Source organism: Chlorocebus sabaeus, chromosome 25 (genome assembly GCF_047675955.1).
Source record: "Chlorocebus sabaeus isolate Y175 chromosome 25, mChlSab1.0.hap1, whole genome shotgun sequence".
In the NCBI taxonomy this organism is placed as follows: Eukaryota; Metazoa; Chordata; class Mammalia; order Primates; family Cercopithecidae; genus Chlorocebus; species Chlorocebus sabaeus.
In genome coordinates this window covers 26681679-26737681 of record NC_132928.1, presented here as the reverse complement: position 1 = coordinate 26737681, position 56003 = coordinate 26681679, and the positions used below count along the sequence as shown (strand labels likewise).

At 48.2% G+C, this 56003-nt stretch overlaps 2 protein-coding genes and 2 pseudogenes across 2 annotated transcripts; 1 reads left to right on the top strand and 3 right to left on the bottom strand.

Moving 5' to 3' along the window:
* The first annotated feature begins 1511 nt into the window (after window positions 1–1511).
* On the top strand, window positions 1512–5197 carry LOC103230302 (alpha-1,3-mannosyl-glycoprotein 4-beta-N-acetylglucosaminyltransferase-like protein MGAT4E). Its single transcript, XM_073011421.1, has 3 exons — window positions 1512–1616; window positions 2041–2137; window positions 3711–5197. Exons 1-3 carry the CDS (start codon window positions 1512–1514, stop codon window positions 4832–4834), a joined length of 1326 nt encoding a protein of 441 aa, XP_072867522.1. The 3' UTR covers window positions 4835–5197.
* Window positions 5198–21692: 16495 nt separating this feature from the next.
* Window positions 21693–37394, bottom strand: LOC103230301 (uncharacterized; annotated as a pseudogene).
* LOC119619608 (tubulin alpha-4 chain-like) lies at window positions 33464–35117 on the bottom strand (annotated as a pseudogene).
* LOC140708561 (tubulin alpha chain-like) lies at window positions 37067–42081 on the bottom strand. The gene is made up of 4 exons (XM_073011632.1): window positions 41115–42081; window positions 38256–38491; window positions 37462–37553; window positions 37067–37172 (listed from the first exon to the last, which is right to left on the bottom strand). The coding sequence occupies exons 1-3, from the start codon at window positions 41118–41120 to the stop codon at window positions 37535–37537; spliced, it is 261 nt and encodes an 86-aa protein (XP_072867733.1). The 5' UTR covers window positions 41121–42081; the 3' UTR covers window positions 37067–37172; window positions 37462–37534.
* Between the last annotated feature and the right edge of the window lie 13922 nt (window positions 42082–56003).

Below are 56003 nucleotides of genomic sequence, written 5' to 3'. Positions count from 1 at the left end.
CGTGAGCCACTGTGCCTAGCCTACTTTTATAACTCATCAAAAAGTGAAGTGGCTAAGGGAGAGAAGCATGTTAACCTCTACCAAAATACTAAATTGGAAGGCATCCCTGGAATGGGGGAGATTAGAGAATAGTATGGCCTCAGGAGCACAGAAATCACTGACTACAGCTTTTCTTTTGTGTACTGATCACACAGGGAAAGAATCAAGAAGGGGTGAGAAGGCATATTAAAGCCTTTCCTCTGATAATCTTGAAGCAATCAGAGAAACACATCTCGCCAGAGAAAAAACACTGACAGAGGAAGAGAGCAGCATACAAGCGCTTCGGAGGCTGAGCCAGCCTGAATTCCAATAATCCAACACGCAGGAAAGGATTTTTTTTTTTTACTCTAAGTTAACAGAATCACATTCTAATCAAGGTCTGTGAATAAGATTAAAGATCGGAATAAACTAAGGATACTCTTTAGGGAAAACAAAAACTGACAAAGACAAATTTGGCATAACACTTGGCAACACTTCAGGTTTAATTGTTTTAATAGTTCGATTTTTGTTTTAAAAAATGTGCGAGGCAGGGTGTGGTGGCTCACGCCGGTAATCCCAGCACTGTCAGAGGCTGATACAGGAAGATCACGTGGCCCCAGGAGTTCAAGATGACCCTGGGCAACACAGGGAGAGTCTATCTCTACAAAAAAAGATAATTCTTTTTTAATTAACTGGGTGTGGTGGTATGCATCGTCCCTGCTGCTTGGGAGGCTGAGGTGGGAAGATCGTTTGAGCCTGAGAGGTCAAGGCTGCAGTGAGCCATGATCACACCACTGCATTCCAATCTGAGCAACAGAGCAAGGCCTTGTCTCAAAAAATAAAATAAAAAAGCATGGGTTAGGAGGGTACAGTGGCCATCTGTTTACTCAGATAAATTGACTGTATCACTAAAGCCTCAGCCAACCTTCATCATTTTGAGTAGGGGAGACTTTGGGGAAGTTGAATCTCCAAGCATATGAAGTGAACGCAATAAATATTATCACGAGACAAGTGACCTTCCTTCTTCAGGCAGGGAATAAGGCTCTATTGTATCAGGTTCCTAGATCAGATAAAAGGGTGTGCTTGTATGGCAGGCACACACCTATAATGCCAGCACCTTGGGAGGCTGAGGCGGGCGGATCACTTGAGGTCAGGAGTTCGAGACCAGCCTGGCCAACATGGTAAAACCCCGTCTACTACTACAAAAATTAGCCAGGCACAGTGGCACGTGCCTGTAATCCCAACTACTTGGGAGGCTGAGGCAGGAGAATCGCTTCAACCCAGGAGGCAGAGGTCATAGTGAGCTTAGATCTTGGAAATAAGTTAACGATGAGGAAAGGTAGAATATGGAGGCAGACACAGGGTGGTTAATACAAGTGGGGAAGCCTTCAAGAGGGCAGAAGGGAAGTTCTAGGCATGGACTGGAGGGAGAGAGTCCTCCAGCTGTACACGTTGACTTCTTGCTATAGGAACCGTATCCTGACACAGACGCTATGCGGTGTTCCATTAGGAAATGCTTCATACAGTCAGTGGGCATCGTATTCCTGTGGCTCTTCATCACTTTGAAAATCCCCAAGGAAACTGAAGATGACCAAAATGTGATGACTATCAAAGGCCAAGTAGCAAGGCTTGAGCCTTATCAGTTTGGGAACTGGGAATATCGGGTGGAAATGATGTGGACAGGCAGATTCTTGAAAACCCCTGGGCTTTCTTCCTTCCTGTACCTTTTCACCTGAGAGCAGGAAGCTCCAAAGGGAATGGGGGTATGGACCTGGGCCTATTAGTCCATGAAGAAGCTGTATTTATTTTCCTTATTCGTTAAGGTAAAGAAGAGAGTAAATACTGCTTGAGCCCTGGATATTTTAGCCAATGGACAGGTATCCTGAGAATGTGCTGGGCTCACTTTAGGGAGAATGGTTCACTCCACCTCTTTCCCTAGAAAAGCTGATGGGGAGCCACTGGGGTGTAAACTTTGTTCTTTTTATGAAAGGATATATATGTTTACCCTTATCAATGCCCCAGGAGGCCAGTTATAACAGCAGGAAGGACCCAAGACCACTCGAAGACTGGCAGAACCTCACCTTCAAATATATGGAAAAAATCCAGAAGAGAAGAAAGAGTGAGTACCAACAAGAGGGAGGAATTCAGTATCCCAGGGGAAGTAGGGACGGCCAGCCAGAGATCAGGCAGATAGGAAGGAAAGTAGAAGAGGGAAGGAGAAAGACAGACTGTGCCCAGGAATATTAGAATTTGGCAGACAATGACCAGGTGTGGTGGCTCTGCCTGTAATCCCAGCACTTTGGGAGGCCTAGGTGGGTGGATCACGAAGTCAGGGGTTCGAGATCAGCCTGGCCAAGATGGTGAAATCCCATCTCTACTAAAAATACAAAAATTAATTGGGCACAGTGGGGGATACTTGTAATCCCAGCTACTCAGGAAGCTGAGGCAGGAGAATCACTTGAACCTGGGAGGTAGTGGTAGCAAGGAGCGGACATTGCTCTGGGCGACAAAGCGAGACTCCATCTCAAAAAATAAAAAAAAAAGAATCTGGCAGTTAATTCTCTCCTCCTTCCTCCAAGGTAATTATTTATATATCAGCAGTATGAGGAGGAAGGAGGAAAAAGATAAAGTTGGCTACTACTTTTCTTTTTGCCCTACTTGGCCAGTTACTAAAGTTAATTGCTATAAGAAGGTGGAATTGGCCAGGCGCGGTGGCTCACGCCTGTAATCCCAGCACTTTGGGAGGCCAAGGCGGGCGGATCACAAGGTCAGGAGATCAAGACCATCCTAGCTAACACGGTGAAACCCTGTCTCTACTAAAAATACAAAAAATTAGCCAGGCGTGGTGGCGGGCGCCTGTAGTCCCAGCTACTCGGGAGGCTGAGGCAGGAGAATGGTGGGAACTCGGGAGGCGGAGCTTGCAGTGAGCCAAGATGGCACCACTGCACTCCAGCCTGGGCGACACAGCGAGACTCCGTCTCGGAAAAAAAAAAAAAGGAGGTGGAATCACTAGGTTAGAGAACATTTGGATTAGAGGGGGTCTTACAGTTGCATAGTCCAACTGCCCCAGTTTATGGATCAGGAACTAAACTCAGGGCTGAAGGGACTTGCTCAAGATCACACAATCAGTAGCAGAACTGGGACAAAAACTCCAGGCTCCTGACTTCCAGGGGAAGTCCTTTTCCTAATATATCTTCTTCAAAGGACAGCTTTGGGAAGATGACAATAATTGACAACAATATAATAACATAATTGACAACAATTATAACTAAAATAATAGCTAATATTTATTGAGCCCCTAAACCATATGCCACAAAGTTCCAGGCTCAAAAAAGACTGAGCAGAACCCACAGAGACTCAGCATCACCTAGCTTAGTACTTCTCAAACTTTACTGTGCATACAAGTTACCTGGTGATGCTGTGAAAATGCCGCTTCTGATTAAATCTGAGGTAGGGATCAAGATTCTGTATTTGAAATGAGCTTACAGATGAGCCTGATGTTGCTGGACTAAGGACTACACTTTCAGCAGCAAGGATGTAAACATCCCCTCTGCCAAAGGGAAAAACAGGTGGGAAATAAGAAGGAGGAAGGAAGAGTGAAGGTCCCCCATAGGATCCCAACCCCTAACCCTTCTGACAACGGTCACTATTACTGTGCACTAACAGTCATCCCTATTTTTACCTCTTCTCAGCATGGCTGACAGTGGGGATATCGTCAGTGCAGCAAGGGGACAGAAGCAGCCTCTTGTACACATTGGTCTCCCTGTTCCATGTTTCCTCTAAGGCTGAGCAGAAACACCTCACGGTGCTGGTCCACCTGGCAGATTCTGACCTCACCTGGCTCAGAGAAACTGTTGCCCATATTTCAAGCCTCTTCAGCCCACAGATCTTGAAAGGGCAGTTGCTAATGATCCATGCTCCATCCGATGCCTACCCCACTGTTGACAGCGTCAGAGATGAAGCCTTTCGTGGCGAATTCTACTCCAAGCAGAACGTAGATCACGCCTTCCTCATGAGCTTTGCCACAAAGCTCTCTGATTACTTCCTGTTAATAGAGGACAATGCCTTTTTTGCCCCCAACTTTGTCACCCACATTCATTCAAGGGTGACCACCATGAAGTCCAACTCATGGGTGCTACTGGAGTTCTCCAATATGGGCTTCCTTGGCAAACTCTTTCACAGCAGGGACCTCCCACTCCTGGCCCATTTCCTCCTCCTCTTCTACAAGGAGAAACCCCTTGACAGCCTGATTTCTCATTTCCGTGTGCTCCTGGTCCAGGAAAGCCCAATCCTCTGCAAACCTTTCCTATTTTACCGCAGGGCCTCCTACACCACCTTTGATCACAAGCAGAAGGCCACAGCACTTCAGAAAAAGAATGCCGATGGTCCCAACAATCCACCTGGAGCTGTCTTCACTGATATGCAGGTTTCCGATGTGCATTTCCCTTGGGAGGCCTACACTCTGGATGAGTCATTCTTTTGGACACATAACCTTAGTATAGGAAACCACCTGACAGTGATTCTGAACCATCCAGCAAACCTGAGCAGGGTGCAAGTGATAACGGGCTCCATTGTGGATGGGAGGTATGCCCTGGAGAAGGGGCAGGTGGAGCTGGGCTACGAACCTGAGGGGGTGCCTCAGCACTGCACCAGCTTCGCCTTGCTAGGACATCTTTCAGAGGGGCAGATGGATCAGGAGATACATCTGAAAGGTATGGGGTACCACGTGAGCTGTGTGAGGCTGGTAGTGACAGATGGTCAGGCTGGGGGGCTCATGATCAGGCATATCTACCTCTGGGAGAAAAATCACAAATAGCAGCAAGTGGATCAATGCTGTAGATAAATCAGTAGGGGGATGAAAAATTAAAATCTTAAAGCCATTTCATTCTAGTCTATATGAGTAACACAGGGGAGACACAAGGGAATGAAGGGCAGACAGAGAAGACTATCAGTCTTTTGGTGCTGCCAAGATGTCAGGAGACTTGTTGCTTCCTTTCTACCCAAACAACTCTCATAGGGTATCTTTTGCTGAGGCACATATAGCTTATCTGCATTTGGGGAGAGTTTTGGTCACTCCCAAATTCTTTAGATACCTGGGATGCTGAGATCAGCCCAAATCAAGGTGTCCGTGTGTACATGTGTGTGTGTGTATGCACTTCTATGTTCAAACACAGGCAGAGGTGGGGATGAGGTATATGGTCATGGGAGGGCAGGCAGGAAAATCATGGCTGAATCCCTAGAATTGACATTATAAAAAGCCATAAAAGGGACTCTCATTAGAAGTCAAAATCTCTGAAGTGCAGGAAAGTAGCAGATAGACAAATAGCAATAAAACGAATCCCTTAACTCTATCCTTGAAGCTGTTTCGCAGTGCCAATCTAGTTCCCTCCTTTCCTCACCAATAAACTTGGGCACAAATAGGTTGCAACTAGGCTGGGTATGGTGGCTCATGCCAGTAATTCCAGCCTCCCTTAGAGGCTGAGGTGGGAGGATCTCTTGAGGCCAACAGTTCAAGACCAACCTAGGCAACACGGCAAGACCCCGTCTCTACAAAAAATTAAAAAGTTAGCCAGGTTGTGGTGGCATGTGCCTGTGGTCCTAGCTACTCAGGAGGCTGAGGCAGGAGGATCACTTGAGCCCAGGAGGTTGAGGCTGCAGTGAGCCATGATCATACCATTATACTCCAGCCTGGGCAACACAGTAAGACTCTGTCTCAAAAAAAAAAGTTTGTAATGAAAGCTTCACTCTCTCATCAGCAATTCACTCCTTAACTCTGGTTTCTGTGTCCACACTGGCCTCTGCATCCACAATGCTACTGAAATTCTTCCCTGTTTGTCATGACGAGAATAGTCAAAACCCAGTGACTTTTTCAGATCTTATTCTCCCTAACTTTCTGCAGCAATACACAGTTCTAATTATGTCTCCCTTCTCAAAATTGTCCTCTCCCTTGACTTCTGGGATTCATCAGATATTTATTGAGTACCTACTACATGCCAGGCACAAAAAAAAGCTCCTATCTGTGAAGAGGGTTTTTGTGGGAGTAAGATATACACAAGTGTGTTAAGCATCACATTGAGGTTAAGTACAGGGTCCTTGGGAGACAGAATTGCTGTTCCCAAAACATTCTTGGGGACTTAGGAAAGGTTTTTTGGAAGATGTGACATCTAAGCCTAGACCTGCCAGATCATTACAGAAAATATCCAAGTGATATGGGAAGAGAGGCAGGGAGACTTTCCAGTAGAAGAAACAGCATGCGGTGAAATGGGCCAGAGGTGATACAGAGTAAATCATTTAGTGAATCTGGAGATGGAGGATAAGGCTGGGTGAGGGTAATGCAGATGATGAAGACACAGGACAAAGAAAGGGCCAGCTTAAGAAGGTCAAAGGAGGTCAGGCACAGTAGCTCATGCCTGTAATCCCAGCACTTGGGAGGCTGAAGTAGGTGGATTACTTGAGTCCAGGAGTTCGAGACCAGCCTGGACAACATAGTGAAAACCCATCTCCACCAAAAAAAAAAAAAAAAAAAAATTAGCCAGGCGTGATATCATGTGCCTGTAATCCCAGCTACTCAGGAGGCTGAGGCAGGAGAATCGCTTAAGTGTGGGAGGTAGAGGTTGCTGTGAACCAAGATTGTGCCACTGCACTCTAGCCTGGGTGATAGAGTGAGACCCTGTCTAAAAAATAAATAAATAAATAAAAGGGCCATAGATAATCAAGTGGGGGAAAGAATTGTCTTTCCAACAAATGATGTTGGAACAACTGAATATCCACATGCAAAAGAATGAAGTTGGGCCGGGCCTGGTGGCTCACACCTGTAATCCCAGTAATTTGTGATGCCAAGGTAGAAGGATTGCCTGAGCCCAGGAGTTCGAGAGCAGCCTGGGCAACATGACAAGACCTAGTCTCGAAAAACAAGAAAAAGAAAAATTAAATTAAAAAAAAAAAAGAATGAATTTGGATCCCTACCTCACATCATATAAAAAATTAACATAGACAGGCACAGTGGTTCATGCCTGTAATCCCAGCACTTTGGGAGGCTGAGGCAGGCGGATCACAAGGTCAAGAGATCGAGACCATCCTGGCCAACATGGTGAAGCCCCATCTCTATTAAAAATATAAAAAAATTAGCCGAGCATATTGGCGGGCACCTGTAGTCCCAGCTACTCGGGAGGCTGAGGCAGGAGGATAGCTTGAACCTGGGAGGTGGAGGTTTCAGTGAGCCGAGATCACGCCATTGCACTCCAGCCTGGGTGACAGAGTGAGACGCCATCTCAAAAAAAAAAAAAAAAAAAAAATTAACGTAAGAAAGCATTGTAGATCCAAATGTAAGAGTTAAATAAAATTCTTAGATGAAAACAAAAATATCAATCGTGATCTTGGATTAGGCAAGTTTCTTAGATATGACACCAAAACACAAGCACTCAAAGAATAGATAAATTACACTTCAACACATTAAATTTTTTTTGTGCTTCAAAGCATACTATTAAAGTGAAAAGACAACCCACAGAATAGAAAAAAAAATATTTGCAAATCATATATCTGATAAGAGACTGGTATCCAGAATACAGAAATAATTCTTTCTTTCTTTAGTTTTTTTTTTTTTTGAGACGGAGTCTTGCTCTGTCGCCCAGGCTGGAGTGCAGTGGCTAGATCTCGGCTCACTGCAAGCTCCGCCTCCCGGGTTCACGCCATTCTCCTGCCTCAGCCTCCCGAGTAGCTGGGACTACAGGCACCCGCCACCTCGCCCGGCTAGTTTTTTGTATTTTTTAGTAGAGACGGGGTTTCACCGTGTTAGCCAGGATGGTCTCGATCTCCTGACCTCGTGATCCACCCGTCTCCGCCTCCCAAAGTGCTGGGATTACAGGCTTGAGCCACCGCGCCCGGCCCTTTCTTTAGTTTTTTTGAGATGGAGTCTCGCTCTGTCGCCAGGCTGGAGTGCAGTGGCACCATCTCTGCTCACTGCAACTTCCGCCTCCCAGTTTCAAGCGATTCTCCTGCCTCAGCCTCCCGAGTAGCTGGGATTATAGGAGTGTGCCAATATGCTCAGCTAATTTTTGTATTTTTAGTAGAAACCTGGTTTCACCATGTTGGCCAGGATGGTCTCGATCTCTTGACCTCATGATCCACCAACCTCGGCCTCCCAAAGTGCTGGGATTACAGGTATGAGCCACCTTGCTCCGCCACAAAAAGAATTCATACAACTCAATGATAAAAAGACAACCCACTTTAAAAATGGGCTAAGGGATTTCTCCAAAGACAACATACCAGTGGCCAATAAGCACATGAAAAGATTTCATCATCAGTCATTAGGGAAATGCAAATCAAAACCACAATGAAATACCACTTCACACCAGCCAGGATGGCTTTTTTTTTTTTTTTTTAAGGAGACAGAGTCTTGCTCTGTCGCCTAGGCTGGAGTGCAATGGCATGATCTTGACTCACTGCAACCTCCGCCTCCCAGGTTCAAGCAATTCTTCTGCCTCAGCCTCCTGAGTAGCTGGGATTATAGGCACCCACCACCACGCCCAGCTAATTTTTTGGATTTTTAGTAGAGATGGGGTTTCACTATGTTGGCCAAGCTGATCTCAAACTCCTGACCTTGTGATCCACCCGCCTTGGCCTCCCAAAGTACTGGGATTACACGCATGAGCCACCATGCCCAGGCGGCTATAATTTTTTTTTTAAAGGAAAATAAATGTTGTCTAGGATATGGAGAAATTAGAACCCTCACACATGCTGCTGGGGTTGTAAAATGCTGCAACCACTTTGGAAAAGTGTTTAGCAGTTCTTCAAAATGTTAGAGTTGCCATATTATCAAGCATTTCCACTCCCAGGTACATACTCAAGAGAATGAAAACATATATTCACACAAAGGCTTATGCATGAATGTTCATAGCAGCATTATTATAAATAAAGCATGGTAACAATCCACATATCCACCAACTGATGAATGGGTAAGGAAACTGTAGTACCTTCATACAGTGAAATATTATTCAGCAATAAAAAAGAATGAAGTACAGATACATACATGTATGAACCTTAAAAACACTCTGCTACATGAAATAAACCAGTCACAAAAGGCTACATATTGTGTGATTCATTTATAGGAAGTATCCAGAATACACAAATCCATAGAAACAGGAAGTAGATTGGTGGCCAGGGGCTGGGGAAGGGGGAATGGGAAATGACTGCTAACAGGTATGGGGTTTCTTTTTGGAATGATGATAATGTTCTTGTTGCACTACTCTGTTAATATGCTAAAAACCATTAAATTGTGCACTTTGAAAAGAATGAATTTTGTGGTATGTGAATTACATCTCAAAAAAAGTTATTTAAAAAACAAACCAGCCAGGAACAGTGCCTCACGCTTGTAGTCTCAGCAACTCAGGAGGCTGAGGTGGGAGGATCACTGGAGCCCAGGAGTTCAAGGCTGCAGCGAGCTACAATCACGCCACTACACTCCAGCCTGGGCAAGAGCGAAACACTGTCTCAAAAACAAAAACAAAAGGCTGTAGAAGCAAATGAAAGGGTTTAGGCTATCTTGATGGTAATAGGGAATCATCAAACAGTTTTCAGAAGGACAACAAAATGATCTGAGTTGTGCTTTGGAAAGATCACTATGGGCATCATGTGAGGACTAGATGGAAAGAGGTCACGGTGGGGAAAACAATTAAAGAAGAAAATATGGGCCAGGCGCGGTGGCTCACACCTGTATTTCCAACACTTTGGGAGGCCAAGGCGGGCAGATAGCTTGAGCTCACGAGTTCGAGACCAGCTTGACCAACATAGTGAAACCTTGTCTCTACAAAAAAATACAAAAATTGGCTGGGTGAGGTGGTGCATGCCTGTAGTCCCAGCTACTTGGGAGGCTGAGGTGGGAGGATGACTTGACTCCGGGAGGCAGAGGTTGCAGTGAGCTGAGATCCCACCACTACACTCCAGTCTGGGCAATAGAACCAGACCATATCTTAAAAAAAAAAAAGAAGAAGAAAATATGTGTAAGGTGCTGATTTCAGTGCCTGGCATATAATAGATATTTGATAAATGGCACTTCCCTTTTCTTTCTTCATGGACTGAGATCATATCAGGGTACCCTCTGCCTTAGACAGTGACTGAGGCCTCATTCTCCTGTCTACAGGGGCTGCAAGACGACATAGCTGGGTAAAGTAGGCCTGGTGTAAGAATCCAGTAGCGGTGGGGCATGGTGGCTCACGCCTCTAATCCCAGCACTTTGGGAGGCCGAGGCAGCGGATCACCTGAGGTCAGGAGTTTCAGACCAGTTTGACCAACATGGAGAAAACACCTCTCTACTAAAAATACGTAATTAGGCATGGTAGTGCATGCCTGTAATCCCAGCTACTTGGGAGGCTGAGGCAGGAAAATTGCTTGAACCTGGGAGGTGGAGATTGCAGTGACCTGAGATCGCACCATTGCACTCCAGCCTGGGCAACGACAGTGAAATTCCGTCTCAAAAAAAAAAAAAAAAAAAAAAAGGGGGGAATCCAGTAGCAAAAGTGTCATTATAACTGACAACTGAGGCTGAGCCTCCATGTCTGGGGGATGGTGGAGAGTGGTAGGCTCATGGCGAACTCGGGTCTGCATGCCCTCTCTGAAGCTCAGCTTTACTGGACAGATGCCCTGGGGGAAAGTAGGTACAGCATGGCAGATCTGGTCATTTGTCAAGAGAAGCTGGAGGCCGGGCACAGTGGCTCAAGCCTGTAATCCCAGCACTTTGGGAGGCCGAGGCGGGCGGATCACGAGGTCAGAAGATCAAGACCATCCTGGCTAACACGGTGAAACCCCGTCTCTACTAAAACTACAAAAAAACTAGCCGGGCGAGGTGGTGGGCGCCTGTAGTCCCAGCTACTCAGGAGGCTGAGGCAGGAGAATGGCATGAACCCGGGAGGCGGAGCTTGCAGTGAGCTGAGATCCGGCCACTGCACTCCAGCCTGGGCGACAGAGCGAGACTCCGTCTCAAAAAAAAAAAAAAAAGAGAGAAGCTGGAAATTTCAATTTTTATATTAGACCTCTCCATTTTCTGAATGTTGGCAACTAATTCGGAATGTTATCAAAAGATGGTTTTAACACAATGGCCAGGTGCAGTGGCTCACACCTTTAAATCCCAGTGCTTTGGGAGGCTGAGTTGGGAGGATTGCTTATACCCAGGAGTTCAAGACTAGTCTGGACAACAGAGTGAGACCCCCACCTCTACAAAAGTAAAACAAAAACAAAACAGAATCAGCATCAACAACAAAACAACAAAAAACACTATGAACCACTGTTTTGCTCTGCTCCGGGGAGGCTTTCTCAAGTTAACAGTTTGCCTCAGGTTGCCACGTACTTGATTGGGTTACAACTTGCTGGAAATCATTTTTAACTTCAGAAGCACTGGTCCCCTAAACGGATTCCTGGGACATACCCTTATCTCTATAAGTAACACTAAGCCCCTCTGAGGGTGGATTACTCTGCAGATGGCCAAATCGATCTGTTGTTGATTCTATTAACTCCACTTTCAGAGGTTGGCATTTTCCTCGTACTGACCCACCCACCCTATTTGAGGCTTAATATTGTTTAGGAGGAGCGAGCAGATGATTTACAATGAGTGTTATCATTCAAAAGAAAGTCCTATTATTTGCTACAGACTAGGGTGTGGTATGAAAGATTGGAGGGGCCTGAAGTTTAGGGTGGAGTTCGGGCGAGGTCCTGGCCAAGCCCTCACATGCGGGGGATGTGAGTTCAAGTCATACACAACCAAGTGGGCATGCCATGTCTCCGAGACAGGCCTCCTTTTCGTGTGCTGGGTTGTGGGTTTCACCTTGAAGAAGGTGAATGGTGAGCATAGACAATGAGGGAAGTTATTATGGGGTTGGCAAGGGAAATGCAGTTAGGAAAGAAAGGAACGTGGGTCACCGCATAGTCCCAGGGGCTGTGGTGATGAGTTCGGAGAATGCCACCCTTCCTGGGCCCTCTTCTCCTTAAAGGTAATGCCAGTCAAGGGAGGGGGTTTACTGACTGAGTGAGCCTTACTGGCCTCCCATCCCCCAAACCTTCTTCTCTGGGACATTCTTTTTTCCCTAAAGTGGAGGCCTTGCCTTCTGTTCCAAGTGGGGGTTAGGGCAGGGGAAGACAAGAAAGTCAGCGTGATAAAACTTGCTGGCCAGATGCGGTGGCTCACGCCTGTAATCCCAGCACTTTGGAAGGCCGAGGCGGGTGTATCACCTGAGGTCAGGAGTTTGAGACCAGCCCGGCCAACATGGCGAAACCCTGTCTCTACTAAAAATACAAAACAAATTAGCTGGGCATGGTGGTGGGCAACTGTAATCCCAGCTACTCAGGAGGCTGAGGCAGGAGAATCACTTGAACCCAGGAGGCAGAGGTTGCAGTGAGCTGAGATCACACCATTACACTCCAGCCTGGGTGACAGGAGCAAAACTCTGTCTCAAAAAAAGCAAAAACAAAGACAAAAAACAAAAAAAATCACAACGTACCTTAATTTTCCTTGGGGGAAGTGAACTCTACAAGGAGATCAGCCTTGGTTACCAGAAAGCAAGATACTTCTCTGAGCATAAATGCTGCTTTGCCCTCCTCCAACTCCTTGCTTGGACTTTTTGGGATAGGTGAGATGTGGAGGTAAGGGGCCTTGGGCTTGGGTCTGATTTCTGGTTCACTCTAGGCCCTGGGCCTTTCATAAATACTTTCCTCCAAATCTTCTTTCCATGCCCTGCCGACCTCATTCTGGCCTCTCACAAGCTGGACACCCTCTTACAAAAAGCTCAGGGAATTAAGATTCTGTTTTTGGGAAAGAGGAAGGGTGACATCCTCAAGTTAAGGAAATGTTGCTTAAGAGGATTTTTGGAGGGTTGAATAAAAGTGAAAGGGCTTTCTAACAAGGAGGTTAAAACCATGGCTTTTGGAGTCTGAAAGGGTTCAAAGTTTACCTGTCATTTACTAGCTGAGAGACTCTGGGAAGTTACTTTAACTTCTGGACCCCATTTTCTCATCCGGTAAAAAGGGGTTATGAATACAGGCTCTGAGGATTAAGAGGTGAGAAGTACAATGAATACTTAGAACATTGCTTGGTACTTAGCACTGAAAAATGTTAGCCGTCACTAGTTTTACCAAAGAAAAAAGGAGAAAAGATGATGTGGTTCCTGGCAGGTGTTTGGTGGCTCCCTGACACCCACATACTCTGCACTGCCCGGAACCTCCTCCCTCCTTGTCTGTATTAGTAATCCCTGCCTCCTCTGCAGGAGCCAGCTCAGCGGCCCCTCCTCTGAGCTCCCAGGGCACCTTGAGTTGGATTTGTCTGGACATTGGGTTCCTGTGTTACCTCCAAATCCACTGCTTGAGCTCAGTGGATGTTTGTTGAATTAGTGAATAATCCCTTGCTTTTGTACGTCACTTCAGTTCATAAAGCTCATAGGAATACATTATCTGATTTAATCTTCAGAAGCACACTGCAGGGAGGATCCTGTTTTATGGATTAAAAATACACGTATACAAGAGACGGGTTACCTGGAGTCTGCACGGTTCATGCAGATTGCGACAACCTAGACCCTGTCTGAGGTGCAGCTCCTGGGTCACCTCACGTAGTCAAAGGTGGGCATCTCGGGGAGGTTCCCACCAGCGCAGGGAGGTGGTTCCTGAGCAACCTCACTGAAGTCTGCACCAAATTGCCAGCAGGGCCCAGACCTTTCCCTGACTGTCCCAGCTCTCTCAGTGCAATGAATCTGGGAAACCCAAACATCCTGCCCCTCTCACCCCATCAGACCTGCCCTTCCAGGGATGTGGCTTTCCCTTACCCAGGGAAAAGGCTGAGGTGGCCTCAGGCTGCTGTGGGGGATGTGGGTGTCCTCCTTTCTTGGTGACCAGCAATTTGACCTTAGCCAGTGTGAAGAGTGGGGGGCTCTGATGGGGGTGTGGGAGGAGGAAACGAAGTGGGAGCACAGCCCACCCCCATCCTCTCTGCAGCCTCTGGGGCTCCCCTCAGGTCTGTCTGGCAGCTGTCTTTCCCACTGACCTCTTTTCCTCCCTCTGTGTTGGCCACATCCTTCCTTTATGAAAAGCAGCTGCTTCAGGTTCTCCTGAATTGCCTTTTAGGGGAAAGGCATTTGTGTCTCTTGGTAGCCGGTTTCTGCTGAGAAAGGTGGGACACGCTCTGGCTTCTTAGGTGAGACTGGAGAGGCCAAGGCAATCTTTCACTCCTGGAGAGCTGGGGAGAAGCCACACCACTGGGGCAATTGACACCCCATCCCCTCCCCTCCCCTCCCCCCCTTTCCCCTCTCTCCACCTCCAGGACCCAGCAGCAACCCTTTTTGCTCCAGGTTTCTCATTCATCCCAACATTCACTAAGCTCCTAGTGAGTGCTGAGCACCTGAGAGGAGGGTCTCAGTGTCAGCGTCATCTCCTCCATGAAGCTTTGGAGCTCTCCCTGGGAATAAGTAAGCTCTTCTCTGGTTACTGTGGCTCAAAGGAAGGTTCACAGACGGTGGTGCCACTCAAACCTGGGTTTTAATTCCAGTGCTATTTACTAGCTGAGATTTTTTTTTTTTTTTTTGAGATGGAGTCTTGCTCTGTTGCCCAGGCTGGAATGCAGTAGCATGATCTCGGCTCACTGCAAGTTCCGCCTCCTGGGTTCATGCCATTCTCCTGCCTCAGCCTCCCCACTAGCTGGAACTACAGGAGCCCGCCACCACACCCAGCTAATTTTTTGTATTTTTAGTAGAGACAGGGTTTCACCGTGTTAGCCAGGATGGTCTCGATCGCCTGACCTTGTAATCTGCCTGCCTCGGCCTCCCAAAGTACTGGGATTACAGGTGTGAGCCACCCCGCTCGGCCTAGATGAGAGATGTTATGTTATTTAACCTCTCTGAGCCAGTCTCCCCACCTGTGAAACATGGATTCCAGCTAGCACACAGGGTTGGCACTGGCGCTAAAGGGAGTTCTCCATGTAATGCAAATGAGAGACACTCGGAGGACATCAGCTCAACTCTCCCTCTCCAGGAGATGGAGGTGCCTAGCCTTCAGCATTTGTCAAGTCTGGCACCCTCTTTCACTCCATCACATCCTTCCATGGGGAACCACAGGCTCCAGCTCACTCCAAGGGCCTCTGTTGCTCCTGCTGACATATCCCTAGAGGCTCCAGGGCAACTGCACACTCAGCCCTGGTCTTTGGGCTGCCCCCTCACCGGGTCTGGGCTCCTTCTTTGTTAGGAAGCTTCAGACAGGCTCAGGCAGGCAGGACATTTCCACTGTTGCCAGCCCTGCCCCAGGTGGGTGGGGAGGGGCAGATTTCTCCCACCCAGTGGCCTCAGGGCATAGTTCTCCCTTTTCTGGTTAGGCTACTTTAGGAGCCCTGTGCATGCAAAGAGCAATATTGTTACCATGAGGGCTAAGAGATGGGGCAGAGAGACCATCCGGGCTCCCTGGGTCCCCTGCAGGCATCATCACCTCCCTTGGGTGTGGTGGTGTCTCTGGTAGAAGAAAGAGCAAGAGGTGGGGCAGAGGTGTGGTCTGGATATGTAATTTCAGACATCTGACCTCCAGCTGGAATAGGGATTCCAATTGTCTTTATCTGTAAAACGGAGGTAATATCTTCATAGGGTTACTGTGGCAATCAAATGAGACTAATGTGTGGGAGGGTTCAGAACTGTAAGGCAAGAAATCCATCACAGGACATTACCCAATTTAAAGTCCTTCCATGCCTTCCCTATAGCTTTTGGGGTAAAAACATGTTTACCACAGCCTCCAACCAGCTCACTAACCTCATCTCCCACCATCTGACCCACATGGTTCTTGCAGCTGAGCTCATGCCTGCTCTGGGTCTCCTGCATGCGCTACTTCCTGGCTCGGACTTCCTCCATCTAACCAACTACTCATCATCAGCTTTTTAACCTTTCTCAGAGAAGCCTGACCAGGGCTGCTTCTTACTTGCCCTCTTTTGGACCTTCTTCTTTGCACACTTATAAAGAGTTGTGTGACTGTCTGAGGTCTGCATCCGCCCACCTGTGTTCCCTGAATGTGGGCTTCCTGAGGATAGGAACTGAGCACCATGCCGACAGTATCTCCAGGCTTTGCAGAGCATTCAGCACACAGTAGGCATTTTATTCATTGAAAGAAAAAAGCAGCTGGGCGCAGTGGCTCACGCCTGTAATCCCAGCACTTTGGGGGGCCGAGGCAGGTGGATCATGAGGTCAGGAGTTCGAGACCAGCCTGACCAACATGGTGAAACTCCACTTCTACTAAAAATACAAAAATTAGCCAGGCATGGTGGTGCACGCCTGTAATCCCAGCTACTCAGGAGGCTGGGGCAGGAGAACAGCTTGCACCCGGAAGGTGGAGGTTGCAGTGAGCAGAGATCACACCACTGCACTCCAGCCTGGGGGACAGAGTAAAAAGAAAAAGGCAACTGACTCAGAGGCAGCTCTGCCCCCAGGCCCCCAGGCTCTTCATCCACTCTCCTTAGCCTGAAGTCTGTGGCATTCGCAGTCCTCCCCAACTCCACCCGACTCAGCAACTGCTCCCAGTCCAGCAGAGGAATCAGGAGCACTGTTCTGACTTTCTTCCTTGCTCCTCCCTATCAAAACTCAAAATTCTGGTCACTTGCATCTTCCTGCTTGACTCCCTTTCACGAGGCCAGAGAACACATGGCCTGTTTACCATGTCACCTCAGTTTCTAGTTTGGGGCTGTTGTGTAGATGGATCACTTGCCTATTAGTAAACCTCATGAGGATGGCTCCCATCCCTCCCTGTTAGGCAAAGAGCAGAGCCTCTCGAATCCAAAGGCTTGAGCACAGGTCCAAGTCCAGCACTATCCCAGTTGTTAAGACTTTGGACAAATCAATTACTGCACCAGTTTCCTCATCAGTAAAATAGAATACCACTTCACAGAATGGCGGAAATCAGGAGGTACACAAATTACGGTGTGACACTGTGCTAAGCACTCTACCTGCTTTCATCTGTGCAGCTCAATGTGATAGACTCTACTTCATTTTCCATGTGGGGTAACTGAGGCATGGAGGGGTTACACTCTACCTGCTTTCATCTGTGCAGCTTGCTCATACCACCATTAAAGCAGTCTGAACTCAGGCAAGCTCCCCCAAGAGACCCAAGCTCTTTCCTAACTGCCAGGCTTGCTCTGTTCCCTTAAAGTCAGGGGCAGAAGAGGTGCTCAGTAGTTTCAGGTTATTTCCATCCAAATTTGGCCAGGCATGGTGGCTCACACCTGTAATCCCAGCACTTTGGGAGGCTGAAGCGGGCGGATCACAAGGTCAGGAGATTGAGACCATCCTGGCTAACACGGTGAAACCCCGCCTCTACTAAGGATACAAAAACTTAGCCAGGCGTGGTGGCTGGCGCCTATAGTCCCAGTTACTCGGGAGGCTGAGGCAGGAGAATGACATGAACCCGGGAGGCGACAGAGCGAGACTCCTCAAAAAAAAAAGTAAATTAATTAAGTAAAATAAAACAAGTGAACTCATACTTTGTTCTTGCAAGGGGGAACAAGAAATTACAGTGTAATGATGAGACAAGAAAAAATTACCATGTTCAAAAGAGGTGAAGGAACTTGAGTCCCTAACACTATTTCAAATTTCTTAACCTTGGCAAGTTAGCAAACAAAGTTTTCTTTTTTTTTCTTTTGAGACACAGTTTCACTCTTGTCGCTCAGGCTGGAGTGCAATGACACAATCTTGGCTCATTGCAATCTCCACCTCCCGGGTTCAAGCTACTCTCCTGTCTCAGCCTCCCAAGTAGCTGGAATTACAGGTATGTGCCACCACACCCCGCTGATTTTGTATTTTTAGTAGAGACGGGGTTTTGCCATATTGGCCAGGCTGGTCTCGAACTCCTGGCCTCAGATAATCTGCCTGCCTTGGCCTCCCAGAGTGTTGGGATTACAGGCGTGAGCCACTGCACCTGGCCATTTCTTCTTCTTCTTTTTTTTTTTTGAGACGGAGTCTCGCTCTGTTGCCTAGGCTGGAGTCCAGTGGCCAGATCTCAGCTCACTGCAAGCTCCGCCTCCCGGGTTCACGCCATTCTCCTGCCTCAGCCTCCCAAGTAGCTGGGACTACAGGCGCCCGCCACCTCGCCCGGCTAGTTTTTTTTTTGTATTTTTTAGTAGAGACGGGGTTTCACCGTGTTAGCCAGGATGGTCTCGATCTCCTGACCTTGTGATCCGCCCGTCTCAGCCTCCCAAAGTGCTGGGATTACAGGCTTGAGCCACCGCGCCCGGCTCTTCATTTTTTAAAGCTAAATTTTGTTTGGGCTATGAATGTCAGAATGAGGAACCTTTTTTTTTTTTTGAGATGGAGCTTCACTCTTGTTGCCCAGGCTGGAGTTCAATGGCACGATCTCGGCTCACTGCAACCTTGGCCTCCCGGGTTCAAGCAATTCTCCTGCCTCAGCCTCCCGAGCAGCTGGGATTACAGGCATGCACCACCACGTCCGGCTAATTTGGTATTTTCAGTAGAGACGGGGTTTCTCCATGTTGGTCAGGCTGGCCTCGAACTCCTGACCTCAGGTAATCCACCCGCCTAGACTTCCCAAAGTGCTGGGATTATAGGCATGAGCCACTGTGCCCGGCCGAGGAACCTTTTTTTAAAGCTATATTTTGCTTGGGCCATGAATGTCAGATTGAGGAACCTTTTTTAAAGCACGCACCAACACAGTTTTACTGCATTCTTGTTTCCTTAAATGTCCGAGGCTCCTGGGGCAGTGGTTCTCAACTTCGCTGCACATTTGCCTCACTTAGGAAGATTTTTATTTACTTATTTAATTTTTTTTTTTTTTTTTTGAGACAGAGTCTCGCTCTGTCACCCAGGCTGCAAGGCAATGGTCTGATCACTGATCACTGCAGCCTTAACTTCCCAGGCTTAAGCGATCCTCCTGCCGCAGCCTCTCGAGTACCTGGGACTACAGGAAAGCATCACCATGCCCAGCTAATTTTTTCTATTTTGTGTAGAGATGGTATCTCACTATGTTGCCCAGGCTGGTCTTGAACTCCTGGGCCCAAGTGATCCTCCTGCCTTGGCCTCTCAGTGTTGGGATTACAGGTGTGAGCAGCCGCACCAGCCTAGGCTAATAGAAATGTTCTGAGCATGTTTAAAGAAGGCTAGGCTAAACTCTAATGTTCACTGGGTATATTAAATCAACTTATGATCAGTTTATTAGGATGCAAACCCATCATAAGTCGGCGAGCAGCTGGATTTATTAAGAGCTTCCCACATTATTCTAATATGCAGGCAGAACTGAGAAGCGCTGACCTAGAACCGGTATTCTCAGTGTGGTCTCAGCCAGCGTTAGCATTGCCTGGGAACTTGTTAGAAATGAAAATAATCAGGCCTCACCCCAGATCTCCTGAATCAGAAACTCAAGGGGTAGGACCGGTAATCCGAGTTTACAGCTCCTGCAGGGGATTCTAGTACAGGCTAAAGAACTCTGATGGAGGCACTCAATTTTAAAGCAGAAAATAATCAAAAAGGATGTCTTACCTAAGTCTGTCCTTTTGTTCTCTGGGAAAAGGAGGGAAAGTTAAACAGCTTCCCATCATGTTCTTGGCAGAGTCAGACCTAGAAGTTGGGTTTTGCTCCCCACATGCAGTCCCCTCCTCCCTTGTTCTGTCCACTCTTGCACAGCCTTGTGTCAGTCCACAAAGGATACAATTCCTACTACCCTCTACATGCCTGTCACCTTTCCCATCAAGAGGCAGACTTGATTTCTCCGTTAGTTCACTAGGGTGGCTGTAGCAAAGTGCCACAGACTGGGCAGCTTAAAACAACCAAAATGTACTGTCTCATGGTTCTGGAGGCCAGAAGTCTGAGATCAAGGCATGGGCAGGGCTATATTTCCTCTAAAGGCACTAGGGAAGGATCTGTTCTGGGCTTCTTTCCTAGCACCTGCTAGCTGTGGCAGCATAATGCCAATCTTCACACAGTCTCCTGCCTGCCTGTGTGTGTATGTTGTAATTTCTCCATTATAAAGGACTCCAGTCATATTGGATGAGGGGCCCACCCTATTCCAGTAGGACCTCATCTTCATTAATAAGATCTGCAATTACTTTATTTCCAATTAAGGTCACATGCTGAGGTACTGGGGGTTAGGAGTTCAAAGTTCAGTGTTGGGAAGACACAACATTGTGTCTCCCAGTGAAGGTGCACCTTAAGGCCTAAGTCTTTTTCTTGAGACAGGGTCTCATTCTGTCACCTGGGCTGGACTGCAGTGGCATGATCTCAGCTCACTGAGACCTCTGCCTCCCAGGCTCAAGCAATCCTCCCGCCTCAGCCTCCTGAGTAGCAGGGATTACAGGTATGCACCACCACACCTGGCTAATTTTTTGTAGAGACAATGTTTTGCTTTGTTGGCCAGGCTCATCTCAAACTCCTGAGCTCAAGCAATCTGCGTGCCTCAGCCTCCAAAAGTGCTGAGATTACAGGCGTGAGCCGCTGCTTCTGGCCAAGGCCGAGGTCCTTTTTTTTTTTTTTTTTTTTTGAGACGGAGTCTCGCTCTGTCGCCCAGGTTGGAGTGCAGTGGCCGGATCTCAGCTCACTGCAAGCTCCGCCTCCCGGGTTTACGCCATTCTCCTGCCTCAGCCTCCCGAGTAGCTGGGACTACATTAGCTGGGACTACAGGCGCCCGCTACCTCGCCCGGCTAGTTTTTTGTATTTTTTAGTAGAGACGGGGTTTCATCGTGTTAGCCAGGATGGTCTTGATCTCCTGACCTCGTGATCCGCCCGTCTCAGCCTCCCAAAGTGCTGGGATTACAGGCTTGAGCCACCGCGCCCGGCCAAGGCCGAGGTCTTAAGAGGCCTCACAGTTTGTTTTCTCTCTCTGGAAGCCAACTGCCATTTAAGAAGTCCAGCTACACTGCGGGAGAAAAAAGCCCTGTAGGATAAGGGCTAAGGAAAAAGCAAGGGAGGCCCCCGGCCATGCCGGCAGAGACGTAAGATGTGCAAGTGTGGCCATATCGAATTCTTGAGTGGCCCCAGTCAACTCCACAGAGAGGGTGCACTGCCACCAAGCCCTTCCACAAACTACAGAAACGTGAGTGAATCAATGGCAGTTGTTTAAAGCCACTCAGTTTTGGGGTAGCCTGTTACATAGCAAGACATAACTGAGACATGCCTCACAGCACAGGGCCTTTGTAATTCATGCTCGATTCCTTCTGTTGGAAGCCCTTCTGTCAGAGGCCAGTGCCTGCCTATCACTCAGATAAAATATTTGGGTCTCACTGCTAGCGGAGTGGCTGGGAATGAGGACAAAGTTGTGCTTGTATTTAATGAATGGCACCCTCTGACCTACCTAAAAGCTTCTGAGAGCGCGGGTGAGAAGCTGGGCCCCTGGCGTGAGCAGGGGAGGGGCAGAGAGGTACTGAGGGGCGCTTTGTGCGGGTGGGCGTACAGCCAGAGCTTGGGCGCACAGAGCCAATTGTGTGGGCTCCAGGACACTGGAACCTCAGGGGGTAAGAGGAGGAATACAAGTAGCGAGAGGCCTTGGCTAGGGGAAAATTGGAATAATTAACCATTGAGAACAAGCGTCTTCAAAAGAGCTTAATTTTGGGGAAATGAAGAGCTACAGAGAAGCACAAATAAGTGATTACTTAGAATAGGAACAGAGGATTATTATATGGAGAACAGTGAGGGAAGAGAAAGTGCTTAAATACATAAAGCCCCCTTTCCTCCCCCATGGTGGGTTATGGTCCCAATCATATTGATAATAGTGAACACTGATGACCACTTACTGTGTCCCAGGTACTGTTCTAAGCACTGTCTATTTAATCCTCAAGATGACCCTGAGGGAAGTACTGCCGTTCTAGTCTCATTTTAGAGATCAGGAAACAGGCCAGTAACATGACCAAGGCCACACAGGTATGAGGTGGCAAAGCTGGGATTCAAATTCAGGTATTCTGGCTTCAGAGTCTGTGTTCTTCATCACCTGTGCTGCTCTGTCCCTTTTTTTTTTCTTTCTTTCTTTTTTTTTTTTTTTTGGAGACAAAGTCTTGCTCTGTCGCCCAGGTTGGCGTGCAGTGGCACGATCTTGGCTCACTGCAACCTCCATCTCCTGGGTTTAAATGATTCTCCCACCTCAGTCTCCCAGGTAGCTGGGATTACAGGTGCCTGCCACCATGCCAGCTAATTTTTGTATTTTTAGTAGAGATGAGGTTTTACCATGTTGGACCAGGCTGGTCTCGAACTCCTCAGGTATCTGCCCACCTTGGCCTCGGAAAGTGCTGGGATAACAGGTGTGAGTCACTATCTGTCCTTTCTAAGGCCAGAGCAGTGTCTCATCACACCTCTACAGAGCCTTAATCGCAGTAATTAGACATGGCTTGTGCTAGGACTAGTAAAATCCACTCCAAGGGGCCTAGCCCTCAGGGTTGGGGACTATTTTGTAGTGCGATGCTCCGGAACAAGATGACCACACAGGTGAGGCGCTGCCGCAGAAAATCCTCCATGGGCCTGTCCACTACCTTTCTGACAGCCTGGAAGCAGCTCCTCCCAGAAGAGGCACTCACAACCCTTTAAGAACCTGCCCAGACTTGATGAGGGACAAAAAAAAATCAGACTCCAGATCAGCAAGACAGGATAGGGTGTGGGAGGGATGCCTACACCTGGGACAAGACACCCTTATCTTTTTTTCCATTTCTTCCCAGTTGCTGGGTTCCACATAGAGACATGTGGTGGTCGTGGTGGTGGTGGAGGGTGTTCTTTTTTTCTTTTTTTTTTTTTTTTGAGACAGAGTTTCATTCTTGTTGCCCAGGCTGGAGTGCAATGATGCGATCTTGGCTCCCCACCACCTCTGTCTCCCGGGTTCAAGTGATTCTCCTGCCTCAGGCTCGGGAATAATTGGGATTTCAGGCATGCGCCACCATGCCTAATTTTGTATTTTCAGTAGAGACAGGGTTCATCCATGTTGGTCAGGCTGGTCTCGAACTCCCAACCTCAGGTGATCTGCTCACCTTGGCCTCCCAAAGTGCTGGGATTACAGGCATGAGCCACCATGCGGTTCAAACGATTCTCCTGCCTCAGGTTCCCGAGTAGCTGGGATTTCAGGCATGTACTACCACGCCTAATTTTGTAGTTTCAGTAGAGACAGGGTTCCTCCATGCTGGTCAGGCTGGTCTTATACTCCCGACCTCAGGTGATTCTGCCCACCTCGGCCTCCCAAAGTGCTGGGATTACAGGCATGAGCCACCATGCCTGGCCAAGGGTGTTCTTAGCTGGAGGTTTAGGCCAAGTCCCTGAATTTATAGACAAGTAAAGCATCCAGAAGAATTACTTGACAAGGTCTCTACGCCTCCCCCAAGTGAGAGACGGGGTCATCTGTTTTCCCAGGGCTGATACACCGCACTGTCTTTCTTCCCGAACACTGAGGACTGGGGTGAGGAGGGATGGGGAAAGGAAGCACGTGCTGTCAGCTTCCACATTCTTCCTGTCCGTAAGGGAATTCCATACAGCCTCCTTAACTGAGTCCTGCCACATCCTTTTGAGCAGGTGTTCAAGTCCCCGGTGAAGCCAGCATCAACAGCCCCCTAGCCTGCTCCTCAGGCTGCCCAGAGTGCCCCAGGAAGTACGTAGAGACAGTCCCAGCTTGACACCCTGAACTTTCACTAGGATTGGTTTCTAACTTCGTTCCCTCTCTCCCTGGCCAATGAGCCAGCTTCACTGTGAAGGTGTCAGGGACATGAGAATCATCTACATTTATTACCATCCCTTGGACTCTAATTCCCAGACATCTAAGGCTTTAAGTAGCCACCATCTTTCTCCCACCATAAGTTAGGGCTCTAACTCCTATCTTTCTGCCTCCCACTGGGTTCAACCTAGCTCAATACCCGAGTATGCACGGGATGGGGTAACCAGGACTGCACGGCATGTGGTTAACTCGCACCCTGCCCTCAAAGCCTTATGCACTGGGGGACCCCCTTCCTGTCACTCTTTGGCAGGAACCTTTCACTTTGGTCAGAAGATTCCTGCTCCATGGACACACAGCCTACCCGTGTTGAGTTTTCATCTCTTTTCCACCACTCTGCCTTTCTCCATAAGCCCCAGCATTAGGGAGCTTGTTACAGTTCTGAGATAAGTATGCTGTTCCCCCTGCCTTGTTCCTTCCTGGTCTGTCTGGCCACCTCAGCCTCCAAAATCCACTGCCATTTACTGCAGGTCTGCCCTGCTTCTGGACTTCTGTCACATTTCTACACATATTTGTCATGTTATGTTGTGATTTGTTTAGAGCGTCCCCTTCCTAACTTTGCCCTCTTCCAAACTTAGACTCAGAGGGCAAGTAGGTTTCATGCTCCATGTGCTGGGGACTCTCGGCCCTGTCAGGGCTCGGAAGCAGGTGGGAAAATGCATGCTGTTGATGGAACTGGGGGCTAGCCTTCACCTGCTTTATCTTACTACTTATTGGTACATTGTCTTTTCAGGGAAATAAAAAGGCCTTCAGTGTGTTTGGAAGATCTTGTTTTAGAAGACCTTGTTTGGGCTGGGCGCAGTGGCTCATGCTTGTAATCCCAGCACTTTGGGAGGCCGAGGCAGGTGGATCACTTGAGGTCAGGGGTTCGAGACCAGCCTGGCCAACATGGCAAAACCCTATCTCTACTAAAAATACAAAAATTAGCCGGGCGTGATGGCGGGTGCCTAAAATCCCAGCTACTCAGGAGGCTGAGGTAGGAGAATAGCTTAAATCTGCGAGGCTGAGGCAGCAGTGAGCTGAGATTGCACCATTACACTCCAGCCTGGGCAACAGAGCGAGCCTCAGTCTCAAAAAAATAAAAAAAAGTAAAATGAGGTCATAAGGGTAGATTCTAATCCAATAGGACTGATGTCCTCATAAGAGGAGGCAATAAGGACACAGGCCAGAGATGGCCATCTGCAAGCCAAGGAGAGAGGCCTCAGAAGAAACCCACCTGCCAACACATCTTGACCTCGGACTTCTAGCCTCCCAGATGTGAGGCTCATTTCTGTTGTTCAAGACACCTCGTCTGTGGTGCTTTGTTATGGCAAGCCCAGCAGACTACTACATCTAAAACTGAATTCTTCTCCAAGCCCAAATGGGAAACATGGGAGGGAGAACATCTCATGCTGTCCAAGGCAGCAAGTCACCCATGACCCTTCTCCCTGTGTGCCATGTCAACTGGTCACTAAGCGCTGTGACCCAACCCTTTTACTCTTCCCTCCCCCATCTTACTGCTCTGGTCCAAGCATTGGTTTTTCATCTTGATTACTACAACAGCCACTATCCCTCTACTGTTCTGTGCCCAGAAATCTATCTTCTTGCAACTGTCAAGCAATCCTTTAAGGCAATATATTTTTTTTCTTCTTTTTTTCTGAAACAGAGTTTTGCTCTTGTTGCCCAGGCTGGAGTGCAATGGCGCGATCTCAGCTCATCACAACCTCCGCCTCCTGGGTTGAAGTGATTTTCCTGCCTCAGCCTCCTGAGTAGCTGGGATTACAGGCATATCCCAACATTGCCCGCTAATTTTTTTTTTTTTTTTTGAGACGGAGTCTCGCTCTCTCACCCAGGCTGGAGTGCAGCGGTGCAGTCTCGGCTCAGTGCAAGTTCTGCCTCCTGGGTTCATACCATTCTCCTGCCTCAGCCTCCCGAGTAGCTGGGACTATAGGCGCCTACCACCACGCCTGGCTAATTTTTTGTATTTTTAGTAGAGACGGGGTAACACCATGTTATCCAGGATGGTCTTGATCTCCCGACCTCAGGATCCACCCACCTCAGCCTCCCAAAGTGCTGCAATTACAAGCGTGAGCCACCACGCCCGGCCACGGCCAGCTAATTTTTTTATATTTGTAGTAGAGATGAGGTTTCTCCATGTTGGTCAGGCTGGTCTTGAACTCCCAACCTCAGGTGATCAGCCCACCTCAGCCTCCCAAAGTGCTGGGATTACAGGTGTGAGCCACCGCACCCGGCCTAAGATTTCTTAATTTCAACAGTATTGACATTTCTGGCAGGATAATTCTTTGTGGTGTGGGATGTCTGTTCTGTGCTTTGTAGGACTGAGTCACATCCCTGGTCTCTATAGGCAACACACCAGATCTTTCCTACCCACAGTTGCAACAGTCAAAAACATCTCTAAACATTGCCAAATGTCCGCTGGAGGGCAAGTGTCCCAGGTTGAGAACCACTGCTTTAAGGATGGGTTATCTCTGAATGCAGGCACCTGAATGCCACTAAACATTTTATACAGGAGAAAGTTAAAATTTCTTTGCCCCCCACAATAGCCCCCTAACATCTAGAATCCATGGCTCATAGGAGGTGCTCAAAAAATATTTGAAAAAGAAATCCAAACCAAGGTCATTCAGTCCTGTACCTTTTTCTCTAGTTCCTTCCTCCGTTCCAAATTCCACCTACAAGCTAGTCGAGATCACCCAAATATAACGTGCTCGTGTTTTCCATATTTTTTCCTGTAACAGTCTCTGCCTTGAACCCCGCCCTGTACCCCAACTCATTGTCAGTATCTGGTGCAAGTGCCAGTCCTCCTGGAAAGCTCCCCTCGTCTTGCCTGAGGCTTCCTGTGGCCTCCAGGCACTGAGCATATGTCTCACCCACTCTACTGAGCTTTAAGCAGAGGGAAGACAGAAAAAGAGCAGCTTCCTCACTGCAGGTGGGTGTACTAGTGCAGGACACTGAACGCCTAGAAGCAGCAACATGAGTCACATCACAGGATCTCAGATCTGAAGGTGGGGATACAGGGTAGAGCTGAGAATAGCACAAGTGTTCATGAGGGAAGTTAGGCCCCAAGATCCTGTCTTTCACTTTATACAAGCAGACAACTAATGCATCCAACAGAAAACAAGTTTACACCCTGGAGCAGTCAAATCTAAAACTTTGGTACAGCTCAGGTACAGCTCAGGCTATAGGTGAGGAATCAGACTGAAAGCTGGGCAGAACTTACTGAGAGTCTGCACTACAGAGAAAAAGAAACAGTCAAAGTCTCCTGTCCCATCTATGCGTTCTTGGAGGTCAGAAATTGTTGGATTTCTAATAGGGACTGGGCACTTTGGAGGTGCTCTGTCTTCTCTTAGGCCACTTCCCCTTAGTTTTCAGTTCTGCATCACCAGAGTAACCACCCTCCTCTACCAGGACTCCATGGAGCCAGCTGAGCATGGGGACCTGGGTCTTGGGGTAGTTATAAATGGAAGCCAATGTGACCTGCAGGAAGTCATCTAGGTTTAGATCTTGTTATGGCCAGGACTAGGACTAGAGTCCATCTGCTGCAACCTCCAGTAACAACATCCGTGAGAAAGCCAGCCCAGGAAGGGCAATGCTTACCTATGCTCATGCTTTAAGTAGAATAGTTGACCATTGCACAATATGGGTTTGAGAGGCATGGGTCCACTTAGATATGGCTTTTTCAATACAAGTTGCATTGAGTGTGCCTGCCTTCCCTTTTACCTCTTCAACCCTCTTTTGCCTCTGCCACCCCTGAGATAGCAAGAACTCCTCCTCTTCCTACTCAAGGTAAAGATGAGGATGAAGACTTTATAATGATCCATTTCCATTTAATGAACAGTAAATATATTTTCTCTTAGATTTTTCTCTAGCTTACTTTCTTATAAGAATGTGATATGTGGCCAGGCGTGGTGGCTCAAACCTGTAATCCCAGCATTTTGGGAGGCCGAGATGGGCGGATCACGAGGTCAGGAGATTGAGACCATCCTGGCTATCATGGTGAAACCCCGTCTCTACTAAAAAAAATTACAAAAAACTAGCCGGGCGAGGTGGCGGGCGCCTGTAGTCCCAGCTACTCGGGAGGCTGAGGCAGGAGAATGGCGGAAACCCGGGAGGCGGAGCTTGCAGTGAGTTGAGATCCTGCCACTGCACTCCAGCGTGGGCTACAGAGCGAGACTCCGTCTCAAAAAAAAAAAAAAAGAATGTGATATGTAATACATTAATAATATGTAAGGCTTCCAGTGAATGGTAGGTTATTAGTTAAGTTTTGGGGCAGACAAAAGTTATACGTGGATTTCTGACTGCACAGGGTCAGCACCCCAACCCGTGTTGTTCAAGGGTCAACTGTGCTTGTTAAGACTCCAAGAGTCTCTAAGTTTCAGGTCACAACCCAAAGACAAAGAATTTCTCTTCTCCATCCTCACCCTATCAGAGGTTCCATAGTTTCAAAGGAACCCAAGCAAGGCTCCCAAGGGAATGGGCCCTATTGGGTTTGGAGGTGGGGAGGTGGGAGGTAAGGTCGGGCAAAGACTGAACAAAAACGCTTCCTGTTTATTTCAAAAGTACAAAAAGAGGGATGGGTCATAGATGAGAACATGACTTACCTTCCATTCTGTCTGGGGGCCAGGAGAAGAGGTATGGCAGCTGCTAGGTTATCCAAATAAATCGTCGAGCTTGCTACCCTCAGCTTTAACTACTCATTCTTTTTTTTTTTTTTTTTTGAGACGGAGTCTCGCTCTGTCGCCCGGGCTGGAGTGCAGTGGCCGGATCTCAGCTCACTGCAAGCTCCGCCTCCCAGGTTCACGCCATTCTCCTGCCTCAGCCTCCCGAGTAGCTGGGACTACAGGCGCCCGCCACCTCGCCCGGCTAGTTTTTTGTATTTTTTAGTAGAGACGGGGTTTCACCATGTTCGCCAGGATGGTCTCGATCTCCTGACCTCGTGATCCGCCCGTCTCGGCCTCCCAAAGTGCTGGGATCACAGGCTTGAGCCACCGCGCCCGGCCAACTACTCATTCTATCTGTTATCTAATCACAGGAGAGTGCTCAGGGTTAGGAGTCCAACCCTCACCGGATGTTCGCCTTCCTGTGGCGTGGGGCATGTGCTCTGGGAGGGGTGGTCTCTCTACATGATGGTTTAAACTGCTAATATGTATGAATTCATGGGCCCAGTGAGAGGAAGAGAAGGAAAGAAAACATCAGCTCACTGGTTTCTGGGTGAAGATACTGGCAGAGCAGACTAGGGGCACCTGCCAAACATCAACAGATCCGGATCCGTTAATAGGCACTTTATTTTATTTCTTTATTTTCTGGAGACGGAGTTTTGCTCTTGTTGCCCAAGCTGGAGTGCAATGGTGTGATCTCAGCTTACTGCAACTTCCGCCTCCTGGGTTCAAGCAATTCTCCTGCCTCAGCCTCCTGAGTAGCTGGGATTACAAGCATGCGCCACCACCCCCGGCTACTTTTTTGTAATTTTAGTAGAGATGGGGTTTCACCATGTTGGCCAGGCTGGTCTCGAACTCCTGACCTCAGGTGATCCACCCGCCTCAACCTTCCAAAGTGCTGGGATTATAGGCGTGAGCCACCGTGCCTGGCAATAGGCACTTTAACAGAGCAAGTTTCCCCAACCTCTTTCCCTTCCTTCTGTGCCCTTATTCCACCTCTAACCCCAGTACTAGAGGAACCAGTAGGTTAGGAGTCTCCTGGGAACAGCTTTGGCGAAAGACTCTGGAGTAAAATAGAAAAAAATCAACCGCTATAGCAAGGGAGACTTGTGTTGCTTACATGAAAGAAAGAGGGCACACGTAAGGACACATACCCACGTCAGAGCCATGCTATTCGCGAATTAAGACAAATGAACACAGTAGGTTGAGGACCTTGTCTTTTGGGGACTATGGGGACTCAGGCAAAGGGGGAACACAGCCAAGCAGAAGACTGTCCGACCTCTCTGCTCAGAAATGCAAATACAGAGGAAAACGGTAAAAAAAGGAAGAGGGCCAACACGTGGGGACTGACCAGTACACAGGGCCACAGCCCCTCTGGACCTAAGCATGCAGTTCCACGGTAGGGGCAGTCTGTGACCCTGGGCACTACGCGGTAGGCTGTGGGATTCCATCCTCTTGGCAAATACCCTCCAGGGATTAAGGAGCAAGGCTCACAGATGCTGGGAATAAGTCTCTAGATGAACGCTAGCAACCAGTTTCCTGAAGCCAAAGCAAGGCCATGCACCACTGCATGGCAGCCTGGGCGACAGAGCGAGACTCCGTCTCCAAAGAAATAAAATAATAATAAAAAAAAAATAATAAAAGTAGCCTCCCTGAACCTGGACTGTTCTAGAAGGGGCCTTTTGTTTAGCCATTAACTATTGCTAGAGCCTTTTACTAATACACTGATCTCTGAAACCACATGTGGGCAGAAATGGTATGCCTCTAGAACAATAGTTCCTAATTTCCTCATTAGGAACTCCATTGAGAATAAGAGAGATGGATTTCTTGATTAAAAGTCTCATAGGCGGCCGGGCGCGGTGGCTCAAGCCTGTAATCCCAGCACTTTGGGAGGCCGAGACGGGCGGATCACGAGGTCAGAAGATCGAGACCATCCTGGCTAACCCGGTGAAACCCCGTTTCTACTAAAAAATACAAAAAACTAGCCGGGCGAGGTGGCGGGCGCCTGTAGTCCCAGCTACTCGGGAGGCTGAGGCAGGAGAATGGCGTGAACCTGGGAGGCGGAGCTTGCAGTGAGCTGAGATCCGGCCACTGCACTCCAGCCTGGGCGACAGAGTGAGACTCCGTCTCAAAAAAAAAAAAAAAAAAAAAAAAAAAAAAAAAAAGTCTCATAGGCACTTTTAAGATTTACTTTATAGCCAGGCATGAGGTGGTGCCTGTAGTCTACCACATGGGGAGGCTGAGGCAGGAGGATGGCTTGAGCCTGGGAGTCCAAGGCTATAGCATGCTGTGACCACATCTGTGAGAATAACCACTACACTCCAGCTCGTGCAACACAGCAAGACCCTGTCCCTTAAAGTAAGTTGTTTTGAGGCCGGGCGCAGTGGCTCATGCCTGTAATCCTAGTACTTTGGGAGGCCAAGGTGGGCTGATCACGAGGTCAGGAGATCAAGACCATCTTGGCTAACACGGTGAAACCCCATCTCCACTAAAAATACAAAAAATTCTCCAGGCATGGTGGCGGGCGCCTGTAGTCCCAGCTACTCCAGAGGCTGAGGCAGAAGAATGGCGTGAGCGCAGGAGGCGGAGCTTGCAGTGAGCCAAGATGGTGCAACTGCACTCCAGCCTGGGCCACAGAGCGAGGCTCTGTCTGAAAAAAAAAAAAAAGGAAAAAAAAAAAAAGTTGTTTCGCATCTTCATAGTCCCAGGCTGGAGATCACTGTTTTTTTGTTTTTTGGAATCTTATTTCTTGGACCCTGTGTTTGTAAGGCATCAAGACAGAGCCCTCAAGTCTAAGATGGTTGCTGTGGAGACAACCTCTACTGCCCTCTCTTGGTCATCAGACGGGAGGAGTGGTTAGAAGTGCTTGACTCCTTGTGGCACTGAAGTCCAGCAGTTTCTGTCCCAGAATGCTGGGGGCAGAGGAACTTTTGGCAGCTTTCATCAGAACCTCCAGAAGGCTTACTCTTCCTCGAAGTGGGATGGAGACAAGGGGGTACACACAGGGACCCCTGTGAAGTACTACAGCCTGGGTGCTGAGCCGGCGAAGAGCTGTCAGGGTGGTCCGCTCACACAGCAGGGAAGCAGTGCCAATCCTATACTAGACATGCCCCGGCTGGAGGCCCTAGCAGCAGAGGCCACCCTGCCCTTTAACTTAGAAAGACATCAAAGGAAGCTGAGAAGCTTAAAGATGGCCCACTGCCTGGGCAGAATTCCACAGAGTTCCACATCGCTTGCAACATCCATTGTATTTGTAGGGGGTCAGGGAACAGTGGAATGAGATGCACAACTGTGGTGCGAGAGACCAGGTATTACACGTGCCAGGACCCCTAGAACTCCTCACGCTCATCCTCGCTGTCCAAAGATTCTGTGCCTACTTCATAATCCTTCTCCAGGGCAGCCAGGTCCTCTCCGGCCCAGAGAGCTCCCCTTCCTCCATGCCCTCGTCCACATACCAGTGCATAAATGCCTGCTTGGCATACATCAGGTCAAACTTTGGGTTGAGGCGGGCCCAGGCCTTGGTGATGGCTATGGTATTGTTTAGCATGCAGACTGCCCGCTGCACCTTGGCTACAGCACCCCCGGGCAGCACTGTGGGGGACTGGTAGTTGATGCCAACCTAAGAAGAAACAAAGAAGTATAAGCACCTGGTTCTGTGTTTCCTGGAAGGGTAGTATAGGGATCCCCATAACTGGGGAAGGCGCATTTGTCAACTTGTAAGAAATAAAGATAGAGGAAGATGATCACCACCACAAGGAAACAAACAAGTCTAGAATGAGGGAGCTTCTGCAAGACAAGACTAGTGCCTTCACAGTCACAGTCAAGAAAAAGGGGGCCAGGTGCGGTGGCTCATGCCTGTAATCCCAGCACTTTGGGAGGCCAAGGCAGGTGGATCACCTGAGGTCAGGAGTTCGAGACCAGCCTGGCCAACACGATGAAACCCCAACTCTACTAAAAATACAAAAACAATTAGCTGGCCTTGTGGCAGGCACCTGTAATCCCAGCTACACGGGAGGCTGAGGCAGGAGAATCGCTTGAACCCAGGAGGCAGAGGTTGCAGCGAGCCGAGATCGCGCCATTGCACTCCAGCCTGGGGGATGAGTGAGACTTTGTCTCAAAAAAAAAAAAAAAAAAAGGAAAAAGGGTGGACTCTTATGCTAGGAGACAAATAAGCATAATGCCTGCTCCTTGATTAGATCATGACTGAAAAATTGACTATAAAAAACATTTGTGGGCCAGGCACAGTGGCTCACACTTGCAATCCCAGCACTTTGGGAAGCTGAGGTTGGCTGATCACTTTGAGGTCAGGAGTTCAACACCAGCTTGGCCAACATGGCGAAACCCCGTTTCTACTGAAAATACAAAAAATTAGCCGGGCGTGGTGGCACATGCCTGTAATCCCAACGATTCGGGAGGCTGAGACAAGAGAATCGTCTGAACCCTGGAGGTTCCGTGAGGTTGCAGTGAGCTGAGATGGCACCACTGTACTCCACCCTTGGCAACAGAGCAAGGCTCCATCTTCCCCCACCACCATCCCCCCGCAAAAGTAGTGAGTTTAAATGGGTCAGTAAAGCAAAAATAAAAGAAACAGACCTAGATGTTAAATCCAGGTAGTGGCTATATGGGTGTTAAATGAACTAGTATCCCTACTTTCCTGTAGCCTAAAAAGTGTTAAAGTTAGGGAAGCTCTCCAATTAGACCTACTTTAACCATTTGTCTACCCAAAATATGTTGTTTTATTTTTTAAGAAACAGGGTCTCACTCTGTTGCTGAGGCTGGAGTTGGGGGTGCAATCATAGCTCACTGCAGCCTCGACCTCCCGGACCCCGGTGATTCTCCCACCTCAGCCTTCTGAGTAGCTAGAACTATAAGCACACACTAGCACGACTGGCTAACTTTTTTTTATATTTTGTACAGATGGAGTCTCACATTGCCCAGGCTGGTCTCAAACTCCTGGGCTCAAGCCATCCTCCCACCTCTGCCTCCCAAAATGCTGGGATTACAGGCCTGAATCACTGCACCCAGCCCAGAATATATAGTACATTTTAGTGTTTCTCATCCTCAAAAAAAAAAAAAAAAAAAAAAAAGTCAACGTCCCATTAGTGTCTCTGGGGACAACAAGCTGAGCATGTCCTAAAGGCAGTCAGTTCTTCCTGTAAGCAGCTAAAGATCTTCCTAATATGGAAGCAGAAACAGTCTGCTTCCCAAAGATATCCTACCCTTCATTTCCATTTCTGAGCTACAGGACAACTCTTCCACACTAGCAAGCAGCTATTATCCCTGCCTCTCCTCCTCTTGTGGTCATGTCCACAGCAGTGTCATGGGGCAGGAAAATTATATATGTTTTCTAATGCCACAGGTACCGTCTTTAATCTTTCTGGAGCCTTACCCCAGAACAAAACCCATAAACCAAACTAGGTCATATGCCCAGCACCCTGGGAAGGTCAACCGATAACAGGGTGGGGCATAAATGAGTGCTTCTTCCTCATTACTGCAAAAGGAAGAGAACGCATTTACAGACGCAGAACACAAGAAGCCTCTGACCTGATCCGCACTTTCCCCATCATCTGATAATGGGTCTCTCTGGCTTCTAAAAGCCTTCCCTTCTGAGCAGGAGCCATAGCATGTGGTTATGTCCCTAGCACAAGTGACAAGGAGGCCATTCTCCCCAATGTGACTGGCAGCCCTAGGGAACGTCTTTTTACCAGGCTAAGTAAAATGAAACGGATACTTTTCCTTTCATCAAGGCAATCTTTCAAGTAGAACCCACCCTGGCTTACAGTCCAAAGGCCTGGTTTCTAGACCAGCCAAGATCTATCTAGTTAAAGGCATCCTCTGGCAGGGCACAGTGGCTCATACCCGTAACACTTCGGGAGGCCATCGTAGGTGGATCACCCATGTACAGGAGTCTGAGACCAGCCTGGGCAATATGGTGAAGCCCCACCTCTACAAAAAAATACAAAGTGAGCAGGGTGTGGTGGCACAAACCTGTGGTCCCAGCCTACTGAGGAGGCTGAGGCAGGAGGACTGCTTGAGCATTGAGGTCGAGGCTGCAGTGAGCCAAGATCATGCCAGTGTACTCCAGCCTGGGTGACAGAGTGAGATCCTGTGCATTTGTTCCTCACACCTGCTCTGTAGGAAGCTCCCTTCTCAGCAGGTATACAGGCTATGTGCTAACTGCCCTTTACCCCCACTTGCCTTGAAACCTGTGGGATACCAGTCCACAAAACAAATATTCGCTTGGTTTTAATGGTGGCGACGGTGGCATTCTCATTCTTGGGCACCACTTCTTCACGGCAGAGCATGCAGCAGGCCATGTACTTGCCGTGGTGAGGTTCACACTTGACCATCTGATTGGAGGGCTCAAAGTAGGCACTGGTGATCTCTGCCACTGAGAGCTGCTCATGGTAGGCCTTCTCAGCTGAGATAATGGGTGAGTAGGTCACCAGGGGAAAGTGGATGCGAGGGTAGGGCATCAGATTGGTCTGGAACTCTGTGAGGTCTACATTGAGGGCACCGTCAAAACGCAAGAAAGTAGTGATGGAGGACACAAGCTGGCTGATGAGCCAGTTGAGGTTGGCATGGGTAGGGCACACATTGTGGCAGCAGAGATCATAGATGGCCTCGTGGTCTACCATGAAGGCAGTCTGAGTGTTCCAGTGTGGTGTGGGTGGTCAAGATGGAGTTATAGGGTTCTACAGCTGTCATGGACACTTGGTGGACTGGGTAGATAGAAAATTCCAACTTGAGTCTGGGTGTGGTGGCTCATGCCTGTAATCCCAGCACTTTGGGAGGCTGAGGTGGGCGGATCACCTGAGGTCGGGATTAACCTGACCAACACGGAGAAACCCCGTCTCTACTAAAAATACAAAATTAGCCAGGCGTGGTGGCACATGCCTGTAATCCCAGCTACTAGGGAGGCTGAGGCAGGAGAATCACTTGAACCTGGGAGGCAGAGGTTGCGGTGAGCCGAGATCACGCCATTGCACTCCAGCCTAGGCAACAAGAGTGAAACTCTGTCTCAAAAAAAAAAAAAAAAGAAAATTCCAAGTTGAACTTCTTGCCATAGTCAACAGAAAGCTGCTCCATCACCAGGAAGGTAAAGCCTGAGCCAGTGCCATCCCCAGAACTATGGAAGATCAGGAAGCCCTGAAGCCTGGTGCACTAGTCTGTCTGGAGTAGGAGATAGTATCACTACTTTGGCCTACCAAAGTGCTGGGATGGCAACACCCCATCTCTATAAAAAAATACAAAAATTATCTGGGTGTTGTGGTGTGCACCTGTAGTCCTAGCTACTCAGGAGGCTGGGGTGGGAGGACCACTTGAGCCCAGAAGGTGGAGGTTGCAGTGAGTTGTGACTGCACCACTAGTGGCACTCCAGCCTAGGCAACACAGCAACTCTCTCAAAAAAGGAAAAAAAAAAAAAAAAAAAAAAGAGATGAACTACAAGAGGTTTGGAGTTCCTAGGGAAAAGATGACTTGGAAAGGCAGTGTTGTGTATATACAATGGTCGGGATGAGGCAGGACATAGGATTTGCAGTCAGAGAGCCAGGCCCTCTCTGTTTGGTTGCCGTGCCCCCTAGTTACAGCCCCCTAGTTACAGCAGAGTGGGGGTGGTGGTGGCATCCTGTTGAACATACAGATTACCAGGCTTCACCTCAGACTGGAACCCAGGAACCTGCAGCTTTAACAAGTACTCCACGTGATTCTCATATAGCTGTTCCTTGAGTAAGAAAATCATCAGTCTATACCAGACACATGGGTAGTGACAGTATAAAAGAAGTCTAACGCTAGGAGGTTTTTGTTTTTGTTTTTGTTTTTGAGACAGAGTTATGCTCTGTCGCCCAGGCTGGAGTGCAGGGGCGCCATCTCAGCTCACTGCAAGTTCCGCCTCCTGGGTTCATGCCATTCTCCTGCCTCAGCCTCCTGAGTAGCTGGGACTACAGGCACCTGCAACTGCACCTAGCTAATTTTTTGTATTTTTAGTAGAGACGGGGTTTCACCGTGTTAGCTAGGATGGTCTCAATCTCCTGAACTCGTGATCTGCCCAACTCAGCCTCCCAAAGTGCTGGGATTACAGGCGTGAGCCACCGCGCCCGGCCCCTAGGAGGTATTTTATTTTCATTCTTGAGGAAGGGAGCACAGAATCAGGTCACTTCCAAGTCCTCAGTCTCTACTGAGCAGCAGAGAGTAGTCTAGGCAATCCCTCTACAGCAACAGCGCCAAAGTCCTGGCTCACAGGTAGCCTCACTCGTAGTTCTCAGTGCCTCAGATAGGGGAAAGGTGAACTGGAGAAATGGTTGAGCGCTAAACAGGAGCCCCTCCCACCTGGACAGATCTGCATAGGAGTCTAAGAACAGCAAGCTGAGCTGCTGTAGAGATAGATCAAAGGTCAAAGAAGGTTTGGATCAGACAGACCTGGCAAAGTGAGGAACCACCAGGGCAAAAGCTTGAGTCCACAAACTCAAGGCAGAGCAGGTTATTCAGGCTTCCAACTCTAGAACTGCACCCAGGACAGAAAACATGTATCCCCTTAGGAGAGAGTGAATGGACTGACAGGCCAGAGGAATGATGTCAGGTGCCAGCCCAGGCTGTGGTTGCCTCCCAGCCAGGAAGAGGGTTAAGGATGCAATGACCTCCTGTAGGTGCCGGAGGCCTGCTCACCAGTTTTCCGATTCGCTCCAGCACCAAATCGATGATCTCCTTCTCCGCAGTGTAGTGGCCACAGGCATAGTTGTTGGCAGCATCTTCCACGCCAGATATCAGCTGCCCAGGGTGGAAGAGCTGCCTGTAAATGTCAGTTCTTACCCCATCCTGAGGGGAAGAAAGAACAAAGGTAAAACAAGCTGGTTCATCCCCAAGGGAACGCCAGACACCAGAGCCTTTGCTGCTAAGCCTCCCCAGGTACAACTGCCCAACAGAGTGACGATGCACGGCGTCCCAGAGGCCCACTTCTTTTTCTTTCCTTTCTTTTTTTTTTTTGAGACAGAGTCTCGCTCTTGTTGCCCAGGCTGGATGCAATTGCGCGATCTTGGCTCACCACAACCTCCTTCTCCCGGGTTCAAGCAGTTCTCCTGCCTCAGCCTCCCAACCAGAGACTCACTTCTAAGGCCGGGTCCTGCCTGGGCCTGAGACGGGGAGAGCAGGTGGCACCTTCAGTGGTCCCTTCCCTCTGATCACAGCCACTTCATTGTGCTGGGTGAGGAATCAGAGTGGTGTTAAGGAGAATCTCACTTCACTTTTGAATGGGGTAAGAATACAGCCCAATGTAAATTTTCACCACAGAAAGAGAAAAAAAAAAAAAAAGAATACAGACTAATGAAGAAACCCAGTCCACCATTTAACATCTAAAATAACAGCTTTAAAAAAACGGAGGAGGGGTAGAATTGTCATGATTAGGAAACTGAGGAGATCCAGATGCAGAAGGGAGGAAGCAGGAAAGCCCCCGGAAGCCAGCAACAGCCAAGTTCACACAGGCCCACATCCTACGTGGGGGCCTATTTCAGTTAAGGCCGAGCAGGGGGCCATTATGAATGTTCTCGGCTCCCTGCTTCTTACGTAACAGGCCGCCCTCAAGAGTCTGAGGACACTGAAACGCAAGTTTTAAATTTCTGCTTTTACATCTGCTCCTTTCTGCAGTCTGCATTCTAGGCCTGATCCCTGACTCCTATCTGGCAGTTTCCTGGCAGAGCTATGCTAATGATCTTCCTCTCAATACAGGAAGCCTCCAGGACCCCCTCTGAGGACACAGTCTAGACAAAAGCAATAGACTTCAGACTTCAGTGCCGTTCATGGCAGGGGACTGCTTGCATCTCAAGTATTTTCCCCTTAAACGACATTGGCACTAGCAAAAACTATGGCCTAGGGGAAGGGGCCCCCACTCCTCCATCCACTCACCTATGACAGCAGGTTCCAGGTCCACAGACAGCCCAGGACGCATGCTTGCCAGGCTGGGTCTCCCTGAAGAAGGTGTTGAAGGAGTCATCGCTGCTCCCCAGGGCCTTGTGGCTGGGCATGGTGCCACTGCGCTGGGTGTCGTGCTCCAGGCAGTATAGCTCCCAGCAGGCACTGTCCATCTGCACTCCGGCCTGGCCCACATGGATGGAGATGCACTCACACCGCGAGGGTGAGCCCTGAGTGGTGCAGAGTGAAAGGTGGGGACCTGAAAAGCCTTCTCTGGGAACATCCCTCATCTTTCCTCCCTAAAGGCTGAAACTTAGTGTTACCTAGTCCAAAGTTCAGACGACTGGCCAGGTGCAGTGGCTCACACCTACTTATAATATAATCCCAGCACTCTGGGAGGCCGAAGCAGGCAGATCACCTGAGGTCCGGAGTTCGAGATCATCCTGCCCAACATGGTGAAACCCCGTCTCTACTAAAAATACAAAATTAGCCGAACGTGGTGGTGGGCGCCTATAGTACCAGCTACTTGGGAGGCTGATGCAGGAGAATCACGTGAACCCAGGAGGCAGAGGTTGCAGGGAGCTGAGATCACAACACTGCACTACAGCCTAGGCGACAGAGAAAGACTCCATCTCAAAAAAAAAAAAAAAAATCAAAAAAAAAAAATCAAACCAAAGAACCAAAATCCAGAAGACCCAGTTCTCTTTCCAGGCCTTCCCATACTTTAAGCCAAACCACCTCCAGGCCCTCATTTTCCTTCATTCGCTCAGAGCTTAAGGTGGTTATGCCTAGGTTTCTGGGGCAGGAACTAAAGAAAGCCAAAACCAAACAGCCAAATCCCACTGCACAGTGTCCTCCTTGCTGTTTGGGGTGGCTTGGGAAAGCTCAGAGTCCTGTGTTCCAAGACAGGTCCACCAAGAGCTTCTAGACTCAAGCACCGGGGCCTAGAAAAGGAGGTCTCCCATGGGCAGCGACTATCTCCTCAGCATCCCAAAAGGGCAGAAGACTAAGTTCAGACCTGTGGATCAACTGAGGAAGCAGCCTTGCAGTTAGAGCTAGCCTTCTGAAAGCTCACCCACAAACTCCCCTTTTTGGGGGACAGGCACCTATCCTAGACACCTGTCCCTGCCAACTGCAGTACAAACAAGCTAATTCATGCAAGTACTCCTTAATTAAGCATCACAGCGGAGACCAAAAGACACACCCCACCTTTCCACTCTTCTCACTCAGGTAACTCCTATGATGGATAAACCCTCCCTCCCATCTTCTGGTCCTTCACCCCAACCCACAGTCTAGGGGGATCAATTTAAAAGGGCCGCGCACCTCCCAGATGTAGAAGGGATCTTCTAGGGTGACAGTAGGCAACAGTTTAATAGTCTTAGGAACTACCCTCCAAGACAGCCTCAGAGCCTTTAAGGGGGCTCGGAGCAGAGGCAGTGATCAAGAGGTTTCTGGGGTGCACAGGGACCTCTGTGTACCCACCTCAAGTTCTTAGGGTTTTTTGTTGTTGTTTGTTTGTTTGTTTGAGACGGATTCTAGCTGTCTCCCAGCCTGGAGTGCAGTGGCGAGATCTCAGCTCACTTGCAAGCTCCGCCTCCCGGGTTCAAGCGATTCTCCTGCCTCAGCCTCCTGAGTAGCTGGGACTACAGGCGCCCGTCACCACGCCCGGCTAATTTTTTGTATTTTTTAGTAGAGATGGGTTTTCACCGTGTTAGCCAGGATGGTCTCGATCTCCTGACCTTGTGATCCGCCCGCCTCGGCCTCCCAAAGTGCTGGGACTATCGGTGTGAGCCACCGCGCCCGGCGTTTTATTTTGATTTTTTTGAGACCGAGTTTCACTCTTGTTGCCCAGGCTAGAGTGCAATGGCGCGATTTCCGCTCACCGTAACCTCAGCCTCCCGGGTTCAAGAGATTCTTCTGCCTTAGCCTCTTGAGTAGCTGGGATTACAGGCATGCGCCACTACGGCCGGCTAATTTTGTATTTTTAGTAGAGACGGGTTTCTCCATGTTGGTCAGGATTGATCCGTCCGCCTCGGCCTTCCAAAGTGCTGGAATTACAGGCGTGAGCCACCGCGCCCGGCCAGTCAAGTTCTCAGTTTTAACAGAGGGACCTTAAGTCCTTGGGTAGCAAACAAGAGAAAACTCAAGAACACTGTTTTCTAGGCCCCAAGAGCTTACAGGAATCCCTAGTCAAGTATGGGACCAAAGGTCGAGGACCTCTGGCAAGAGTCGGGTGTCCAGGACAAAGACATTCAGGGAAACAGGTTCTGAACTGGAGAAACCTGTTAGAGCTTCCCAATCATCCTGGGCCCTGCCTCCTGTGCGGGAGTATGATCTCAGAGGGAGGCGGGGACCGCAGCTACAGGCGGGCACTTCTTTGTCCTGGACCGCAGCGGGAGAAATATGGGGCAGGTCCTAGATCCCCTCCAGGCTCCTGAGCGCGCTCCGCCGCAGAGCAGACTCTGCTGCCCGACCTTGCGCGCAGCGCACAGGCGACCCCACCACGTTCTCGCCCGCGCTTTACTGCTCGCCAGCCTCCCTAGTCCTGCAGCGCTTGTGAAGCGCTCAGAACATTTCTAGCTCGCACCGCCTCCCGCAGGGGAAGTAGGGTAGAAAAGTTGTGCCGGGACTCCTCGGGCGTCCCAGTGCTTTCTGCAGAGCCCATTTTCGCCCTGAACGTCCAAACACCCCTGGCATCCCCGCGCAGCCCACCCCACACCCTGGACTGCCGGGGCACCCTTCCTTTCTGCGCTGCGGGACCTTCCCACCGACCCCCCGAGCGCCCCTGGCATCCTCGCCATCGTGCAGCACCCTCCCCCGCACAGCATCCCTCTCCGGCACAGCATCCCTCACCACCATGGTTGATCCAGTAGTTGAAGTTGGTGGAGAGTCGCTGACTGCAGACACTCTTCCAGTCTTCAACAACACTACGAATCCCAACGCGCGGTTGCTGGCGGGCCTTATAAATCCCCGGAGGGCCGCCGGTGGTGCCTCCCAGCGGGGGCTCCCATTGGGTCGCAGCTAGACAGAGGTCGTCCCCCACGCGACTCTCACTGGGCCAGGCCCCCACCGAGGCCCGCCCCTCTCTCCGCTATTGGCCGGCCGCTTAGGAAACATCCCCGCCGCAGAGGGTCATTGGGCAGTTTGTACAGCCAAAGGGAGGCAGAGTCTCGGGCGTCCGCGTCCTCCTGGCTAGCTTGACCCTCTGCTCTGTTAGGGTGAGGGCTGGGTCTAAGAGGTGGAATCTTTGGGGAAACACTTTCGTTCTGTTTTGGTTTTAGGACTTTACACCAGTGACACCGCGGACCTGATTCGAAAAATGTGTCGGTCTTGGAGGAGGGTGCATACTTAACTTCAAAAACCACTAGAGAGGGAAAGATGCTGTGATGAGAACCGACGGCTGGGAGCTTCCAGAGCGGGACAAAATGCGGCTGGGGTGGGTAGCATGGGCAGACAGGCATGGGAAAGGACACTGCAGGCGCCAGTAGTTGACGTTTACTTCCCTTTTGACCGAAGCAACTGCTCAGGTTCAGGTGACTCAGATTCCTGCAAGAGCAAGGGGTCCGGGCTGGCCAAAGCAGACTGAGGGGGGCCTGTGGAGCCGAGGTGAAAAGGAGGCGTGGGGCCTTCAATGCTAGGCTGGAGAGTTTGCATATAATTTCCCTGGCATATAATTTCAAACCATCGAGGGGTTTTGAGCAGAGGAGTGATGCGATCACTGCAGCATTCTGAGCAGTATAGAGATGTTACTTGTGCATTATTTTTTCCAGTGATGGTTTCATATTTTTCCATGCTAAACAGCATTCACATACTTTTCCCTTTTTCCAAACTTTTCCTTAGCTGAGATGTTTTACTTCCAAATACCTAAGTGTAACAAATTAGCCCCTTTCCTTTTGGGAGGGTTAATTAGTGTTTGGTTTATCAAATGATTGGCCACCCCACCCAGTGATTACCCTTAGTATTCGTGAGGCACATTCCAGAGGAACCCAAAGCATCGCCATCTCCTATTCATCCCCACTTCTCAGTGGACAGGTGATTGCATCCAGTTAGTATAGAATCAGGCTTGGAGACTTGAATTACCTGAGGAAAATCTGCAGCTGATATGACTTTCTGCTGACAGAACTCAGCAAGACCTTGTCATTGGCCAGTGTGACATCAGACCAGCTGTCCCCTGGATGCCTGCACCCATTTTTACACAAGACTCTAGCCATGTCATTCAAAACTGTCCTGAAATGTTTTGAAACGAAAAACTTAAAGAAGGTTTAAGTCCAGGGTGCAGAGGTTAACTTCAAAGTCTGAAAAGTATTATTTGGTCTCAACCCTTGTTAATGGGCTTCATGAGGCTGCCAGCTCTAAAATGATGCCTCTGGTTAGGGGATAAGGTGAGAGAATGTGGGGAAACATCCAAATAAGTGCTTTTTGTAAACCTCATATATATAAAGAGTTAAGACACGGCTATTCATTGGCTGTCACTACCCCTAGCAAACAACTCAAATGTTGCATTTGAGTTGTTGCCTTTGACTGAAGGCAGGCCTATCAATGATTAAAATAAAGCTACCTAGTAATAAACTCAAAACATCATAAACTCAACACTATCATCTCTGGCTTGCCTCACCTCATGAAGCACTCATTCTACCTGCTGGTAGAGTCAGCCAGTTAAAAATGTCTTTCCATTCCTGACTTGACTCTAACCCAGGGATTATAAATACATTTGAAACAGTGACATTCAGTGTTATTTATGGAAGTTACACAATCCCCCACCCCTGCCATTGGCAGTATACTTCTTTAATCAAACTGATTAAAACTAATCCTCTTATAAGCTATTTGGAGTTATTTCTGTTATCCAGACTGCCTTCTAGCTTAGAGTTTTATTTCTAACTTTTCCTCCTCCTCTACTCTACATCACCCTACTTAACTCCTTTGCCATTACAGGCACACTATTTTCATACACCTCTTCAGGTATTTAAAATATTCCAAAATTCAGAGAGTCTCATTGTTGCTGGAAAAAGGGGTCCAATCCAGACCCCAAGAGAGGGTTCTTGGATCTCACGCAGGAAGGAATTCAAGGTGAGTCACAGAGTGCACAGTAAGAGGTAGTTTATTGAAAGCTACTCAGTTACAGAGTAAGGCGTCCTCAGAAAGCAAGAGGAGGAACGTGCCATCCCTGTTTTAAACTCTTCTTATGTAGGGGTCTTACCTATGTTAAAGCTAAGTTGTGTCTACGTGCTGGTGGGCTGACAGCATGACAATTTAGAAGTTTGTTGATTGAAAGAAAGTTATCCTTGGCATTTGAGTGTGTAAGTACCTCAAAGCATGATTATAACTATCTTAAAACCAGATATTGTTACTCAATAGCAGGACATCTGGACATTCTGCTGTCATAGGAGTTTGTCCTCACAGGCATTACTAAACTGCTTCCCTAGCCGAAACATCTTATGGCCACGGGTGGTGACTGGCAAGGAATGTGCCTTGCTGGTTCTAGATGGAGTTGATTGTTTTTTGTTTGTTTGTTTGTTTGTTTTGAGACGGCATCTTGCTCTGTCGCCCAGGCTGGAATGTAGTGGTGTGATCTTGGCTCACTGCAAGCTCCGCTTCCCGGGTTCATGCCATTCTCCTGCCTCAGGCTCCCAAGTAGCTGGGACTACAGGTGCCCACCACCACGCCCAGAGAATTTTTTGTATTTTTAGTGGAGACGGGGTTTCACTGTGTTAGCCAGGATGGTCTCGATCTCCTGACCTCATGATCCTCCCACCTCGGCCTCCCAAAGTGCTAGGATTATAGGTGTGAGACACCGTGCCCGGCCCCTAGATGGAGCTGATTTTTTAAAATGGTATCACCCTGGCTCTCCTATGCTCCTATTTCCCTAACATAATCCTCGATTTATAAGAGATCTCTTAGTCTTAAGGAGAGATGAGGTGCGAAGGTCATTCTTCTGTAACTTCTTCTTGCTGATTTTATGGACATAAGATTGGAGAAGTAAAAATTCTCTGGTTGCCCCATCTATGGGCCCAAAGGCAGGATGTCTTTATTTCCCGGGTCAGAAAATGGGATGGCTGGAAGCCTTGTGCCAGCATCACGTAGAATTGTAATCTAGAAGACACAAACTTCACTAGGAGTTAAACAAGTAAGGGGCTAAGATTGGTAATAACCAGACAGCTATCAAAGGTCTTAAAAAGGGCAAAAAAACAGTGAGACTCGGGAGGGAGCATCTTTTTGAGATGGACTCTTGCTGTGTCGCCCAGGCTGGAGTGCAATGGTGTGATCTCAGCTCACTGCAGCCTTCACCTCCCGGGTTCAAGCAGTTCTCTGCCTCAGACTCCCGAGTAGCTGGGATTACAGGTGCCTGCCACCACACCTGGCTGATTTTTTGTATTTTTAGTAGAGACAGGGTTTCACCATGTTGGCCAGGCTGGTCTCGAACTCCTGATCTCAGGTGATCTGCCTGCGTTGGCCTCCCAAAATGTTGGGATTACAGGCATGAGCCACCATGCCTGGCCGCAAGGGCACTTTCAATGGTTGACCAGTTAAGACACGGCCTGTCACTATTCATTGCCTGTCACTACCCCTAGCAAAACAACTCAAATGTTGCATCCAACTGAAGGTGGGCATATCAATGATTAAAATAAAGCTACCTAGTAATGACCTAGGGATTGGTGTCTTGGTTATATTTATGCAACCAGGCAGTTTGTTCATATATTTTCTGTATATCTTCTTCTATTTGACTGGAGGCATTTACATGAGTGCAGCAGGGTTTACTGATTATAGTACATACTCCCCCTTGTTCAACCAATAAGTAATCTAGTGCAAATCTATTATCCATTGCTGTATTTGCTAAGGAATCAAGGAAGAGTTTTGATGTATCTAAAGCCTCCCCCATTTTATAAGACAGTCTGTAAAATGAAGTAAAGTTTTGAAGAGTTGCCTTGGGATACGCAAATTTTCCCTGTAGGGCCAATAAGCCATTGGCAGCCCCAGCCCCAGCCAATATAAGGCCAATTGCCTGCTTAGCTCTCAGGTAAGTGATGTTACGTAATTATATATTAAAGAGCTTTGCTTGTCCTATTACACATTGACCCCCGAACCAAACATTATCAATACACTGGTATCCATGGGTTCCGTGGTCCCATATGAGAGACAAGTTATTTATAAGCTGGTTGAATGGGTGACCACATAGCCACAGGTATCCGTTGGGGGTGCAAACCTGTATGGGATGGGAGTTGTTAAGAAGGTTGAGTACCTGTAGGAGGGACTGAGGATGTTACTTATCTCTTTCTTTGCAAAACAACAGCTTTAGGTCTTCTAGGGGTTCACAAGTGTAGGTTGTGGTGTCTTTCTCAGGTGCCTGTGGGGACTCGTAAAAAACAGGTTTAATCTTGGACCAGGCATACTCAGCTAGTGAGATCCCAAAGCTCTACAGCAGTGGGGGTGCTGTGCTTAACAATACTCCCCACTAAGGGCCCCTTCATTTTGGTTGCAATTGATTTTGGGGTGATCCTCCTTTCCAAGGTGTTTTTTTGTTTGTTTTTGTTTTGACAGAGTCTTCCTCTGTCGCCCAGGCTGGAGTGCAGTGGCATGATCTCATTTCACTGCCACCTCCATCTCCCAGTGCAAGTGATTCTCCTGCCTCAGCCTCCCAAGTAGCTGGGATTACAGGCACTCACCATCACACCTGGCTAATTTTTGTATTTTTAGTAGAGATGGAGTTTTGCCATGTTGGCCAGGCTGGTCTTGAACTCCTGACCTCAGGTGATCCACCCACCTCAGCCTCCCAAAGTGCTAGGATTACAGGCGTAAGCCACTGTACCCAGCCTTCTTTCCAAGTTTTTAATAAGATTAAGTCTCCTGGTTGAACAGGGGAGCTATGAATATTGATGGCAGTGGCCTGCCTGACACAGATATATTGAACAAACATGCATGTAACACATGACTCTATTTACATTGCGGTGAAGACTTAACCCCACGCCCAGTCATAGATCCTCTTTATAATTTGGTATCTTATTGCCATAAATAATGTGTTCTGTAATTCTTATGATCTCTATTTTAATGTGAATGCTGGTCAGTTGTGTCTGAATCGCAAGAGGGGAAATGTATAGTGAGGTGTGTCTGACCCCCAGTTTCCCATCATAACCTGAACTAGTTTTTCAGGGTATTTTTTTTTATTTTTATTTTTTTTGAGACAGAGTCTCGCTCTGTCGCCCAGGCTGGAGTGCAGTGTCACGATCTCGGCTCACTGTAAGCTCTGCCTCCTGGGTTCACGCCATTCTCCTGCCTCAGCCTCCCAAGTAGCTGGGACTACAGGCGCCCACCACCCCGCCCGGCTAATTTTTTGTATTTGTAGTAGAGATGGGGTTTCACCATGTTAACCAGGATGGTCTTGATCTTCTGACCTCATGATCCGCCCACCTTGGTCTCCCAAAGTGCTGGGATTACAGGCGTGAGCCACCGCGCCCAGCTGTTTTCAGGGTATTTTTTAAATTCTCTTTGGCCAAGAAGGGGGTCTGCTCTGTTGGGGAGCTTAGGGTTTTTTTATTTTTTAGTTTATATTCCTCCTTTTCTGTCAAGGTATGCCAGAGGCAGTATTAAAAAACAAACCAGGCCAGGCACAGTGGCTCACGCCTCTAATCCCAGCACTTTCGGAGGCCAAATCAGGCAGATCACCTGAGATCAGGAGTTTGAAACCAGCCTGACCAACATGGTGAAACCCCGTCTCTACTAAAAATACAAAATTAGCTGGGTGTGGTGGCGCATGCCTGTAAGCCCAGCTACTCGGGAGGCTGAGGCAGGAGAATCGCTTGAACCCAGGAGTCGGAGGTTGCAGTGAGCCAGGATCGCACCATTGCACTCCAGCTGGGGCAACAAGAACAAAACTCCATCTCAAAAAAACAAAAAACAAAACTAAACAAAACAAGAAAATAAAACCCCAAGAGTTTACATTTTGTCAAGATAATTCCTATGCTATGTTTATTAGGATTTTGGTTGCTAAAAAAACTGAGATTTAAAGGGTTAAAGCTTTTTTTTCTTTTTTTAAAAAATACTTTAAGTTCTAGGGTACATGTGCACAATGTGCAGGTTTGTTACATATGTATACATGTGCCATGTTGGTGTGCTGCACCCGTTAACTCATCATTTACATTAGGTATATCTCCTAATGCTATCCCTCCCCGCTCCCCCAACCCCACGACAGGCCCTGGTGTGTGATGTTCCCCACCCTGTGTCCAAGTGTTCTCATTGTTCAATTCCCACCTATGAGTGAGAACATGCGGTGTTTGGTTTTCTGTCCTTGCAATAGTCTGCTCGGAATAATGGTTTCCAGCTGCATCCATGTCCCCACAAAGGACATGAACTCATCCTTTTTTATGGCTGCATAGTATTCCATGGTATATATGTGCCACATTTTCTTTTTTTTATTATTATTATTATTATTATTTATTATTATTATTATACTTTAAGTTCTAGGGTACATGTGCATAACGTGCAGGTTTGTTACATATGTATACTTGTGCCATGTTGGTGTGCTGCACCCATCAACTCATCAGCACCCATCAACTCGTCATTTACATGTGCCACATTTTCTTAACCCAGTCTGTCATTGATGGACATTTGGGTTGGTTCCAAGTCTTTGCTATTGTGAATAGTGCTGCAATAAACATACGTGTGCATGTGTCTTTATAGCAGCATGAGTTATAATCCTTTGGGTATATACCCAGTAATGGGATGGCTGGGTCAAATGGTATTTCTAGTTCTAGATCCTCAAGGAATTGCCACACTGTCTTCCACAATCATTGACCTAGTTTACAGTCCCACCAACAGTGTAAAAGTGTTCCTGTTTCTCCACATCCTCTCCAGCACCTGTTGTTTCCTGACTTTTTAATGATCACCATTCTAACTGGTGTGAGATGGTATCTCATTGTGGTTTTGATTTGCATGTCTCTGATGGCCAGTGATGATGAGCATTTTTTCATGTGTCTGTTGGCTGCATAAATGTCTTCTTTTGAGAAGTGTCTGTTCATATCTTTGCCCACTTTTTTTTTTTTTTTTTTTTTTTTGAGGCGGAGTCTTCACTCTGTTGCCCAGGCTGGAGTGCAGTGGCACCATCTCGGCTCACTGCAAGCTCCGCCTCCCGGGCTCGCGCCATTCTCCTGCCTCAGCCTCCCGAGTAGCTGGGACTACAGGCGCCTGCCACTGCGCCCGGCTAATTTTTTGTATTTTAGTAGAGACGGGGTTTCACCGTGTTAGCCAGGATGGTCTCGATCTCCTGACCTCGTGATCCGCCCGCCTCGGCCTCCCAAAGTGCAGGGATTACAGGCGTGAGCCACTGCGCCCGGCCCTTTGCCCACTTTTTGATGGGGTTGTTTGATTTTTTCTTGTAAATTTATTTAAGTTCTTTGTAAATTCCAGATATTAGCCCTTTGTCAGATGGGTAGATTGTCAAAATTTTTCTCCCATTCTGTAGGTTGCCTGTTCACTCTGATGGTAGTTTCTTTGGCTGCACAGAAGCTCTTTAGTTTAATTAGATCCCATTTGTCAATTTTGGCTTTTGTTGCCATTGCTTTTAGTGTTTTAGTCATGAAGTCCTTGCCCATGCCTATGTCCTGAATGGTATTGCCTAGGTTTTCTTCTAGGGTTTTTATAGTTTTAGGTCTAACTTTTTTTTGAGGAGTCTTGCTCTGTTGCCCAGGCTGGAGTGCAGTGGCAATCTCAGCTCACTGCAAGCTCTGCCTCCTGGGTTCACACCATTCTCCTGCCTCAGTCTCCCGAGTACCTGGGACTACAGGCACCCGCCACCACGCCTGGCTAATTTTTTTGTATTTTTAGTAGAGACGGGGTTTCACCGTGTTAGCCAGGATTGTCTCGATCTCCTGACTTTGTGATCCACCTGACTCAGCCTCCCAAAGTGCTGGGATTACAGGCTTGAGCCACTGCGCCCAGCTAGGTCTAACATTTAAGTCTTTAATCCATCTTGAATTAATTTTTGTATAATGTGTAAGGAAGGGATCCAGTTTCAGCTTTCTACTTATGGCTAGCCAGTTTTCCCAGCACCATTTATTAAATAGGGAATCCTTTCCCCATTGCTTGTTTTTGTCAGGTTTGTCAAAGATCAGATGGTTGCAGATGTGTGGTATTATTTCTGAGGACTCTGTTCTGTTCCATTGGCCTATATCTCTGTTTTGATACCAGTATCATGCTGTTTTGGTTACTGTAGCCTTGTAGTATAGTTTGAAGTCAGGTAGCGTGATGCCTCCAGCTTTGTTCTTTTGACCTAGGATTGTCTTGGCAATGCAGGCTCTTTTTTGGTTCCATATGAACTTTAAAGTAGTTTTTTCCAATTCTGTGAAGAAAGTCATTGGTAGCTTGATGAGGATGGCACTGATTCTATAAATCACCTTGGGCAGTAGGGCCATTTTCACGATATTGATTCTTCCTATCCATGAGCATGGAATGTTCTTCCATTTGTTTGTGCCCTCTTTTATTTCGTTGAGCAGTGGTTTGTAGTTCTCCTTGAAGAGGTCCTTCACATCCCTTGTAAGTTGGACTCCAAGGTATTTTATTCTCTTTGTAGCAATTGTGAATGGGAGTTCACTCATGATTTGGCTATTTGTCTGTTATTGGTGTGTAGAAATGCTTGTGATTTTTGCACATTGATTTTGTATCCTGAGATGTTTTTGTAACTGAGATTTAAAGGGTTAAAGCTTTTTTTTTTTTTTTTTTTTTTTTTTTTTTTTTTTTTTTGACAGAGTTTCTCACTCTGTCGCCCAGGCTGGAGTGCAATGGCACGATCTCAACTCACTGTGACCTCTGCCTCCTGGGTTCAAGCTATTCTCCTGCCTCAGCCTCTTGAGTGGCTTGGATTACAGGCACATGCCACCACTCCTGGCTGATTTTTATATTTTTAATAGAGATGGGGTTTCACCATGTTGGCCAGGCTGGTCTTGAACTCCTGACCTCAGGTGATCCGCCTGCCTTGGCCTCCCAAAGTGCTGGGATTATAGGTGTGAGCCACTGTGCTTGGCCACTTTTTCTTTTTCTTTTTTTTTTTTTTTTTTTACATAAAATCATCCTCTTTATAACTTGCCTTACCAAAAATACATCTTCATTTCCAAAACTTTCTTCTTGGGCAGTATCTCTCTCCCCTACCTACTGGTTTCTTTCTACCTTTTTTTCATAAGTAACCATTTTCTTTTCTTGAGATGGTGTTTCGCTCTTGTTGCCTAGGCTGGAGTGCAATGGCGTGATCTTGGCTCACCGCAACCTCCCAGGTTCAAGCGATTCTCCTACCTCAGCCTCCTTAGTAGCTGGGATTACAGGCATGTGCTACCACGCCCGGCTAATTTTATATTTTTAGTAGAGATGGGTTTTTCCATGTTAGTCAGACTGGTCTTGAACTCCCAGCCTCAGGTGATCCATCCACCTGGGCCTCCCAAAGTGCTGGGATTACAGGCGTGAGCCACTACGCCCAGCTTTTTTTTTTCCAAGATGGAGTCTTGCTCTGTTGCCCAGGCTGGAGTGCAGTGGTGTGGTCTTGGCTCACTGCAACCTCTGCCTCCTGGGTTCAAGCGATTCTCCTGCCTCAGCCTCCTGAGTAGCTGGGATTAGAGGGGCTGCCACCACGCTCAGCTAATTGTTGTGTTTTTAGTAGAGATAGCGTTTCACTATGTTGACCAGGCTGGTCTCGAACTTGTGACCTCAGGTGATCCTCCTGCCTCGGCCTCCCAAAAGTATTGAGATTACAGGCATGAGCCACTGTGCCCAGCCACAAATAACCTTTTTTTTTTTTTTTTTGAGATGGAGTTTTGCTCGTTCCCCAAGCTGGAGTGCCATGGCATGATTTCGGCTCACCACAACCTCCGCCTCCCGGGTTCAAGTGATTCTCCTGCCTCAGATTCCTGAGTAGCTGGGATTGCAGGTATGCGCCACCATGCCCGGCTAATTTTGTATTTTTAGTAGAGGGGGGTTTCTCCACGTTGGTCAAGCTGGTCTCGAACTCCCAACCTTGGGTGATCTGCCCGCCTCAGCCTTCCAAAGTGCTGGATTACAGGCGTGAGCCACCGTGTCTGGCCCAAGTAACCATTTCCAAGTCCATAATTTGAATCGACCCTTAGATAGCTTCTGAATTAGACAATATTATTCTTTTTCTCAATAAGACTAGTTCCCAGGAGGCTTTTGCCCTCCAATGCCGCCCAGAGAGATGCTGAATTAAACAACCCACAGAATGAAAACCATCAAGACGAGAAGGAAAATGACAGGTGTAAGTTTAGGGCATACAAGCTGAGGGTGGCGTGTGTCACTAGCGAGGCATAGACAGCAAATATGCAACCGACAAAGGGGACAAGGGGGACTGAGAACCAGTAGGTGCTGGCAAATATGTCTCTGAACCTCAATTTATCCAACAACCCTGGGCAGGGGCCTCTGACTCCCAGTTCCCAGTGAATATAAAAGAACATGAGCATCCCATGACTCCTGGGGCTCAGAAGGCTCAGCAGGAAAAGGAACAACACAGGGAAGGGAAGGAACACAAAGGGCACTCACCTATCTGTGAATCTGAAAACTTAAGAAACAGTTTGTAGAGAAAACCATTCCACAATTCTAGAAACATGTTTTTCCATATCATAAACTTTTCTTAATTGGATATAACCCAGACACCCATCAAATTATCCAAGGAGAGCTGTGCACCAAAATTGTTGTTAAAATCTTTAGGGAAGTTTGGATTTTTGGGGGTTTTTGTTTGTTTGTTTGTTGTTGTTGTTTTTGAGATGGAGTCTCACTCTGTTGCCCAGGCTGGAATGCAGTGGTGTGATCATGGCTCACTGCAACCTCCATCTCCCAGGCTTAAGCAATTCTCCTGCCTCAGCCTCCTGAGTAGCTGGGATTACAGGCATGCACCACCATGTCCGGCTAATTTTTGTATTTTTAGTAGTGATGCGGTTTCACCATGTTGGCCAGGCTGGTCTCAAACTCCTGACTTCAAGTGATCCACCCACTTTGACCTCCTAAAGTGCTGGGATTACAGACATGAGCCACCACACCCGGCCGGAAGTTTGGTTTTTAAAAAGCCTTTTTCACATTTTTTTCCTCAGTGTCAAATGAGTCTCTAATGTTTCCATTTTATCTAGAACTCACTGAACTGCGTAAGAAAAACAAAATCTCAGCCAGGTGCAGTGGCTCATGCCTGTAATGCCAGCAGTTTGGGCACCTGTATTCCGAGCTATTCGGGAGGCTGAGGCAGAAGAATCGCTTGAACCTGGGCAGAAGAGGTTGCAGTGAGCTAATGTCATGACACTGAACTCCAGCCTGGGTGACAAGAGCCAAACTCTGTCACACAAAAAAAAAAAAAAGAAAAAAGAAAAAAAGTTATCCTTGACATTTGAGTAAGTATGTCAAAGCATAACTATAACTATTTTTAAAACATATATTGTTATGCAATATTGGACAGCTGGACGTTCTGCTGCCACAGGAGTTTGTTCTTGCAGGCATTACTAAAACATCTTCAAAACGTCGTCTGGCCATGGGTCGTGACTGGCAAGGAATGTGCCTTGCTAGTTTTAAGCTGGAGTTGATTTTAAAATGGTGTCACCCTGGCTCTCCACGCTCCTGTTTCCCGAACGCCATAGTCAGCTCTAGTTTTCAGGCAATCCAAAGTATCCTGATAAACCTTCGTCCTTTCTCTCTCTATATCCTCCCCATCCTCCTCCATCACACAGCAATGAAGTGACACTGTGAATTGAAGTAACACCCATCAGTCTGGGCAAGGGAGGGACAAAAGAAGTTGGAGAGGCTTTTGTAGGAACAAGAATATCCTGTTAACCTAGTGGTGACAAATTAAGGTAAACAGTGATAGACCAGTATCATGTTTCAGGATTTATTCTTGAGCCAGTGCCAAGACTGTACATGCAGTACCTGGCTTTCAAATGGTAGAATTTCTTTCTTTCTTCTTTTAATTTCTTTTTTTTTTTTTTTTGAGACTGAATCTTGCTCTGCCACCCAGGCTGTAGTGCAATGGCATGATCTCGGCTCACTGCAACCTCCACCTCCCGGGTTCAAGTGATTCTCCTGCCTCAGCCTTCCAAGTAGCTGGGATTATAGGCACCCACCACCATGCCCGGCTAATTTTTTTCTATTTTTAGCAGAGATGGGGTTTCACCATGTTGGCCAGGCTGGTCTTGAACTCCTGACCTCAGGTGATCTACCCGCTTCAGCCTCCCAAAGTGCTGGGATTACAGGCGTGAGCCACCACGCTTGGTCTGGAATTTCTTACAAATACCTTAGAACAGTTGCCCAGGCTGAGTGTCGATATGAGCTTTCTTTTCTTACTGAGCTTGAAATTTATTTCCCCTTTGACTTAGGCAACTGCTCCCTAGGATAGGACCCCCAGTTTCCAGCCAATCCCTATTTTACATCTCATTTCAGGGCCCATTCAGGACACAGGAGAGAAGGGATGATGTATAAACCCAGAGCTGCTTACTCTCCTCTTACCTCCTTGGGGCAGTAAGTATTCCCAGCCCACATTCTATCTCCTCAGTAGTTTCCCTACCATTACATAAGTCGGAGTTTATCCTGATCCCCAACTTGAAACAGACTGTCTGGGGTCACCACGTTTGGATTGTGAAGGGACCCTGCCCTCACAGCAGCAGAGGCCTTGCTCCTGGCATCCAACATTAGAATTGTTATAGCGCTGTGCTTCCGGTACACATATGGGCTAGTGTCATAGGTTAAAAACTACTCAACATCTATTGTTTCTCTCTGAGGCAAAATGCATTCTGTTTCAACTGACTTCAAGTGAATTTGGTGGACACTCCTGCCACTTAACTGTAAATTCTGACACCTACAGATTCCAGGAATTTAATTTTCCAAACACAAGAAAATCTTGGTCATAATTGAATGGTTAGCAGATTAGCTGGGCGTGGTGGCACACACCTGTAGGCCCAGCTACTCAGGAGGCTGAGGCATGAGAATCTCTTGAACCTGGGAGGTGGAGGTTGCAGTGAGTGGAGATCACGCCACTGCACTCAGCCTAGGCGACAGAGGGAGACTCTTTCTAAAAAAAAAAAAAAAAAAGGCCGGGCTCGGTGGCTCAAGCCTGTAATCCCAGCACTTTGGGAGGCCGAGACGGGTGGATCACGAGGTCAGGAGATCGAGACCATCCTGGCGAACACGGTGAAACCCCGTCTCTACTAAAAAATACAAAAAAAACTAGCCGGGCGAGGTGGCGGGCGCCTGTAGTCCCAGCTACTTGGGAGGCTGAGGCAGGAGAATGGCATAAACCCGGGAGGCGGAGCTTGCAGTGAGCTGAGATCCGGCCACTGCACTCCAGCCTGGGCGACAGAGCCAGACTCTGTCTCAAAAAAAAAAAAAAAAAAAAAAAAAAAAAGGTTAGCACTTGCTGAGGTTAACATCTTTATTCCCTTACCCTCTGAAGACACAGCCATGGTCAAAACCGCATTGAAATACTCTCTCACTAACCTGTATAACTGTTTTCATTGTCTTTTTCAAACAGCATTGAAAAAAAGTACAGTATCTTTTTTTTTTTTTTTTTTTTTGAGACAGTTTCTGGCACTCAGGCTGGAGTGCAGTCGTGTGATCTTGGCTCACTATAACCTCAAGCTCCTGGACTCAAGCAATTCTCCTGCCTTGGCCTCCCAAAGTGCTGGGATTGCAGGTGTGAACTGCCACACCTGGCCCCCCACTATTCCTGTATCAGAAATGTAACTCGCCCACTCACCACCAGCCCACACTCTGGGTTCTCCTGTCACTCCACTGCCTGCTCCTCTGCTGATCACACTGGAAGAAGAGATCATGGCACTTGTCACTGACAATGGCTCCAGCACATGCAAAGCTGGCTTTGCTGGTTCAGTTCCCCCTGAGCCATGTTCCCCTCCATCATCGGGCATCCCCGGCACCAGGGCATGATGGTGGGCATAGGCCAGAAGGACTCCTACCTGGGTGATGAGGCCCAGAGCAAGTGCAGCATCCTGACCCTGAAACTGCCCCCTGGACCACTGCATCATCACCAACAGGGATGATATGGAGATGATCTGGCACCACACCTTCTACAATTAGCTGCACACGGCTCCCAAGGAGCACCCAGTGCTGCTGCCTGAGGTCCCTCTGAACCCCAGGGCCAACAGAAAGGAGATGACTTGGATTGTGTTGCGACCTTCAACACCCCAGCAAGGTACATGGCCATCCAGGCTGTGCTGTCCCTGTACACCTCTGGTCACACCACTGGTATTATCATACACAGCAGAGACCCATATGGTGCCGGTCTATAAGGGCTATGCCTTCCCCCATGCCATCCGGCGTCTGGATGACTGGCACCTGACCGACCACCCCATGGAGATCTTCAGGGAGCCCAGCTACTGCTTCACCACCACAGCCAAACGGGAGATTGTGTGCACCATCAAGAAGCTGTGTCGTGCCACCCTGGACTTTGCAGAGATGGCCACCACAGCGTCCTCCTCCTCCCTAGAGAAGATCTAGGGGCTGTCCAAGTGTTTCCAGCGTCTGGAGGTGCTGTTCCAGCCCTCCTTCCTGGGTATGGAATCTTGCGGCATCCACCAGGCTGCCCTCAACTCCATAAAGTGTGATGTGCACATCCGCAAGGACCTGTATGCCAACGTGGTGCTGTCTGGTGACACCCCCATGTACCTGGGCATCACCTACAAGATGCAGAAGACCACCACCCTGGTGCCTAGCTCCAAGATCATCACCTCCCCTGAGTGCAAGTCCTTGTGTGGACTGGCAGCT

What these genes read in the sequence shown, in the direction of transcription:
- LOC103230302 (XM_073011421.1), top strand. Translation starts at nt 1,512, where the DNA reads ATGCGGTGTTCCATTAGGAAATGCTTCATACAGTCAGTGGGCATCGTA. An exon ending in AAACTGAAGATGACCAAAAT is followed by an intron (nt 1,617 to 2,040) that starts GTGATGACTATC and finishes TCAATGCCCCAG; the next exon opens with GAGGCCAGTTATAACAGCAG. An exon ending in AATCCAGAAGAGAAGAAAGA is followed by an intron (nt 2,138 to 3,710) that starts GTGAGTACCAAC and finishes ACCTCTTCTCAG; the next exon opens with CATGGCTGACAGTGGGGATA.